The following is a 72,089-nucleotide window of genomic DNA, read 5'->3' on the forward strand; positions in this document are numbered from 1 at the left end:
GGTGTACCCTATTAGGTCTAGGTACTCATGCCCACCTTTGGGTGCATTTTCACATGTTGCCTTCTATTCAGGTTGAGACCCCTACTGTAGTCCAGTGAATATCCCTTAGTGTGGATATATATATGTATGGACTAGATAGATATTGTTGAGCTATCTAGGATGTATCTGCGTATCGGACTACTGCTTGGATCGTAGTAGAATAAGACTTGCATGTAGGCCTGACCCACTCTTTTATTTTTTAGGTGTTCGTCAGTTCCAGGGTTAGAGCTTGGATGTGCAGAGCAGAAACAGACACTCATTCCTCCGATTACGTAGGAATACTCTCTATGTTTAGCTTTAGATTTTACTTCAGTTGTTTTAGTTTCAGTTTGGGATTTTAATAAGGGGTCCACTGGATGGATTCCCGAGTTGTATGGATTGGAAGTTTTGGGAAGTTGGATTTTATTATTATGATTAAAGGATTTTATTATTTAGTATTCGTTCAGCGTTATTATTTATTTCTTTAATTCATTATTTTGTATTCCGTGTTCATTTTAACATATTAATTGTTTGGTATTCCCTCGGGTTCGGGCTTGGGCCTGATCAACCCATGTCTCAGATCCGAGGGTATCACAGTTGGTATCAGAGCACTCCAGGTTCAAGTGTCTCTAGGATGTTTGGTTTTAAGACTTCCGCGTAGCATTTTCTCTTAATTAGAGCTTATGTTTAGGATTCGTTGAATTCTTTTACGGTTCGTTTAAATTCGTACTGATGTCTGTCTTTCTATGTTAACAGCATGGTTAACACTGGAAAAAGGACAGAGCATGAACAGTCGACAGAGGAGAGCGGCACGTAGACAGCAGGAACGTCTACAACGTCGGCAAATGGAGGAAGGGCAGCAAATGTCAGGGTTTCAGGAGGAGCAGGAGAAAGTTCAACAGGCTTAGGGTCGGGTCAGAGATCCAGAGATTCCTCCACACCTCAATGACCTTGTTGCTCGGGCTATAGAGGCTGGGGTAACAACTGCACTTTGGAACCAACCACAGGTTCAGCAGGCACCTGTACCAGCATCAGTGGTTCAGACAGATTCTTGGGGAAAGGCTAGGAGCTCTTTCACAAAGGGGAGTCCACCTGTGTTCTCAAGCTCCACCGATGCGAAAGCAGCTCACTAGTGGAAACAGGACATTGAGCGTCTTCATCTGGTTCAGTGCACAGAGGTGCAGAAGCAGATGCTTGCTACCTTCAAGCTGGTTGGGGATGCACTACAGTGGTGGGAGTCAGTTACCACCCCCGAGGAGAGGATGACATTGTCTTATGATGAGTTCAGTGTTCGCTTTTGTAATACCCCTAATTTTCAAAAGGATAAAATGGAAATATTTTGGTTTGTTTTTCATTTTTATTTAAATTATTGGACTTATTTGTTATTTGGTTAAATTAGTTGATTTATTATTATTTGTGTGTATTTAATTTAATTGTTATATAGTGAATTGGTTTGTTTAATTGATTAAGTGTGAATTATTTGTTTTAGATTAATTTATTTATTTTAATTGTTTATTGGTTTTAAATTAATTGTTTAATTGAATTGGTGTTTTAAATTAATTATTTATTTATTTTAATTTAATTGGTTTTAACTAACGTGTCTTGTTTATGGCTTATATGGTTTATATTTTAGGGTTATTTTAATTTACGTTAGGGTTTCATTTATTCATGGTGTAGCCGACTTGTAAATTTAATTGAATTAAACATAGGTTAAATAATAGCCTATATATATAAAACTGTATGGTCTGCTAGGGTTAGAGAAACAAAAACAAAACCCTATTCACGGAATAGTATTTTGAGAGGAAAACAGAGAGGGTTCTTGAGAGAATCTGTGAGGCTAATGGAGGAAGGATAGAGGACAAGCAGAGGAGTTGCTCGTGGGTAAGTCAAGAAGCAACAGAGGAATAGAAGGTTTATCAAAGGAGGAAAACAATCTGGGGAATTCTGAAATGTAGAGACGGCGTAGAGGTTTTAATTCAAAATCTCATAAGCAAGTTCCAGACTATCTCTTTCCCCATAAACTTGTGTTCTGTGCATCTTATATAGACTCCAGGAACTTAATTAAACTATTAAAAACGGATTTTATGCATTGCTAGATGATTTCTGAAATCTGTTTTGTGTTTTTAAAGTTTAAACCCGTTGTTGCTTAAACTATTCTGTTGTGAGTTTAATTTCTGTCGTTTGATTTACACTGGAGTATGAGAGGTTCTAGGACTATAAAAACTTAAATAGAATCCAAAGAATGCTACAAAATTTGGGATATGACACTGGACTTCGCCGGAAACGAAGAAGAACTGAATTGGTTGTTTGCATAAACTGTTTTTGTCTTCAAATTAGATTTTTGCCAAACTATTCTTAGGGAAATCAAAGGAGTTTCTAGGAGTATTAGGGCTTAAATTGAACTCTTAAAATCCTTAAGAAACTTAGGACAGATAGTTGGAACTTCTGCCTGAAGCAAAGACGAAGCAGTGACGCAGAGAGGGGCTCTCAGGGGTGAGAGCCAGCTCCTAAATGGTGGGAGCCGGCTCCCATGAAGAGAGAGCCAGCTCTCCATGAGGGAGAACCGACTCTAGAAGCCTAGGAGCCGGCTCCAATAAAGGGGAGCCGGCTCCCATGGGAAAAAAACCCCTACGGGTGTTTTCTGTAATTTTTCTGAAGTTCAGGGGCTTAAAGGTAATTACTGGAAAGTGATGGGGGGTTTTAAATGATTAAAATTAACTTGTTAAAGCCTTCAAATAGTTGGTTTATGCTAAGGTGCTAAACCTAAATGCATGTCATAAAACATAAGCTTATAATAGGCCTACTGTCAAGGAAGGAGGAATGCTTGTTTTGCTAAGTTGTTTTGACAACTTAATTTGGACTGACATTGTAATTATTGTTAGAATTTATATCAATGATATATTTAGCATAGTTCAGTTCCAGGAATGTTGTTTATGACGTCATGTACTCGTATCTAATAAGTTGTATATTGTCGGGAGTAGTGGAAGGTTAGTTGCTAGTTTCGTGTTAGCAAATTAAATGAAACTGGTATAAAATACTTTTGAAATTTCATATGATGTACTTAAACTTTGGAGTGTCATTATATCCGACACAGAATTTATAATGGGGAATTACATAGATGCCATGAGATTTAATTATAAATTTGCATGCCGTAAAGGATATGGGAGGATGTAAATGCTAGTCATCTTTTTAATATTTAAAACGAACTAGTATGGATGTGTTGATTTGGAATTCTAGTATAATGTGCAGTTTAAAATTCTGATATTCATTATATTATGTTATGAAGGATAATTGTTGAACTGTCTTAATTTTGGTTCTGTTAATTACATGGAAATGGATGTTTTAAATTGTTTATTCTTATTTTAACAATTTAAAAGGAGGATCTATGATTATAAACATATATTGGATGCATGATAGGATCTTATCAATATCTGCTTTCTATTATGCTGATTTCTGGATATACTTGATGTTCTAATGGATGTGCATCATTTGTGAATCATTTGCATTATATGTACCGGTATGGGACGGTGACATATCAGGGATGGATTAGATCAAAAAGCTAAGTCCTACCCCTTTCATACATATGGAATGGATTAACTCAAACAGTTAACTCCTACATGGATGCATGTCCTATCAACTAAAATAGTTGAATGACATAATGGATGGTTGCTTTACTTTTCTGTATTAGGAAGAGATTTAAATATATGCTTAAGTGCCGTGATACGAGCTTGAGTCTCCTGATCATGGTTAGGGTGCGTATATCGCCTAGGATTGATAACCAGGCCTGATGATGTTTCATTGGTTGTTCTACTCAGGTTGAGACGGATTATGTGGGCTGGTGAACGTCCTATAGTGTGTACTTATATCTATATGGACTATCTTAGCTATTGCCGAGCTATCTAGGATGTATCTGCGTATCGGGTTTATATACGGATTGTAGTAGGATGGAACTTGCATGTGGGCCTGACCCACCTTTATTTTTCAGGTGTTCGTGAGTACCAGGCTTAGGGTTTGATCGTGGTGATGCAGATACAGTCACTCACTCTTCCGACTAAATATGATTTTTCTTTCTGGTTTTAGTCTTGGATTTTATTCTGTAAAGTTTTATCAGTTGGGATTATTAGGGGTCCACTAGTTGGATTCCCGAGGTGTACAGATTTGAAGGATTTAAATGTTATTAATTTATTATTTTAAGTTGGGGATTTTTATTTTAGAATTCTTTCAGCGTTTTGTTATTTTATTCTTAATTCAAATTTTATTCCTGCTTGTTTATATATTGATTGTCTGGTATCCTTCGGATCTGTGCCCGGACTTGATCACCCGTGGTTCTAGAATCGAGGGGTATCACAGCTTTGACGAGAAATATTTTCCCTATGCAGTCAGGGCAGCTATGAAGACCGAGTTTCTAAATCTGCAGGGAAACATGGCAGTGGCGGAGTATGAGCAGCAGTTCACACGCTTGTCTCTCTTTGCACCAGAGGAGGTGGATACAGAAGAGAAGAAGCACAACAGTTTCGTCAAGGGACTGATGTGGTCTATCAAAAGAGCTATTACAGGTAGTCCAGCCTATACTACCTATACTCAGGTGGTAGACGCCGCTCTACAGTAGTATCAGTTGACTGTGGACATCAGACAGACCAAGGGTGAAAAGCGGGGTAACAGAGACTCTGCTAACCAGTCAGCTGAGAAAGGAAATAGAAATGGACACCGACAGAATGACAAGGGCAAGTTCCTCGGATAACAGCCTTGGAAGAAGCACAAGGGTGGTTCAGATGCTCACAAGAATGGGGCACCTATTCAGGGGCAGCCAAATGGGGAACCACAGGCAAGACAGGGTCAGCCACCGGTTAATTGACGGAGGAGGCCATTTGGTACTTTCCAGGGTAATTGCTACACTTGTGGGGAGTATGGCCATCCCTCGAGGCAGTGCCCTAAAGCAGGACAAGGACAGGGACAGTATGTGCAGCAGGGACAGAGGGCGCCAGTACCTTTACCAGCTCCACAGGTTCCACGGATTCAGGGACAAACATATCTGGCTTTACCGGCACCGCCGCAGCCTTAAGGGCAGGCACTGCAACAATTGGATTATGGCAGGGTGTACAACCCCAAGCCACAGGATATGCAGGCACCTCAGGTTGTTGAGGGTAAGTTTCCTATTCATGATTTGCATGGACGTGTTTTGTTTGATACGGGTGCTACACACTCATTTGTAACTAAGACTTTTGTTATTTTATCTGGGATAAGGACGAGGGTATGCACTAAACCTAAGGGTATTTCTACACCATTGGGCAATACAGCTATTTTACATGAGAGTGATGGGCCTATGACACTAGATATTGGTAGACTCAGATTTCTAGCCAATCTACTAGTCCTGGACATGCACACTTATGATGTGATACTTGGGATGGATTGGTTGTCTCACTACCATGCCCAAGTTGATTGTTTTGATAGATCTATTATATTTACCATACCTGGTCAGGATATGTATGTAGTAGCTATGCCACGTTCTAAAGGGGGCGGTAGCACCTATTTGTTCCATGTGGAGGAGGAAAATGAGGAGGGGATTACTGTGTCATTGGATCGTATACCGATTGTACAGGACTTTTCGGATGTTTTTCAGGAGATTCCAGGGTTGCCACCTAGTCGCGAGATCGATTTTGTGATAGATTTAGCTCCAGGCACTGCGCCTATTGCTAGGGCACCCTATAGGATGGCACTGGTAGAGATGAGAGAGCTGAGGGATCAGATTCAGCAGTTACTCATCCAGTTTTATTCGTAGGAGTACATCACCTTGGGGAGTACCGGTTCTATTTGTGAAGAAAAAGGATGGTTCGCTTCGCATGTGTATAGATTACAGGGAGTTGAACAAGGTTACGATTCGTAACAAGTATCCTTTGCCCAGGATTGATGACTTGTTTGATCAGTTAAGGGGAGCCACATACTTCTCCAAGATTGATCTGCGTTCTAGATATCATCAGTTGAGGGTTAGGGAGCAGGATGTTCCTAAGACAGCGTTTCTCACGAGATATAGTTCTTATGAGTTTCGTGTCATGCCGTTTGTGATGACTAATGCACCAGCAATGTTCATGGACTTGATGAACAGGGTTTTCCGGGCTTATTTGGATCAGTTTGTCATTGTCTTTATTGATGATATCTTGATCTATTCTCGGTCGGAGGACGATCATGCTAGACATCTTCGGATAGTCTTGTAGACGCTTTGTGAGCACCAGTTGTATGCTAAATTCGAGAAGTGTGAATTTTGGCAGTGAGAAGTGAAGTTTCTGGGTCACGTGGTGTTAGAAAAGGGGATAGCTGTAGATCCAGCCAAGGTTTCAGCAGTGGTGGAGTGGGGACAGCCTACTTCACCTACCGAGATTTGAAGCTTTCTCGGATTGGCGGGATATTATCGGAGATTCATCCAGGGGTTCTCAAAGATAGTGGGACCACTCACACACCTAACTAAAAAGGGTGTACAGTTTGTGTGGGATGAACACTGTTAGCGAGCTTTTGATGAGCTCAAAAGGGAGTTGACTTCTGCACCGATTCTGGCTACTCCTCAGAGCAGGATCGAATATCTTGTTTACACGGATGCTTCGTTGCAGGGTCTTGGATGTGTGTTGATGCAGGAGAAGTGACCGATTTCTTATGGATCTCGGAAGCTTAAGCCTCACGAGCTTAATTATCCAACGCATGATTTGGAGTTGGCAGCTGTGGTCTTTGCCTTACGTATTTTGAGGCATTATCTGTTGGGTGAGTCCTTTAAATTGTTCATCGACCATAAGAGTCTGCAATATTTGTTCACTCAGCGGGAGCTGAATATACGACAGCGCAGAAGGTTAGAGTTTGTAAAGGACTATCACTTTTCTATACAGTATCATCCGAGGAAAGCGAATGTGGTGGTAGATGCACTCAGTCGCCGACCTATTGGTAGTCTTTCTGCTTTATTCACCACCGAGTGGAATTCTTTGAAGAGTGTGGATGAGTTGTCGAATGCTTTTATGGCTTGCATGGTGGTTACACCTTCCATCATTCGCAAGGTTCTGCAAGCACAACTCACGGATTAGCAGTGCATTGACAAGGTTACAGAGATAGCTTCCGGAGAGGTTCTATTCTACTATGTTGGGGCTGATGGAGGTTTGAGGTACAAGGGACGGTTAGTGGTACCTTCTGCGGATGATTTGAGGAAGGATGTGATGACTGAGACTCACCACTCTGAGTTTTCTGTTCATCCTAGAGGCGATAAGATGTATCAGGATATGAAGCGACAGTTTTGGTGGGCAGGTATGAAAAAGGACATTGCTCTTTTTGTCTCCCGATGTAGTACTTGTCAGATAGTCAAGATTGATCATCAAAGGCCGCCAGGAGCTCTACAGCCACTGCCGATACCGGAGTGGAAATGGGAAAACATTTCTGTGGACTTTGTGGAAGGGTTGCCAAATTCCTTTAAGGATCACAACTCCATTTGGGTTATTGTGGACAGACTGACGAAATCGGCTCATTTCTTGCCTATTCGCACTGACTTCACTACGAAGCAGTTGGCGAGGCTTTACATTTTGGAGATTGTGAAGCCGCATGGTATTCCATTATCTATTATATCGGACAGGGATTCGAGCTTTGTGTCAGGATTTTGGAAGAGTTTTCAGCAGGCTTTGGGTACAGAGTTGCATCTTAGCACTGCTTATCATCCTCAGACTGATGGACAGACTGAGAGAGTTAATCAGATCATAGAAGATATGCTTCGGTCGTGTGTTCTTGACTTCAAGGGCCACTGGGAGGATTATTTGCCACTTGTGGAGTTTGCTTATAACAATAGTTTCCAGTGGCACCATTTGAGGCGTTATACGGCCGACCGTGTCGATCGCCTGTTTGTTGGATGGAGGTTAGTGAGAGCAGATTCTTGGGTCCTAAGTTCATCAAGGATACTTCTGAAAAGATAACTCTTATTAGGGATCATATGCGTACTGCCCAAAGTAGGCAGAAGAGTTATGCGGATCGTCGCACACGTGCTTTGGAGTTTCAGGTTGGGGATTAGGTTTTACTTAAAGTGTCACCTATGAAAGGTGTCATGCACTTTGGGAAGAAAGGGAAGTTGTCACCACGGTTTGTCGGTCTATTTATGATTACGAATCGCGTTGAAGCTGTTGCCTATTGGTTGGCACTTCCGGATAATTTGGATCGAGTTCATAATATGTTCCATGTTTCCATGTTGCGAAAATTTCTGCTAGATGAGGATCGGTATCAGCATATCGATGTTGGGGAGATAGAGTTGCAGCCGGATGCAACGTATTTAGAACCACCGTGTCATATTGTCGACCGTAGGGATCAAATCATTCGTAATAAGGTTATCCCTTTAGTTCGTGTGCAGTGGAGTCATCACAATGAGGCTGAGTCCACTTGGGAACGAGAAGATGTCATTCGCTCGCAGTTTCCTGAATTATGGGAAGAAGGTAAGAGCGAATTCCGAGGACGGAATTCCTTCTGTTAGGGGGGAAGAATGTAATACCCCTAATTTCAAAAGGATAGTCCTGGTATTTTATAAATTGTTTAAATTGCATTTATATTTGTTTAATGGTTTATTTGTTAATTTAATGGAGTTTTGTGATTTATTGGTTTTTTTTTATTTGTTTTTTTTTTTTTTTATTTAAATGACATTTGTTTAGTTAGTACTAGTTTAATTATGTGCTTATGTGGTTATTTAAATATATAGTTTTTAATTTAACCGTGGTCCGTGTTTTGGTTTCCATGTATATTAGTATTAGGGTTTAGTCTTTTAGGTTTCACGTTGAGCCTACTTGTAGTTAGTTTAGGATTTAATTTAGGGTTTCAAATAAAACCTATAAATACATAAGTATATGTCTGCCAAGGGTTTTGTTAATCATTTTCACGTAACAAAGAGATACAAAGAGTTGTGAGATTTAGTGAAAACTTGAGAGCTTACAGAGACGTTCAAGGAGGAAGGAACGGGGTTGCTTCTTGTGATACCCCCGAATTTCCGAATGCGGGTTGGCCAGGCCCACACCCGAATACCCGAGGATATCAAAACAAATTGATAATAAACGAACACAGAGTACAAAAGAATAAAGAAGAATAAATAAAATGCTGACAAAAAAGAAAATGATAATCTAATAATAAACCTCATAATATATTTCCATTAATTAATAAACTCTTCTGATACAACTGATCCTCCAAAAAACAACTCGGGAATCCATACTGTGTGGACCCCTAGAAAATCCAAACTAAACAAATGACAGTAATCTAAAACAGGAAACTGAATCATAAAGGAACTCCTATGTAGCATCGGAAGAATGAAGTAGACTGATCCCCGCTCAGCACGAACAACCTCTACTCGTGACGAACACCTGAAAAATAATGGTGGGTCAGGCCCACAAACAAGTTCTACTCTACTACAGTCCAAGCAGAGATCCGATACACGTATACATCCTAGTCAATCCAACAGTAACTAATAGTCCGTATATATATATATACACACTAAAGGAACCTCACTAGACTATAGGGTTGTCTCAACCTGAATAGTAGGCAACATGCAAAACGCACATATAGTGGGCATGAGTACCTAGACCTACCAGGGTACACAACTACACTATATCTAGCTACACATCCCTGGCGATATACGCGCCCTAACCATTGATCCTGAGACTCAAGCTCATATCATGGCACCATATTTATATATATAAAATCTAGTAACCATCCTATCCAGTATAAATTAATCCTCCATAAGTCATTCAACTTGTTCAGCTGACCTGACTTGAATATAAGTAGGACTTAACATTTTAGTTAATCCATTCCCTTATATAATAAATTAATCCTCCATAAGTCATTCAACTTGTTCAGCTGACCTGACTTAAATATAAGTAGGACTTAACATTTTAGTTAATCCATTCCCTTATATAAAATAGGTAGGACTTAACTGATAAGTTAATCCATCCCTAGAATGCCACCGTCCCATACCGGTGCATTAAACCACACAATCCAACAATTGATGTAACAATTAAGGAAATACATCAAACATTCCATAAATAACTATGATAAATATGATATCAAGTTATCACATAATAGGAATGACTTATTATTTCTTTAAACTTCCTATATCATATGTCCTACACAAACTGAATCTTATACATAATGATATTTTATTATACCGTTAAATAATGATTCTCTATATCCAATTCATCCTACACATTTAATCTCAATTGCTAAAATATTTTAAAAGATTAAATCCATTCGTTTGTTTAAAACATTCAAATAGTAAGTATCATTATGATTGAGTCTATTTAAATTTACTAAAACCCAAACCTAGTCCCTATTTAATGTTCAGGAATCTTAGGCATGTTTCTACGTTCCATCATTCCACAGATATGAAAAATACATAATTTAAACATGTAAAAATTCATATAAGAAATCAAATCAAAATAATGCATTTTATCAATTCATAACACAAGAACAGATATGAACCAATTTCATAAAACCTATGTTCTAACCCAATTAAACATGCATAATTATTTAATTTTATGTGTTTAATAAATCCTGGAATTTCCTAGGCATGTACAGAAATACGAATCAAAGGGAAAGAGATAGAAGAAGAACTTGCCTTAAACTTTCGGATTGAAAGTTAAACTTCTTCTTCCTTGATCTTCCCTCTAAAGGGTTTTCTCCTCCTTCCTTCCTCTTTCTCCTTTTCTCTCTAACTCTCTCTCTCTAGAATATATTACGTGATATATTTTCACTCCTTTTTCAACCTATAGTTGTGTATTTATAGGCTAAATAATAACCCTATTCCTTTTCCCAATCCAAGTCAACTTAATAAAGAAAAATAAAAATGAAAATATTAAAAAGGTAACTTAAAATATGTTACGTATATAATCTATTTATATCCTTATTAATTAAATAAAATATATACATTAGATTATTTATTAATACTAAAGTTACCATAATATTAAAAGGTAACTTAAACATGTTACGTATATAATCTATCTATATCTTCATTAAATAAATAAAATATATACATCAGATTATTTATTTATACTAAAGTTACCATAATATTAAAAAGGTAACTTAAAACATGTTACGTATCCTTATTATATAAATATATAAAATATATACATCAGATTATTTATTAATACTAAAGTTACTATAATATTAATAAATTACTTTCCTTTTTATATATATGTATATACATATATATCTATATATATACATATGGAACTATCATTGGGTAATTATCCATACCCATCCAACCTCCTATCCAAGTAGTCCATGGGACCCAATTAGTTAGCCAATTACCACTAACCATAACCATAAAATAAAATAAAATAAAACATTTAATCATTTAATTTACAATTAATTACAATTAATCAAATACATCATTTAAGCACACAATTTAATTAAAATAATACAAATAACACCTAGACAAAATACAAATAATACATAAATAAGTAGCCAATTAATCAAGTAACACTTAATTCAATTAAACACATAAATAATTAGTCAAATAATCAATTAAACAATTAAAAAAAAATACAATAAAAATAAATAAATAAATACCGAGACTATCCTTTTAAAATTAGGGGTATTACATTCTTCCCCCCTAACAAAAGGAATTCTGTCCTCGGAATTCGCCCTTACTTCCTTCAATTATTCTTCCATTATGCTTGAAAAATGTGAGCGAAAAACATCTTCCTATTCCCAAGTAGACGCAACCTCACTATAAGGGCTCCACTTAACTCCAATATACCAAGTGGTAGACAGGGTTCCTATATTTTAAGAAACACAATAATCATACGATGCGTAGGTTGTATCATATAACAACGTAATCCTCCCATGTCGACAAGGGAATGATCTACATACCTCCAAGTGCCATAGAATATACGCACAAATTCCTATGCACCTAGCGCTAATAATTTGGTAACGCTAATTCAGAGGCGACTGCCTCAATTGTGAAACACAATCTTCTAAAAGTCAATGTAATAAGTAAAATTTACCTTTCTCCAAAAATCGCCGCCTTCCTATATAAAAAACAGAACGAGCAAACTACTCCCTGATAGAAAAACTCTAGTATACGAGTTCAACTATTTACAACATCCTACTGTTGCTTCCCAACCGCGCGCAGTTCAATATAAAGGGAAGTATCTATTTCCGACATATTTTTAAATGAAGTCAAGGTCTAATTGTACAATCCTTACTTCCATTTCCAACCAACAAATGAGAGGTATGAATTGTGAAAGATACAAAACCTCCAAAGTTGTCACACTAACCTCCTTGTGCCAACAATATCACAGACAAAATTCCGACAAGTGAAGTAAATTCTTCCAACAGTCCATGAAAATCTAGGATATACGCCTCAAACATATCCTTTATGGTCTAATTTAATCTCTCGATTAATTCCCCCGTCTATATTTATGAAGTAGAGCTGCTACTCTAAAATCTTCATAAAGCTCCTTCGAAATAGCACTTTGCATCCACTAATATGGACATCCACATGCTATAACACCACTATCACTGAACTATAAAACTACTATGAAGTTCTAAAATAAGCATCACTCAAATTTATGTCCTCAAGCGATCTTTCTCAATCCACCACTCGGATTCCATATGGAAAATTGAAATTCCAAATCAATGTCGATCCTTCCCACCAACTATCACTCCTGTTTAGTTCAACTTTCATATTTGTTATAGGAAGTGGCTAAAGATTCCTATGATATCTAATGATCAACTTTCCACCTTTTTAGCAGGTTTTACACTTGGGGCAATTATATACACGTCCCTATCCGTACCTGTACACCAAAACTGACATTTGATGTCGTGATGTACCTTCTAACCGTCTGGGTGTACCAAGAAAAATTATAAATTTCCATCTCAGTCGCCCGACAGTCATATCACTATTTATAGAAACTACTAACTCCTCCTCCAGTACCTTAAACTCCATCTGAGTAAGGTAACACCTTCTCTAGGGTCAGCTCCGATATTCAAAATTGACCTCCTGAACTACCTTGGTAATAACAAGTGTTATTATTCACACTTTGCATCCATCTAAGCCGTCTCGTGATCCGTTATATTCGTATGAACTGATATCTTACCAGCTCGATCAAAATAGACAAAATGAAACTGATTTAATTTTATCAGTCAACCAATATCACATCTAGAATCCTGACCCTTGCATTAATCAGCAATCCCTCAACTAAATCCGTGAAAATGCTCTGTCATTTCCACTTCAGTATAGAAAATAGCTGCAAGAATCCAGTGATCTCTGATGGTCCATCTCTACTATTTAATAAATATTAGACTTAGAGAAAAAACACTATATTCCTCTTCCTGCCTGTCCTCCAAACATCTGCTTCATACTGTGAAGCATCATGTTTCTACTAGGGTGAATAAAGTACTAAGAGTTGTGAAACTCAGTCTTTGCATCCTCCATCCAATTTGTCTGCAGAAAGTACTGTTAATCCAGTACCACCAGTTTTCGTCTGTACCCATTATTTAAATTGGAGCATCTTCAAAAGCGAATTCTGCAACTAAATCTATCCACTACTGATCTGTGATAAACTTACCGATATTGAAAGTCAATAGGTAATTCCATTTATCAATAGTCAACTATGACTTTAACTCAACAAAAGTCAACAAACTACGACCTTTCCATATATACCATGCACCTCATCTTTATATAGGTGTTTGGTCTTACCATCTTATCTTTGACACACCCTGCTTCTTTAAGACAAGTTAGTGTCAATCCAACTTCTTTGTCTAACTTCAAAAGAATATGAAATCTTTCCATCCTCCACATAAGTCATCAATTTCCTTGCAACAACTATTTGTTGCAAATTGTGACTAAAAAAATAATTCCATATTATTTATGGAAATAAAAAATACTTAGCTTCCTCTTCCATGTGCAACACCGGTAAATTCCTCCTAATGACACACCCTCTTAAATAAATTCTTGATTAAGAATTTAGTGCTGAATATTTATTCAGTCTCCTATCCTCACTCGGTGTCATTCCAATAAGTACTTAATCCAGTACTAAATCCTCCTTCCGACTTGGTAACAACTTCTAAAATTTTCAAGAAGATGTTCAGCAAATCCAGCACCTCTGATATATCATCATGGCGTTTTAGTGATCTTTATTTACCACTACCTCACGCATACCGAAACATTAACAATCACCAATATCATGGCGTTGTAATATGATACGAATCCACACCTAACGTAAAGTATATCAAATTAATCGTTTTAGATTGTTTGACTCGTAGTGATGGTTTAATTATCCCATCCCAAAACGCACCATAATGACACATGTCCAGGTCCAATAGATTGGTTAGATTTATGTGTATCTACCAAATCCTATGACCGTATGCTCACAAATTTAGCGTAAATAGCGCTATGACTCCATGTTATTAAAACAATAATTGATTGATCACACGCTTATGTCCCCAACTAAACCACATACCAAATCCCGAGTAATTAACAAAAAAAAAAAAATAATAATAATAACATAAAGCACGTATGATAAACACAACAGAACAAAATATACTCCTACTTAGGACATCGTTCTTTCTAGAAAAGAAAGTCTCCTTTGAAATCAACCTTACTAGATTGTTTCAAAATTTCCTTTTATAGTTTTGTAAATAATCATTCAACCTCGAAACATATCCTTTAAAACATAGCTTAAAAGCAACATTTGTTAGTCTAAGCAAATACTAAGGGCTTAACCCTCATCCTCCCTATACACGGAATGTAAACTATCTAACTTGGCTTTATAAAGTGAATTAGAACGTCACAACATAATCCATATGCCTTTTTGTATGTGATTTAAAAATTATGTATTTCGTTCTGATAAGAACACATCCGATCCCCAAACTCCTGAACAATACTTCTTATATACCTCTTTTAGAGATGATAAGAAAGCTTAATTATTTGTAGATTGATCAACCCTAATTCTACTAATAACATTCGCTATACTATTAGTAATTTAGATCACCTCGTGCGATCATCCATCTTCAAGATTTAGTACCCTCTCTACTGAATGCACATAAATCTCCTCCATTAGGATCCTCTTCGGCTCCTACTCTTCGCTTGTCTCCTTTTTGAGATCAACTGAAGTCGTGTTGGTTCCGATATGCGGTGACCTATCACGTACACCTAAATCATTCCTTGGCTTATACTTTTAAAGTAACGCCAAACGAACCTAAACCGTCAATCCTTAACTCTGCTTTCGGGCAATGAAATCGATAACTTACTCCTTTACTTCTTTGAGTTTTTATTGCTTTCGCCTTGAACCCAATCCTCCTCCTAATGCCAACCATTCTGTAACTACAGAATCTAATTGACATCAGCTCCTCCTAACGAACCGTAAATAGAGTACAACGAATCCTAATATGAGCTCTAAGTTTTAAGAGACGCAACGCGGAAGTCACATAACGAAAGACACTCCTAAGGACACTTGAACCTGGAGTGCTCTGATACCAACTGTGATACCCCCGAATTTCCGAATGCGGGTTGGCCAGGCCCACACCCGAATACCCGAGGATATCAAAACAAATTGATAATAAACGAACACAGAGTACAAAAGAATAAAGAAGAATAAATAAAATGCTGACAAAAAAGAAAATGATAATCTAATAATAAACCTCATAATATATTTCCATTAATTAATAAACTCTTCTGATACAACTGATCCTCCAAAAAACAACTCGGGAATCCATACTGTGTGGACCCCTAGAAAATCCAAACTAAACAAATGACAGTAATCTAAAACAGGAAACTGAATCATAAAGGAACTCCTATGTAGCATCGGAAGAATGAAGTAGACTGATCCCCGCTCAGCACGAACAACCTCTACTCGTGACGAACACCTGAAAAATAATGGTGGGTCAGGCCCACAAACAAGTTCTACTCTACTACAGTCCAAGCAGAGATCCGATACACGTATACATCCTAGTCAATCCAACAGTAACTAATAGTCCGTATATATATATATACACACTAAAGGAACCTCACTAGACTATAGGGTTGTCTCAACCTGAATAGTAGGCAACATGCAAAACGCACATATAGTGGGCATGAGTACCTAGACCTACCAGGGTACACAACTACACTATATCTAGCTACACATCCCTGGCGATATACGCGCCCTAACCATTGATCCTGAGACTCAAGCTCATATCATGGCACCATATTTATATATATAAAATCTAGTAACCATCCTATCCAGTATAAATTAATCCTCCATAAGTCATTCAACTTGTTCAGCTGACCTGACTTGAATATAAGTAGGACTTAACATTTTAGTTAATCCATTCCCTTATATAATAAATTAATCCTCCATAAGTCATTCAACTTGTTCAGCTGACCTGACTTAAATATAAGTAGGACTTAACATTTTAGTTAATCCATTCCCTTATATAAAATAGGTAGGACTTAACTGATAAGTTAATCCATCCCTAGAATGCCACCGTCCCATACCGGTGCATTAAACCACACAATCCAACAATTGATGTAACAATTAAGGAAATACATCAAACATTCCATAAATAACTATGATAAATATGATATCAAGTTATCACATAATAGGAATGACTTATTATTTCTTTAAACTTCCTATATCATATGTCCTACACAAACTGAATCTTATACATAATGATATTTTATTATACCGTTAAATAATGATTCTCTATATCCAATTCATCCTACACATTTAATCTCAATTGCTAAAATATTTTAAAAGATTAAATCCATTCGTTTGTTTAAAACATTCAAATAGTAAGTATCATTATGATTGAGTCTATTTAAATTTACTAAAACCCAAACCTAGTCCCTATTTAATGTTCAGGAATCTTAGGCATGTTTCTACGTTCCATCATTCCACAGATATGAAAAATACATAATTTAAACATGTAAAAATTCATATAAGAAATCAAATCAAAATAATGCATTTTATCAATTCATAACACAAGAACAGATATGAACCAATTTCATAAAACCTATGTTCTAACCCAATTAAACATGCATAATTATTTAATTTTATGTGTTTAATAAATCCTGGAATTTCCTAGGCATGTACAGAAATACGAATCAAAGGGAAAGAGATAGAAGAAGAACTTGCCTTAAACTTTCGGATTGAAAGTTAAACTTCTTCTTCCTTGATCTTCCCTCTAAAGGGTTTTCTCCTCCTTCCTTCCTCTTTCTCCTTTTCTCTCTAACTCTCTCTCTCTAGAATATATTACGTGATATATTTTCACTCCTTTTTCAACCTATAGTTGTGTATTTATAGGCTAAATAATAACCCTATTCCTTTTCCCAATCCAAGTCAACTTAATAAAGAAAAATAAAAATGAAAATATTAAAAAGGTAACTTAAAATATGTTACGTATATAATCTATTTATATCCTTATTAATTAAATAAAATATATACATTAGATTATTTATTAATACTAAAGTTACCATAATATTAAAAGGTAACTTAAACATGTTACGTATATAATCTATCTATATCTTCATTAAATAAATAAAATATATACATCAGATTATTTATTTATACTAAAGTTACCATAATATTAAAAAGGTAACTTAAAACATGTTACGTATCCTTATTATATAAATATATAAAATATATACATCAGATTATTTATTAATACTAAAGTTACTATAATATTAATAAATTACTTTCCTTTTTATATATATGTATATACATATATATCTATATATATACATATGGAACTATCATTGGGTAATTATCCATACCCATCCAACCTCCTATCCAAGTAGTCCATGGGACCCAATTAGTTAGCCAATTACCACTAACCATAACCATAAAATAAAATAAAATAAAACATTTAATCATTTAATTTACAATTAATTACAATTAATCAAATACATCATTTAAGCACACAATTTAATTAAAATAATACAAATAACACCTAGACAAAATACAAATAACACATAAATAAGTAGCCAATTAATCAAGTAACACTTAATTCAATTAAACACATAAATAATTAGTCAAATAATCAATTAAACAATTAAAAAAAAATACAATAAAAATAAATAAATAAATACCGAGACTATCCTTTTAAAATTAGGGGTATTACACTTCTGGGTTAGCCAAGAGTAACAGAGTCGTGGAACAAAGTTGGAAATTTAGAGACGACAGTTAGAGATTTAAAACCAAAGTCTCGAAGGCAAGTTTCTGTTCTTGTTCTTTCCCTTTAATTCGTGCTCTGTGCATGCCTAGCTAGACTCCAGGAGTTTAATTAATGCTAAAACAAATTAATTATGCATGCTTAATCAAAATAAAACAGAGGGTTGCAGAGTTATACATACCTGTTCGTGTTTTCTTTAGTTTTGTGATCTTTATGCATGAACTGTTTTTTTAAATTGAATCTTTGCATGTTAAAACACTTAAAATAATTTAGCATGGACGTATGGGACGTAGGTTGAAGCTTAGAGGACTTAGCAATGGAGTTTTAGGATTTACAGAGGCTGAATGGACGAAGAAGACGGCATCAGCACCAACTTAGCCGACTCAGTTGGAGACTGAGCCGGCTAAGTTGGCAACTTAACCGACTCAGTTGGAGACTGAGCTGACTAAGTTGGCAACTTAGCCGACTAAGTTAGCAACTTAGCCTGCTCAGTTGGCAATTGAGCCGACTAAGTTGGGTCGCGACCTGGAACTTAGTGTTAATTGCCCAGAATTATTTTAGAACCTATTTTAAGTAATCTAAATGTGTTAAATAGACTTTAGATGGTTCTAAAATGCATAATATACTTCTTATGCTTAGGAAATTTGACAATACGGTTATGTAAATAAATTTTTATAAATTATTTAAAGGATGAATCAGTATAAAAGCATACAACTTAGCATACTGATAATGGATGGAAAGAACCAAATTGTTTAGCTTAGTTTTGGGCAACATAATGGATTATAATAAGATTATAAATCTTATATTAGATGCATGATAGATCATTTTATGTTTAAGAATTGAACTATGCATGCTCTGGATGTTAATTGTTGGAATATCAAATTCTCTAGTGCAATTACATGAATTAATGCTGGGATTTATATTGCTAAAATTTTAAATACGTTTTTGCAGTGATATGGATAATGGTTTGGATTGTAAAATACTAGCTTATTATTATGTTTTGTAATTTACATGGATATGGAGGATTATATGCACCGGTATGGGACGGTAACATATTAGGGACGGTTTAGCTCAAAACGCTTAAACCTACCCTAATGGATTAAAGGATAGATTAAAAAATATTGAATCCAAATTGTGATTGAGTCAAATCAACTGCGACTAAGTTGAATGGATTCCTGGATTAATGGATGGTAGTTAAGTCATATCAACTGAATAAGTTGAGTGACTAATTAGTTGTATATTGTATGTCATCTCAATAAGTATTTGAATGACATACCCTGGTTTTGGACGGACTTTATATATATGTTTATGGTACCACGAGATGAGCTTGAGTCTCAGACTTGTTGGTTAGGGTGCGTATATGCAGTGGATGCGTAGCTGGTTAAAGTAGGTTGAGGTATACCCTGTTAGGTCTAGGTACTCATGCCCACCTGTGGGTGCGTTTTCGCATGTTGCCTTCTATTCAGGTTAAGACCCCTACTGTTGTCCAGTGAATGTCCCTTCGTGTGGATATATATATATGTATAGACTAGATAGATATTGTTGAGCTATCTAGGATGTATCTGCGTATTGGATTACTGCTTGGATCGTAGTAGAATAGGACTTGTATGTGGGCCTGACCCACTCTTTTATTTTTCAGGTGTTCGTCAGTTCCAGGGTTAGAGTTTGGACGTGCAGAGCAGATACTAACACTCATTCCTTCGACTACATAGGAATACTCTCTATGTTTAGTTTTAGATTTTACTTCAGTTGTTTTAGTTTCAGTTTGGGATTTTAATAAGGGGTCCACTGGATGGATTCCCGAGTTGTATGGATTGGAGGTTTTGGGAAGTTGGATTTTATTATTATGATTTAAGGATTTTATTATTTAGTATTCGTTTAGCATTATTATTTATTTCTTTAATTCATTATTTTGTATTCCATGTTCGTTTTAACATATTAATTGTTTGGTATTCTCTCGGGTTCGGGCTTGGGCCTGATCAACCCGTATCTCGGATCCGAGGGGTATCACAAATGGTGTGGTGGAGGAGGTGGCGAATCTGTTATGGTGGAACTATGGAGGTGGCAACACTAGGGAGCGGGCAGTTGCGGTGTAGGTGGCCTGAACTGTATAAATATGCTCACTTTTAATCATGACCTTAGAATCTAATCCTACGGTAATTAATTAATCAGTGTTTCCTTTTTATATTTAAGGCAATTGCTTCTTTTTTTATTACCATTATATATTATTAATAGTAAATGACAAAACTAGACATGTTTTTAATGGAAACAAATTAAAACCAAATTGGTTAGGATTTTTAGTGGCGGCAGCAGCGGAGGTGGCGGCGGTAGCAGCGGAGGTGGCGGCAGCGGCTAGGGTAGAGGTGGCAGCAGTGGCGAGGTAGGTGGTGGAGGCGGTCCATTCCCTTTCTCTTTCATATTTTATATATTGGGGTTACATGATTTGATGATTTTGATTGTCTTTGAATTCATTTTTATGCACACACATACAAATAAACATATTTTGATAGTACAACATTCCTTTATAATTGGATTATTCAGTAAGTAGTTATTTCAGAGACATAAATTAATTGCAAGATTGAGAAGGGGACGACTGTGCGTTAATTTTTCAACTGGTATGCTTTGAGAATTCCCTGGATAGGAGGAACAAAGGGAATTAGAAATAATTAATTTTTTTTATTTTTAATTGGTAAGCTTTGAGAATTCAGATGGGAAGGAATTGGTATAAAAGAAAATCCTAACCAATTTGGTTTTAATTTGTTTCCATTAAAAACATGTCTAGTTTTGTTATTTCTTATTAATAATATACAATGGTAATAAAAAACAAGAAGCAATTTCCTTAAATATAAAAAGGAAATACTGATTAATTAATTACATTAGATTATAAGGTTAGGATTAAAAGTGGGTATACTACTCTAAACTCACCAGGAGCAATTGAACGCCACTGGTATAGTCAATATATTTTATATATATATATATATATATATATATATATATAATAGGAGGCTATATTCGCCCTCCACTTTTCATTTGCACTACAATCTTAATTTGGACTACAATCTTAAATAAAATGGCAATTTTAACCCTAACTTTATAAATAAATAATTATTACTTTTTAAATGACAAAACTGTTCTTTTAGATTTCTTCTCTTTATCTCTAATCTTTATTATTTTAAGTCTCTTTTAACAAGACAAAAAATAAATTGAATAATTTTTTTTTTTTTTATAGAACCAAGAAATAAAATTTTATGTTGAATAAATTGACTCTTTTGACAGGACCAAAAAAATAAAAAAAAATAACAATTAAAAAAATTTTCTCTTTTGACATAAAATAAAAAAACACCGAAAAAAAATATTTATTGAAGAAATTATATTTTTTTGCATCATCCACAAAAGAAAAAGAAAAAGAAAAAAAAAATGTATGAAAAGAAGAGGATTATATATATTTTTTTATCTAAATTGAAAAAATTATCTCTTTTGATAAGACCCAAAAATAAAAAGGGTTATTTTTATCTAATAAATTGTTTCTTTTGACAGACCAATAAAAAATTATCAAAAAAAAAAAAAGTTACTTCTTTTGACTAAAAAAAAGTTAACTTTGTTGAATAATATTCCTTTCAATTTTACAAAAAAAAAAAAAATTGTCATTATAAATAAATTATTTCTTTTGATCGTCAAAAATTAAATTATTAGTATAGAATAAATTATTATTTTTTGAGAGAATCACTAGAAAAAACAAATAGAGAGGAAAAAAAAATAGTAAATAAAATAAAAAAGGTAAAAAAAATGATAAAGTTGTATAAAGGGTAGTTATGACATTATAAATTAAAGGATAGTACGTTAAGGAATTCAAGAACTTTCTTGTCATTTCCTTTAAAAGAAAAAGGTAAATGTAGTATAATTGGAGAAAAATGGAGTATATCATGTCCCTATATTTATATATATCTAGTTAATTTATGTCAGTATTTGTTTTCAAATAAAAGTAAATTACTATAAATGGTAGAAAGGGTAGTTTTGGTATTTTATTTTTTTAATTAGTTGACTTTTGACATTTTTAATAGTCAACTAATAGTACGAGGTGTCAGGACAAGGTTAACCAAACCTTAGGGGAGGTTTGAGCTCTCTTAATAGGACTTGGATTCTTTAAATTAAATCTTTTAAAAGTTATTCTAAGTTGAATTTATTACATATTAACATGTGACATATAAATTCTATCAACTGCTTGTTTTAAATTACGTCAATTAATTTAAACTTTAGTGTTAAACCACTTCAATTAATTTAAAGAAAGTTTGAAAATATACCGTTTTGAGATAAGAAAAATTTATCAAAATTTAAAAACCGTTTTCTTTTGAATTAAGAAAAATTCACTATACTCTAACGACGTTCAATGTCATTATCTCACCCTCATCTTTTCCAAAAAAAGATCTTCCCTCTCCCTCCTCTTGCTTATTCCCAATATTAGAGGAATATTTCGCGCCAAAAACATTAAGATTGACGAAAATGTGATGGGAAGACATGCAACTTTTACTGACAATAGTAATTGTTGGAAAAGAATATATATATATATATATATATATATATATGCATGGATATTAATAGAGTTAGGAAAATACAACAAAAAGTCTTATATATAGAAAAGATGGGAGAGAATGTTGATTAGAGATATAAGAAAGAGGAAGGGGGGGGGGGGGGGGATTTTTTTTTTTTTTTTTGGAAAAGATGAGAGATGTAATATGATGAATTTTTTTTAATTTAAAACAGTACAATTTTTAAACTTTGATAAATTTTTAAACGATATAATTTTTCAAATTTTATTTAAATTAATTAACGTTATTTAACATCAACAATAAATTAATTAATTTTTAATATCACGCGTCAATCTATAACGAATCCAATTTATGATAACAAAATATCTAAGTCAATATATAAGATAATATACCAATGACAGGTCACTCAATATATAATTATTCACCTTCAATTAGTCCCAAAATATAAGATAGTATACCAACGACAGCTCACCCAATATATTATTATTCTCCAATTAATAGACAGTTCACCCAATATATTATTATTCTCCTTCAATTAGTCCCAAATCATCCAATCCGCTAGAAAACTTTATCTGCGTCTCATGAATCAGTCATTTCTGGTGAGAATTCTTTATTTGACTAGAATTGTAGTTGAAGAGTTCAATTTGCTAACCTGAGGAGGCCCTGGATGACATGGGCCAGGTCCGACTCGCAAAACACAACCTTCAGTCCGAACAGCTGGGTCAGCCCATAAAAAGACACTGCCATATGGGCCGAGCGGGAGTAAGCCCATCAAGAGTGACCAGGGCTTACTGAGGAATAGGCCCAGGTCCAGCAATTAGTAAATATCTTGTAAATATCTTGTAAATATCTATAAATAGGAGTTGGAATGAAGAGGAGGGGGATCTTGATTCGGGTTGAGGTGTAAGAATTCTAGAGAGAGAAAGAATAGAAGGAGTTTCTTGCATCTTCAATTGGCGCCGTCTGTGGGAACAAACGCATAAAAGTTTGGTTGATCAATGAGGAGGATCGAATGGATTCAAACCAATTCGGTTGATCGAGACTCGATCTTGCGGATTTGAATCCAGATCTGAGCGATTGTGACCTACTCTGGAGGAATTACGATTCTTGAAGCTTTGGCAGGAGTGACTTCAGATCTACGCAACCGCGAGTTGCTCGATTGTGACAGGATCTGACGGATTTAGAGTCCAGGCAATTCAGATCTTGTAAACAGTGAGCATAATTCGGAGAATTAGAAGCCAGATCTAAAAATTCCTACTCACGAAGCTTAGATCTACTCGCGAGCTTGAGATTAATGCCTTTACTCCGTTCGGGAATAATGATAGGTGAAAGCTCCAATCCGATGGAGGCTGTCCAGCAAACAAAGCTTGAAGAGTTGATGAATTTGATTGAAGCTCTCAGAAAAGAAAATGCAGAATTGAAAGCTGGATTGCAGCATCGGCAAATACCCGCAGTCTCGCATCCGCTTCCGGTCGGAGAAGGAGGTGTTCCATCTAGTATCGCGCATCAAGGCGATCAGAACGAGAACAATCAGTCAGCTCACCACCGTGATGAAAGGATGATGGACAATTCGCCGCCAAATGTTCGTCGAGTTGAAGATCACGAAGGCTCGACTCACGTTGATCCGCAGCGGGAAAGGTTTGACCGAGAGGAAGTGATGGAGGTAGATCGCCGTCGAGTAGCGTCGCCTTGGCAGAGAGAGTTCATAGAGGAACGGTCGTTCGATCCGTCTTACCGGCCCTCCATGGTTACTGTCACTCATCACGGTTCGGAGGGCAGAACCGTAACTCACAGAGCTACCGCCGGACTCCAGAGAGAGAATGAAGCTCTCCGATCCGCAGCTCGGACGGTGGATTCACCATTCACCGACGAGATCTTGAATGCGCCGCATCCAAGGAAGTTTGCTATGCCAGTCTTTATTCTGTTTGACGGAACAACCGATCCGATCGATCATGTGTATCATATCCAGTTGAAAATGGCCCTGAACACGGAAAACGACTCTTTAATGTGCAAATGCTTCCCTACAAGTTTGGCCGGACCGGCGCTCAGCTGGTTCAAAAACTTGCCTAGGAGCTCCATTGGCAGTTTCAGGGACCTGTGCGATCGGTTCATAAGCCAGTACTATGGGAACAAACGCCCGCCGAAGGACATCTCGAGCCTGTTCACGATGCGGCAACACAAGGATGAACGGCTCCAGGCCTTTCTTACCAGGTTTAATCTCACTAAGAGTATGGTAATCGAATGCCATCCTACTACGGCAGTTCAAGCCTTCAAGTTAGCCATGACACGCGGAACTCCGTTTCACACCAGTCTGGTAGTGAATACGCCAGCTACCATGGACGAACTCAATGAGAGAGCCGATGGCTTTGTGCGCCTCGAAGAAGAGGAGGCAGCTAATGCTCGGACAACGTCGCTTGTGTCGACCGAGGAAAAGTCCAAGGCAAAGATCAGGCAGAAGCAGGCTCAGCCGCAACGTCAGACCACTTGGAAGGCCGAAAAAAGGTCCAGGGAGGAAGAGTTGATTACTCCGCTGAAGGTCACTCTGGCGAGGTTATATCAGGAGAACAAGGACAAGTTTCATCCACCACTGCCAATTAGACAACCCCTCGAACAGAGGGATCAAACTAAACATTGTGCTTTTCATTCTGATTTCGGACATCAGACTAACGAATGCAGGAACCTGAGGAGGCAAGTGGAGATGTTGATAGCTAGAGGGGAGTTTGCGAGTTATGTTCAAGGCTCGGCGATGGAGCAGAATCGACCAGTGGAACAAATAAAAAGGAGTCATAAACAAAGCTCCCACAATTCGCAACCAGTTCGTATAATCAATGCTATCCATGGTCGACCCGAGCCTAGTGAAGAGCCAGACGAGCTGCTACGGGTGCGCCTGCGGCAGGCACAGATGAAGAAAAGGGTCGGCAATGTGACCACTCTACACCAACAGAGCCCGTCAATGCAGATAAAGTTCGACTGGACAGACCTGCAGCGTGTCCAACTGCCTCATGACGACCCGTTGGTAGTCAGTTTGACAGTGGCAGAGTGCTTGGTGCGCAGAGTTCTGATCGATCCTGGGAGCAGTGCGAATGTTATGCCAAGGGACACATTTGACAGGCTCGACATTAAACCAGAGAGGCTCAAGCCCACCGGAAATCCCTTATTAGGGTTCGATGGGAAGAGGGTGGAACCCGTCGGGATGGTGGAAGTAGAAGTTCAAGCTGCAGAGCGAGCTCTTATGGAAACTTTTGTGGTTGTGGAAATTCAACCCTCGTATAATCTCCTGATGGGAAGAGGATGGATTCACAGAGTCCGAGGTGTACCCTCAACTCTGCATCAGGTCATGAGGTGCCTCGGGCCCGATGGAGATAAAGTGATAGACATTCGGGGGGATCAGGTCGCAGCCAAAGAGTGTTATTCCGTCACACTAAAGCATGCAGGGAAGGGAAAGGCGCCCGTCCGGTCGACAAGCCCCAGATAGCAATTACAGGAACCTCCACTCGAGCAGAATAGGGTGGAGGAGTCAGCCGACTTGACCGAGGAGCCCCTTCTGGATGTGCAGATCGATCAGTCCAGGCCAGAACGAACTACCAGAGTGGGTATAAGACTGACCAGAGAAGAGCAGCAAGAGCTAGTGGATTTCTTATCCCACAATGTCGACGTATTTGCATGGAGTCATCTCGACATGCCTGGAATTAGTCCTTCCGTCTCCTGTCATTCCCTGAATGTCAATCCTAATTTCAAACCAGTGAAACAGAAGCAGCGAAGATTTGCTCCAGAACGTAATCAGATCATAACGGAAGAAGTTGATAGGCTGCTTGATGCGGGATTTATCAGAGAGGTGCACTACCCTGAGTGGTTGTCCAACGTCGTTGTGGTGCAGAAGAAAAATGGGAAATGGCGCGTATGCATTGATTTCACCAATTTAAACAAAGCCTGCCCGAAGGACAGTTTCCCGTTGCCTAAGATTGATCAAATGGTGGATGCCACCACGGGGTATGAGCGTTTAACCTTTCTGGACGCATATTCAGGTTATAATCAGATTCCTATGGACCCCGCAGATGAAGAAAAAACTTCTTTTGTCACCGAGCGAGGAACGTACTGCTACAAGGTTATGCCTTTTGGATTAAAGAATGCGGGAGCAACTTATCAACGACTTGTCAGCAAAGTTTTTAAGAATCAAATGGGTAAGATTGTCGAAGCCTATATTGATGACATGGTGGTGAAAAGTAGGAAAAAGGATGATCATCTGAAGCATCTGCAAGATGTATTTGATGTACTAAAGCGATATGGGATGAGGCTCAATCCGACCAAGTGCTCGTTCGGTGTGAGTTCCGGGCAGTTTCTGGGACACGTGGTCAACCGCAGGGGCATCGAAGTTAGCCCCGCTCAAGCAGAGGCTTTGATTAAGAATGCCGAGCCAAAGACGATCAGAGAGGTGCAAGCCCTAACAGGACGAATAGCTGCATTAAGTCGATTTATTTCAAAGTTGTCAGACCACTGCAAACCATTCTTTGACACGATTCGGAGCCATGGAAGGCAGGTCTGGGGGGATGAGCAACGACAGGCATTGACTCATTTGAAGCAATATATGCAGAATCCGCCAGTCCTGTCAGCCCCAGAACCGGAAGAAAAGTTATTTCTATATCTTGGAGTATCTGGTGTCGCGACGAGTGCCGTTCTGATTCGTTGCAAGGAAGGGGTGCAATACCCAGTATTTTATGTAAGCAAGACACTGATGGAGGCAGAAAAAAGATACTCAAAGGCCGAACGGGTGGTACTTGCACTTGTAAATGCAAAAAGAAAGTTAAGGCATTATTTTGAATCCCACCCCATAGCTGTTCTAACAACTTTCCCAATCAGAACGCTCATGCACAAGCCAGAGCTCTCGGGCAGAATGACAAAGTGGGCCATAGAGTTGAGTTCATTTGACATAACGTACGAGCCGAGAACAGCTATTAAAGGGCAAGCGGTGGCCGATTTCCTACTAGAATGTGATGCCGAAGATACGGAAGAGGACCTTAGAAGCGGCTCTTGGAAACTTTTTGTGGATGGCTCCTCTAACCCGACGGGGGCTGGGATTGGGATCAAACTGCAAACCCCAGAAGGTACTTCCTTGAGCCAAGCACTCAGACTTGAGTTCCGAGCCACCAATAATGAAGCGGAATACGAGGCGTTGCTAAATGGATTAAAGTTGGCCAAAGAGCTACAGATCAAAAGTTTGACAGTGTATAGTGACTCGCAGCTGATTGTTCGGCAGGTAAATGGTGAGTACGCAACCAAGGATGACATGATGGGGGCATACCGTTCTGCCGTTCTGCGTAGAGCCAAGGACTTTGCAAAGATTGAATTCATACAGTTGCCGAGGGAACAGAATGCAGATGCAGACCGTTTAGCATGCAGTGCTTCAAGTTGTGGTGAAACATTGGCGAGGGTGATTCCAGTGGGAATAGTGACCCAGCCGTCCATTTTCGAAGAACCGATGGTCTCGGACCCTTGGCAAGTCAACGTCATACCGTATGAACCGAGTTGGATTGACCCAATCATTACCTATATTCGAGATGGCGTTTTGCCTATGCAAAGGGATGAAGCTAGGAAACTCAAAAAGAATGCTGCCAAGTACGCCATCGTGCGGAACCAGCTGTACAGAAGGTCCTATTCTGGCCCGTACTTGAAATGTGTCACCCCCGCGGAATCGCAGCAGGTATTGCGAGCTATTCATGAGGGTGTGTGTGGCAATCATTCTGGGGGAAGATCGTTAGCGCATAAAGCAATGACACAAGGGTATTTTTGGCCAAACATGTCAAGAGATGCGGAGGAGTTCTCTCGAAGGTGCGATAAGTGCCAACGATATGGACCAATGATCCACCAACCACCTGAAGAATTGCACGTAATGGCCTCGCCGTGGCCTTTCGCGCAATGGGGGATGGATGTGGTCGGTCCTCTGCCAACTGCAAGAGCTCAGAACAAGTATGTGTTACTGGCCACGGATTATTTCACTAAATGGGTGGAGGCAGAACCGTATCCTAGCGTGACTCAGACTCAGGTGAGACGATTTATCTGGAACAACATTATCTGCCGCTTCGGTGTTCCCAGAACAATAGTCATGGACAATGGCACAAACCTCGACAGCAGGCAAGTAAGAAAGCTGCTGGAGGAGTATGGAATCAACCAGAAGTTGGCTGCAGTAAGTCATCCTCAGGCTAACGGACAAGCAGAAATCACAAACAGAACCATTTTCGCCTGCATTAAGAAGAAGCTGGAAGATCATAAGGGGAAGTGGTTGGATGAACTCCCGAACGTTCTATGGGCTTACAGAACCACCCCAAGGCGGCCGACTGGGGAGAGCCCGTTCGCAATGGCGTATGGTACCGAAGCAGTTATACCGGTTGAGCATTTAGTCCCCACTATCAGAAGCTTAGCATGGAGTCGAGATCAGAACGACAAGATGTTAAGATTGAACCTCGACATGATAGACGAAAGGAGGGACGCAGCGGCTATAAGGCTAGCATCGTATCAGCAAGTGCTGGCGAATAGTCACAATAAGAGAGTAAAACACAGGGATTTTGCCCCGGGCGATCTGGTTCTGAAAAGAAAGGTGGGGATGGTCAAAAAAATGATGCCACCCTGGGAAGGCCCATACAGAATTGCAGAAGTCATTGGCAAAGGGGCATATACGTTGGAAACCATGGCGGGAAAGTTGGTCAACAAGCCCTGGAACGCCACGTCTCTGAAGAGGTACTATCAATAGAAGCTAAGTTCTGGTTTTAATTGGATGTTATTTGTTGTTAATCAAATACATATGAATGAGCAAGTTACCGGAATTTACAAAAAAAGAAGAGAAGAATTTTCTTTTCCAATGGTCTACTATAAAAATTGAAAGCCAAGTGGCAAGTGGCATTCTAGCCGAGCGCCAGGCACTTAAGCAAGATAAGTGGCAGCTGGCACTATAAGCCGAACGCCAGACACTTGCTAAAAATTGAAAGCCAAGTGGCAAGTGGCATTCTAGCCGAGCGCCAGGCACTTAAGCAAGATAAGTGGCAGCTGGCACTATAAGCCGAACGCCAGACACTTGCTAAAAATTGAAAGCCAAGTGGCAAGTGGCATTCTAGCCGAGCGCCAGGCACTTAAGCAAGATAAGTGGCAGCTGGCACTATAAGCCGAACGCCAGACACTTGCTAAAAATTGAAAGCCAAGTGGCAAGTGGCATTCTAGCCGAGCGCCAGGCACTTAAGCAAGATAAGTGGCAGCTGGCACTATAAGCCGAACGCCAGACACTTGCTAAAAATTGAAAGCCAAGTGGCAAGTGGCATTCTAGCCGAGCGCCAGGCACTTAAGCAAGATAAGTGGCACTATAAGCCGAACGCCAGACACTTGCTAAAAATTTAAAGCCAAGTGGCAAGTGGCATTCTAGCCGAGCGCCAGGCACTTGCCGTACAAACACACAGCAAAACTAATATAAAAAGAAAAAGAGAGAAAAGATATATATGTACTGAAGATAAGTTGAACAGAGCACAACACATAGAGAAAAAGAGTTCGGCCATTTCATTAATATTGAACATTTAGTTTACAAAAGAGAGGTGTCCATCATTACAAGAAGATATGAACTGGAAGAATTCGAAGGAGCCCTAGCTAGACGCCTCAGTACCAACAGCATCCTGGTCCTGCCGACTCGCCTCCTCGGCCCCATCAGCCGCCTCACCTTCATGAGGTGGGGAATCCAGGTGAATAACTGAGTCGTTCGGCTGGGGTTCAGCGTCAGCAGTGGCTACAGAGGGAGCCACGGTTGACGATTGGGGAGCGGTCAGTGGCAGAGCGGTAGGAGGAGCTGTGATGATCCTTGAGGATGCGATGTCCTGGCACTCATCAAATATACGCTCCGCTTCGGTGGGTTCTGGGTCGACATAGACCCCCAGAGGCTCGATCCCCAGATCCTTGTCTACCTCATCCGGAGTGGAGCTGGTCTGTCCCTCATCCGGAACCCGGTCGGCGAAGCCTTCCCGGAATCCTTGAGCATACCGAAGAGCACCGACCCTGGAGAACCGAGCATGAAGGGCCAGCATCCCACCACCCACTCTGCTGATAACGTCGATCAGAGCGGTACGCTCGTCCAGAGCTCTTTTTTCAAAAGCCATCCGAGCAGACTGTTCATCAGCTAGAAGACGTTGGAGTTCTGCCTTCTCTTCTCTGAGTGATTCCTGCTCAGTCTGCCAGACGCTCTTCTCGAGCTGGAGGGCGTCCTTCTCATCCTGAAGGGAATCATTCTCCTTTTTCAGGACATCTCTCTCTTGCTCGGCTTTGTCAAGCCGAACCAGCACCTCGGTATTCTTCATGGCAAGGAGGTCGTTCTCTTTATTAGCCACCTCCAGGCTGTCAGAATACTTTCGGGCCCTGGCGTTCCCCATTTCCACCTGCTTCTGCATGGCCATCATCCCAAACAATGTCTGCATAGGTGCACAATAAGAACGGTTAAACCAATAGTCAGAACGGGAGAAGGCAAGACCAAGTAATATAAGAGAATTCATGAGTTAGAAAATAAAAGTCACCTCCATAGCAGATTGGGGAAAGCGACTGAACACGTCCTTCTGGGAAAGGCCCTTTGCCGCCTCAATGTCCTTCGGAGTCCACATGCTCCTGTAGTAGGCCATAGCGGTCTGGCCATCCTTCAGCATGGTCTCGTTCGGTTTCACGAACGTCCCATCCGTTCGAGTGTACCGAGGGGCCCATGGCGGCAAGCTGGGGATAGAAAGGGGGCCTGAAGCAGAAGCAGAGCCACCAGCTGCAGGAGGCCCAGATTGAGAAGGAGCTCTGATCGCTCGGTGCAAGAGAGTACCCGGCCCAGAGACTCGGGTCCTTCTAATAAGAGGCTCCTCCTCAGGGTCGATTTCACTGTCAGGATGAGGCCTTTTGCCTCGCTCTTTGTCCCGACCGCCCCCCGCAGCAGCAGGAGCTATGGTAGCTGGGGAGGGTGCGTTCTGGTTGGCCGCAGGGGCGCTGGCAGCAGGGTTAGTAGCCACTGCGCTCGGGACAGTGTCAGATATGGTGGCTGAAGAAGAAGCCGACGCTGGAGAGGAGGTCGCCCCAGCAGCAGGAATGACTGGGGGAGTATTTTTCCTCCTGCCAAAAGAGGGAATCTGCAGTCTGCTCATATTGTAGCCGAGTGATGAGAGCGCAAAGAGGTTGTCTGAAGTGAGGAGATCTGAGCAGGAAGGAATATCGTTCAGAACGTATCTCTTCAAGTAGTTAATCCTATCCCTGCAAACACTGTAGCTCAAGTCATCACAAGGTATTCCCAAGGAGCGGCATAAGTAAGTGCAAAAACGAGGAACGCATGTTTCATAGGGGCAGTCGTGTTTATGGGATTTGAATTTTTTATAGGAGGAGACAGAGCAGACACCAAAGGCGCTCGGGATAGGGTAATCCTCTGCAGCCGGTGAAGACCAAGCCCCACTAATACCCACTATGCTATCCCTCCAACCCTTTTCAGATTTTATTGTGTCAGTGCATATGGACATCTTCTCGAACGGGTAGAGGTGGTAGAAGGGCTCGTTAGTACGGATCTTACTGACCTTATAGCACAGAAGGAGGTCTATGAGGTCAAGGTCCAGATTTCTGTCACGCATCAATAAGAGCATAACAGATATGATCCTAAAGAAGTTGGGGTTGACCTGCAGAGGGGATATCCCCAATCTGTTGAAGACGTAACTAAAGAAAGGGTGCAGAGGGAACCTAACAACATTCAGTTGAAGGTTTGTGAATAAGACTTCGCCGGGCAGGAGGCCGGCGCCGGTCGTAATATTAACGTCTTGGGGGCAAACCCTAACTACGATGTTGTCAGGAAGCCTAAGTCTCATACGAAGGACACCCAGATCTACAACCATGGTGGAAGTGCAAGAAGAATCTAAAAGAGGGAAAATGGAAGCCTGCCGAAAGTAAAAAGAACGAAACTAACCTCGGAGGACTGCAAGATCGCTGGGAGAATGACTCTCGAAGGATTTCACCGGAAAAGGCTTAGCACAGTTCTAGAAAGAGGGAGATTTGGCTGATGATGGAGACGGTAAAGGGAAGTGAAGTGGAATTCGAGAGCATTATATAGGCAAGGGGGCCCGAGGGCCGAAGCGTCGGGAAGGCAAGAAATCCCTCGAACCCCGGAACATTGATTCTGGATCTGACCGTTCGCTCCCCCACGTGGTTATCTCGAGCCGTCAGCGTCATGATGAGACGCCATCAATAATTACCCCTTATTAAATAAGGGGCAATTATGGGGGCAGTTGAGGAGGCCCTGGATGACATGGGCCAGGTCCGACTCGCAAAACACAACCTTCAGTCCGAACAGCTGGGTCAGCCCATAAAAAGACACTGCCATATGGGCCGAGCGGGAGTAAGCCCATCAAGAGTGACCAGGGCTTACTGAGGAATAGGCCCAGGTCCAGCAATTAGTAAATATCTTGTAAATATCTTGTAAATATCTATAAATAGGAGTTGGAATGAAGAGGAGGGGGATCTTGATTCGGGTTGAGGTGTAAGAATTCTAGAGAGAGAAAGAATAGAAGGAGTTTCTTGCATCTTCATAACCATGAGGCTTTTGACTATTATTATTGCAATAGGTTAATAAATAGAAAAAAAAATAAGAAAATAAATGGAAAATGAACTTAATTTGTCCTGTATAATGATGTTTGTGTGAAGCACCATAGAGATCCATATGGTCTTCTTATTCATACAGAAAATAACGGAAGCCATAGTCGTGAAAGATGCTATTATCCTGTTCTTTTTTATAAAAAAATAAAATTGTAGTTGAAGAGTTCAATTTGCTAACCATGAGGCTTTTGACTATTATTATTGCAATAGGTTAATAAATAGAAAAAAAAATAAGAAAATAAATGGAAAATGAACTTAATTTGTCCTGTATAATGATGTTTGTGTGAAGCACCATAGAGATCCATATGGTCTTCTTATTCATACAGAAAATAACGGAAGCCATAGTCGTGAAAGATGCTATTATCCTGTTCTTTTTTATAAAAAAATAAATCATCAATTTTCAATGTAAATTTTTATTTTATTTTATTTTATTTATTTATATATATCTATGTAGTCTGAAGATCTTGAATTTGGAAGTGGCAGTGAAAGAAAATAGAGAGAATCAAAGAATGTAATATTTATCTTGAATTTGGCAGTGGCAGTGAAAGAAAATAGAGAGAATCAAAGAATATAATATTTATTAGAGTCTGTTTAAATGGCAATTTTATTTGTTTAGTAAACTCATTCTAATAATTGTGCAACTTCATTATTTTAATAAAATAAAAAAAAATTGCATCATTTGTGTAAGCAAAAAGAACACAATTCGGTCGGCTGTTCGGGTGGTCTCCCCAAAAGCTATGTGGGTGATCTTTGGAAGAGAAAAAAAGTAAAGAAAAGAAAACTATCTGGAATAAATATTATTTCCAAAATGAGAAAAACACGGTTACATATTGAAAATTACTCTTTTATTTATTCAAATATTAAGTACAGAAAAATAAAATTTGGAACATAAGTAGTTTCAGCATATACTAAAAGCACAAAAAACACAAACAAACAAAGAAACAAGCCCTAAAATATCTCTTATTGGGCAACAACATCCAATTGAGAGAGACGCTAGCTCAAATGGGAATGGCCCTGGACACTTTTGGGTAAACAACGGTGGCCGGATGAGCCATGATGCGGCGGCCCTTCGAGTGGCGGAAGCAGTAGACGAGGGCGCCCACCGGCCATTCCACCACCGCCGTGGCCACAAACGCCAAGAACCCAAGTGTGGGCCCAAATATCTTGCACCGGCAAGGGTTACTTCTCGTGCCGCACTGGATGCATATCGGAAATCCAATACCGTGTGTCTTTTTGGTTTTTTTGACCCGAGTGTTTGTCATCTCGATATTCCTTCCAATAAATGCCCCTCTCCCTCTATATAGATGCGTGTGCGTGTGCGTGTGTGTGTGTGTGTGTGTGTGTGAGTGAGAGATATTTGTGTATGCAGTAGATATTTATGAAGGAGTTGGGAGTCAACAAAAGGACAGATGGCTTATTCCGGGGATAGCACTTCTTTACTTTTTATGGAGAGAGGTTTGTAAGATTTTAAAAAGGAACCGAGGTTGCTACGTGGCATTATATGAGTTGGACACGTGTTGACATAGTAGGAAGAGGATGGAACACTTGTACCAACCGATTGGATTCTCTAAATTAAATAATTTCTAATTTATCTTAAGTTGAATTCACTGTAGATTCACGCGTGACATTTTAAACCTATTTACTATTTTTGTTAAAAAATGAATGTTCTTTTTCACAATTTTAATCTTTTCGATTGTCAATTTATATACATTAAATATTAGGCAATATTTATAACATACTCACTGCTGGACTAATAATAAATGAACATGTGATCTTTAATTACTAAATCAAAAATAGTGTAGATATTCATTTAGCAAATCATAATTAAACAGGACCTATCCATTTATTATTAGTCCACATTAGCGGTGAATATGTTGTAAATTCTTATTAGTGAGGACCTAAGTATTGTTCAATAATATTTTAGGAATGATACGAAAATATGTACGATCATGTTTCTTTGTTTGGTTTGATTGAAATTTTGTAAACAGTTCAGGTTTTAGGTTTTAGGGTTGATATAAGAGCAATTGCTTGATTATTACCCTTTTTTTTTTTTGTGGAAGCCGGTAAAAAATGTGTGAATATAAATATTCATGTTTATTCTTTTCGATTGTGAATTTATATACATTAAACATTGTAGGGGTTGATATGAAAATATGTATGATCATGTTTCTTTGCTTGGTTTAATTGAAATTTTGTAACCACTTCAAGTTTTAGGGTTGATATAAGAGCAATTGCTTGATTATTGCCCTTATTTGTTTGGGTGGAAGCCAATAAAAAATGTGTGATATACACATATATAATAAATCATGGGAAAGAACATTCATTTTGGCACCAAATATTCTCCCAATAGTGTGAATTAGAAAGAGGAGAGAGATGAAGCAATTTTTTTCCGAAAAAGATGAGGGAGATAGAACAATGTTAATATCATTCAAGTATGGTGAATTTTCCTTATATCAAAACATTACACTTTTTAAACTTTGGTAAATTTTCGTACAATTTCTTCAATCTGCAGGACCTATCCAGGTATGGGATATTGAGTGTTTCTCAAGTTTCTTAATTAATTTATATTATTTTCTATGTTAACATGTGTTTCACTATCTTGATTTTTATTACTATTTGAAAATCTTGAGATTGAAAATCTTGAGATTCTCATTTTCAATAGAAATTAGTGCACAATTTATTACTTAATTCCTTATTTTAACATGTGTTCATTCTCTCTTACTTTACTGTAACTTATTAATTGAGATTCTAAATTAAATAGAAATTAGTGCACAACATGTTAATTCCTTATGAGTATTTCTATTGGAAAATGATACATGGGTCTACTTTTCTAGACAAATTGTTGGCCTAGATATTATTTGTCTTGCAAGGGATCCCGTTGATCCTCTCTATTGCATATATCCAAGTCAAAATTTATACTGTATCGTTTTTCTTCTTTTTACTTCATTCGACATAATATAACTATTATCTTTAATCATTTCGTATAATTTTATTTTATATTCCGTAATATTTTGAGTAATATTTTGAGTGTGATGTCGGTTGTCTAAAAAATTAAATAGTATATTTGTTTAAATATTTGTTCATTCGACAAAATGAAAGCAAATCACGTCCACAATAAGCATGCATGGAGATGCAATGAACACAATATTATTACATAGTTAATTTCCGAAAAAAAAAATATTATTACATAGTTCACTCAATCCTCTGAAGCTACGTCCAAACAGAAAAGAAATTCCAATGTGAATCAAGAAAAGAACGCATAATGATAGAGAATGCCTACCCCACTCAAACAATGATTCACTCTTACTTACACATCGATCCATTCACCCTAGTCACCCATTCATTAATTCATTCACTCATTTTAGCCATATCAACCAACTCACCGGCTCTTTTTGGGATCAGAGCAAACACACCCTTAACTTCGTCTCTTTACACTTGCCCCCACTTTTCTTCTTTCCTCACCCACTCAAACCCTTCTTTTTTTCTTCTCTATATTCTCCAAACAACTTATTCTCTATTTATGGTCTTAAACACAATTTTTTTTTAGAGACCAAGACTTAACTTGCAAGAAAATCTTTAAAGCTCAAGACAACTCCGCCAAAATTGCAAAACAAGAAAATATCATACAAAATACAACTCAAAAAAGGAAATATAATTATAGATACAATTTGAGACATGAATCCAAACAAGGACGGAAGTATCTAAATATATCATTACGGAGAGTTAGAAGTCCAACTACCAAGAGTAGTAAGACCCAACCGGCTAAACTTTTGGGAAATTAAATTAAAAAATCTCAACAAACTCTAGCAAACTAAACTTCACAACTTTTATGCTTATTTTCCCAACTTTTCTGAACCCAACTCAGTGTTAACTAGTGTTCTCACACATATACATGTCCTAAAAGATGTCCACATCTAATTGCATAGAGCACTTGTTATTCAGCTTCCACAATCGAGATTCAAATTAAAAATAAAATTACGCGTCGATCAACAAGTTTTAATTCTAAAATTTGCCAACTAAAATTATATTTCTCATGTATACGACACATGATTAATTGTAAATTCCAATTTCTATTGGTACAATCAATTGAGCCATTAAATATATATATAAAAAAAAAAAAAATGCTGAATATTTTGAAAGCCTAGTTCTAATAAGTTAATAGCTATTTTAAAATAATTTTTTTTATGTATTGTAAATAATAATTGTTAATGTCACTTAAATGGGTGGGCTAAATCCAAATGTTTCACATGATGTTTTCGTTTCGCTTTTCTTTATTGAACTTTTTAAAACACCATATGATAGAATTATTATCAAAAGTCTCAAGGGTGTATACTTTTTAAAAAAATTGTGGGATTGTATTTTAAAAGATAATTATGTTACATTTTTTTTCAAAATATCAAATGACATAGTGCAAGTGAATAACTGTGTGAACATCATTTTTCGTTTAAATTTGGATTTTTATGGCACAACTTAAAATAGAAAGAAATGTAAGGCTTGTTTAGTTTAGCTTTTTAGAAACTGAAAAATTCAAAAACAAAAAATTATTTTAAGAGAATTATAAAAAAGATATTTTTGAAAAGAATTTTTTTGTAATTGGGTTTTAGAAAATAGTTTTGAACATGTATCAACCAAATAAATTGTTTGTAGTTCTCAAAACACTGTGCCAATTTGTAAGACGACTTATCTTTCATTTTTGTTGCGGTTGCAGGATCCACACTTTGGAAATTGAAACAGATGAGTCTTCTAGAGCAACATGCTGCACCACTGGTCAAATCATCCTTTGTCAGCCCAATAACCTGCGACCGATCTCATCGTAACTATGATATCTGCTCCATTAACGGCACAAGTGTGTTGGACCCTAACAAGTCCACCTTTTACGTTGTGGGCCATGAAATCCCAAACACATTTTGTGGAAAAAGTTCGTCCTTACCCTCAAAAAATGGATAACTCCGCAATGGGCCACGTCAAAGAAATCACTCTTACATCAGGCCCACCAAGCTCGCCATGTAAGGTCCAACACAATGTGTCCACCCTAGTATTCAGTGCTGGAGGGTACACCGGAAACTTCTTCCACGAATTCAATGATGGGTTCATACCCCTCTTCATCACTATCAATTCGGTCTTCCCTAATAAGGAATTTGTCTTGGTGATCTCCAAATCAGGCGATTGGTGGGTCCACAAGTACGTAGGTTTGCTTCGGAGTTTCAGCAAGCACACAATCATAAACATTGACAATGATAATGTGACCCATTATTTTCCATCGGTCATATTGGGCCTTATGTCACATGGTTTCATGACCATGGACCCAAAATTAATACCCAACTCAAGAACCATGCTACATTTCCTTGCATTGTTGGAAAAAACCTATGGCCAAGGTCAACATCCTTCATTCTCCATTTCTCCAAAAGCAAGTCCACGGCTCGTATTAGTTAGCCACGGTGGTGGCGTTGGACGAGTGATCTTGAACCAGGCTGAGCCAGAAAAGGTGGCACACGAGGAGGGTTTCGATGTCATAGTTTTTAAGCCAAAACATGGGCCTCCTTTGCACGAAATGTATGTGTTAGTACATTCCAGACATGTAATGATAAGGGTGCAAGGTGCGGCACTCAACCACTCGTTGTTTCTCCGCCTGGGGTCGGTGTTTGTGCTGGTGGTTCCCATCAGGTTGGAATAGGCGGCCGAGGTGTATTTCGGGAAGCCAGCTAGGGACATGGGATTGGAGTACATAGAGTACAAGATTGGGGTGGAGGAGAGCAGCTTGGTAGAGAAATATGCGAAGAATGAGATGGTGCTAAAGGACCCAAAGAGACCCTTAAAAAAAAGGGTTGGTCCATACAAGAGATCTTGCACGTATATTTGAAGGAACAAAATGTAAAGCTTGATTTGGCTAAGTGTGATACCCCTCGGATCCGAGACGCGGGTTGATCAGGTTCGAGCCTAAACCCGAGGGATATCAAACAATTAAAGTATTTTAAATCCAACACGGAATACAAAGTGAAATAAGAAATAAAATTAAATAGCTTGAAGAAACTAAATTAATAAACCTTGAATTATAAATATTTTAAATCCGATAATCCAAACCACCAATCCATACAACTTGGGAATCCTTCTAGAGGACCCCTAATAAAAAGTCTCAAACTGGAAATAACATAAAGCTAAACATAGAGAGTGGTCCTACGTAGTCGGTAGAATAGAAGTCTGTATCTGCTCTGCACAATCAACCTCTAATTCTGGAACCGCCAAGCACCTGAAAAATAAAGGAGTGGGTCAGGCCCACATGCAAGTCCTGATCTATTACGATCCAAACAGTAATCTGATACGCAGATACATCCTAGAAAGACTCAACAATATCTAGAATAGTCCATATATGTATATGGTACACACTATAGGACGCTCGCTAGTCCAGTAGGTCTATCTCAGCCTGAATAGAAGGCAACATGCTAATACGCACCCTAAGGTGGGCATGAGTACCTAGACCTACCAGGGAACAACACCTATATCCAGTTATCCATCCTAAACGATATACGCGCCCTAACCATGGTCATGAGACTCAAACTCATACCATGGCACCATATAATATATATATATAAAGTCCGTACTCCTCCTAATACAAAATACCATCCATCTGTGTAGTGGTCTGATATATGTATAACAAATCCATCCTGAAACCATAGTAGGTCATTCAATTCTCAATTGAAATGACACAAGTAGGTGATGGACTTAACCTATATGATTAATCCATACCTTAATCCAAGTTAGGTAGAACTTAGTGTTTGAACTAGTCCATACCTAGTATGTCACCGTCTCATACCGGTACATACAATCCTCCAGTTAACACAGTTGATAATACAACAATTAAATAGTCATCAACTATACTCCAGAATATACACAAAATAAATTTAATGCATATATATATAACAGGCATTCAGTATAGAGCCCACAATCCTATTCCAGTAATGTAAACTGCTATATTAAATTCAAGCGTTTACATCCTCCAATAAAGTCCATGAATTGATACAGTTAACACAAATTTAAGTATCAATTATACCCAAGCTAAGCATAGGAACTTTTAGTTACCTCTCTATACTTATAATACTATGATATGATTATATATATAGTTAAATCATATATAACAGTCTTGCTAAGCTCCAGTAAATAAACCTAGTAAATCCTCCAATAAAATCCATGAATTGGTACAATTTAATAACAATTTAAGTACCAATTAAATCCGACCTAAGTATAGTTGAGTTTAATTAAGTCACCATACTTAAAACACTGTAAAACATGATTTATATATAATATTAAATCCTATAATAAAACCTTGCAAAGTTCTGAAACATAAACTAGCAAAACAGTGTGCAAATATACTAGTTTTTCCTTAACTGTATGTTACTCCATGATTTAATCAAATTTTATCTTAATGTTTTCTATAGTTTTATAAGTCTATTACAATCCAAAAGAACGTTTAGTACAGTTTAGAAGACATGCCAAAACACTGCACAGTCCAAACCACGCACCAAAACCTTACAATATACAAAAACTGGGCAAGAGCAGGCTCCAAAATTTGAGAGCCTGCTCTATTTAAAGGGAGAGCCGGCTCTAGGCTCTAAGAGCCGGCTCTAGAGCTGCAAGAGGCGGCTCCCCACCCTTTGGGAGCCAGCTCTAAGAGTAGGAAGAGACTACTCTTCCTCCCTTAGATGCCACCGTCCGTTTCTGCGTCTTCTTCTCCAACTCCGATGATTAACAGAGCCTCTGTGGTGTTTTTAAATCCTTGTTCTAGGTTCAAACTCAGTCCTAGGTTCATCTTAAACCTCTTAGATCAAATCCCAACATGTATAGGATCTAATTTTTAAAGCCACGGGTACCGAACCTCTGCTAGAAATTTTTAAGCAAGTTTTTACAGATTTAATTCCAATTAATTTTGTGCAATTAAATACTGTTCTATGGACTTGTTTTAGAGTTCAAACTCAGTCCCAGATTACCTACGAGGCATCCAATTATAATACTAAGCTCAATCAGAACAATGCTTAATTGTAAACACATAAAGAACAACTTACAGAATTTCAATGATTATGAAAAATAGTTAATACAATGAGATCAAATAAATTCTTATATGCATGGAAGACATGTAATTATGTTTGTTTCAATCCGTTTTAGCCTTTAATAAAACCCTGGAGTCTAACCCGGCATGCACAGAACACGAATTAAAGGGAAAGAGAAGAACATAGACTTGCCTCTAATTTCCGGTTAGAAAACTGAAACTGTCGTCTCCAAGTTTTCCGTCAACGTTGTCGACTATTGTTCTACACCTCCGGCATTCTTGGTTCAACCCAGAAGCACTCCGTTACAACCTCCTTGAACCTCTCTGCAAGCTCTCAAGTTTCCACTATCTGTTTCTCTGTGTCTTTCTATCTCACTGTATACGTGAATAGGGTTTTGTTTGTAACCCTAAACATACGTATAATGCAATATATATAGGGCGTCATTAAAACCCTAAGTCTAATTCTACACCAACCCTAAGTCGGCTACAACGTGAACATCAGGAAAAATACAAACCTAATTAAAACCAATTAACCTATTTAATTTTTTTTAAAACAATTACAATAATTTAAATAAAACAATTTAATCAATTAATCAAATAAAATACAATTTAACCAATTAACTATATAAAAATACAATTAACTAAATAAAAATGCACACAAATAATTAAATTAACAGCAATTAATCAATTAATCAAATAAAAACACAATTTAAACAATCTTTAAAAATTCCAGGACTGTCCTTTAAATATTAGGGGTATTACACTAAGTTTAGGGGATATTTGAAAAGAGCATATGAAAAGGCAACAGTATTCATGAAAAAGGAGGATTAGCATTCCCAGTGATATATATTGTCATGAAAGAAAAAAAGAAAAGAGAATAAAAGTATTTCCGAAACCACCTTTTTCTTCACACACACACACACACACACACACACACACACACACACACACACACATATATATATATTTTTTGCCCCTACGCACCATCCTTTTTGAAAGATAGAAGAGAGATACCACTATATATATATATATATGTATATATTATTGAAAACTTCTAATTTTGTTAGAATGAACCAAATGCCATTTAATTTCCTAAATACAATCTAACAATTTTACAAATTCTTGCCATTTGCTATTGGATTTCAAAATATATATTAAGAAAGAATAATAACCACACTTTAGTCCCATTTTTCATCCAAAAAAATTACTAGTAAAAAGAAGAGAAAAAAATTTGTACAACCATAGAAACATTTATAACTGAAAAGTAGGACTAATAGAACAGTACATAGTTGTAAAGTATATATATATAAATCAACATTTTTATTGAATGGCTTTTTGTTGGAAAATCAAACCAAATTCATGAACCAACTCAAGTGTGGAATACAAGAACCAACTTAAGCGTAGAATACATAAACTATCTTATTGGGAGTTGAAACACTTGTGTTAAAGTTAGTATCTTATTTATTGTCTTATATTTTGTGTCTTTCTAGAATCATGTATTGGTACCTATAAATACATGTTCTTGACTTCTTTTGTAAGTAAGAAGTTAGAAAGAAAATATATTAGAATTTGAGAGTTTCATATAAAAGTTGTGTGTGTTCTCTTTCTTCATATTGAGTGCCTCCTACAAATTGGTATCAGAGCTTAAATGATTCTATAAATCTAAAAGTAAGAAAGGTGGAGTAATTTTGAAACGTAAAGCAAAATATTATCTGACTCATGAAAAAACAATTCAAAGAAGATTCAAGGAGGATGTGATTTTGGCACCGAAAAATGAATGAAAAATTAGTTATCTCAAATTATGCATATTGGAGCAATATAATTAATTTTTGTTTATCTTAAAGCATTTGATTTATGGCACGGTGTCATAAAAAATTCAAAAGGTTGTTAGGAAAACAAAGTTCCGAAAAAGAAAGAAGAAGTGGTACTCAAGATATTGAAGAATGTAATTCATGAAGAAGTTTGGAAACATATTGAAAATTTGAATTCTCCAAGTCAAGTATGGCAAAAGCTTGAATTTATGTCTTCATCTAATTATAAATTTAAATTAGTATCCACTGAATATTGGTTCCCAAATTACGATGACGATGGATTTTTTGAAGAAATAAGTTGGGAAGATGAAAATGAAGAAAATTTTGACGAGATGGAAGAAAAATAAGATTTTGAAAAGGTGGAATGTACAAATATAGAATTTGATGAAAAAAGCAAAAAAGATGCAAAATGAGAAAATGGTGACAACGGAGTTTAAAAAATAAGGAAGAGAAAGAGTTGATATTGATGAAGAAAAAATATTCAAATATGAAAATCATAAAAAAGAAAAATTAGATATTGGAGACACTGAAGTTGTCACCAAAGAAGAAATCATAGGAGTTTAATTTTGTGAAGAAATTGGAATATCAAATCTTGGTGAAGAAAGCAAATTGTTTGTAATTCTGCATGAAGCAACATACTCAATTTTAGAAGAAACGGAATATGTTCAATTGGATGATGTTATAGTTGAAGAAAAATTGAAGAACGTTTGTATATAATATTTCTCAAGTGATATGACATGGGTGAACATTGAAGCGTTCTTTGATTTAAATGAGCATGTCAAAAGTAAATTCAAGAAGTGTGAAATTTTTCAAGTGAATCTCAAGAACAACATTGGAAACCAGTTTTAAGGTCCGGTGAAGAAAAGTACTAGAAGCATGAAGAAGACAAGATACAAAGCTTGCACATCAAGGAGATTGCAAAGAAGATTTTTGCATTTGAAAGCATTAGAAATTTGATGCATGTAACAGCTATGATGCTCAATATAATGTTTGTGGGGGAGATTAAATCCCTTATGAATTGCAAAAAAGAAAATTGGAAGAAAGTAATGAATGAAGAAATTAAAGCTATTGAAAAGAATGACACATGGGAGTTAGTAATCTGTCATCAAACAAAAAGACTCTTGGTGGAATTTTATTCAAGAAGAATCTTGCAAAGTTGGGAATGAAAAGCAAATTTGGTTTACGAAGGCATTGTTCGAAAATTAAACCAAATTCATGAACTAACTCAAATGTGGAATACATGAACTAACTCAAGTGTAGAATACATGAACCAACTCAAGTGTGGAATACATGAACTATTTTATTGAGAGATGAAATACTTGTGTTAAAGTTAGTATCTTTTTTTTGTTTTGTATTTTGTGTCTTTCTAGAATCATGTATTGGTGCCTATAAATATATGTTCTTGAATTGTTTTGTAAGCAAGAAGTGAATAATAAAATATATCAGAATTTGAGAATTACATATAAAAGTTGTGTGTATTCTCCTACAAATTGGTATCTAAGCCTCCTACAGTTTTTTTTATTGAATGAGTTTAGCTGGTTGTGAATTTCAACATGGACAAATGTTGCGGGAATAAAAAAATAAAACCCTTGATCACATGTTATATTATCACTCACTATATTTCTGTTATATATATCAAACCAACATTTAGTCATTCGTCTTTCTAAAAATTCCTCTCACCAGGTATAACTGTTCTCTTATTAATTTTTCTTTTTTCATTTTTTTTTTCATTTCCTGGTCTTAAAGATTATTGCATCACCATTAAACCATATATTAGTTCATGTACATGTAATTATGTAAACTTTTGTGTGTGTAGATTATGTAAGCATATTTGACTTTCATTGTATTTATGCTTCAAGTAATGTTATGCAATTTCCCTTTCAAATCAGAAAAGTTGCAAAACTTTTAAAGTTGAACATAATAATTGACACACACACACACACACATAAATACATGTGTATGTGTGTGTGTGTGTGTGTGTGTGTGTGTGTGTGTGTGTGTGTGTGTTAGGATTTAGGAAGAAGGATTTAAACTAGAGATTTAACATTTTGTTATTGCTTTTGAAGTTTGTATAGACATGAAGGTTGAAGGGCTGATGAAGAGGATGACGATCATAGGTATGGTGTTCTTCATACTATTCTTTTCTTTTCTTTTCTTTTTTGGTTAAAGGGATAAGCTTTATAAAAGGAAAAGAAATATGTACAAAGTGGTCCAAATATACACTAAGCCAAAAGGAACATAAACCCTGGCAGCAAATGGAATCACTTCAAAACAAATATAACAAACAAAGTATTGAGAGGGAAAATAACAAACACATGAGAACAAAATTGCCTTGCAAGAAGTAGCATGCAATTTTCCAGTAGCACTGAAAGGGTTACAGCAAGAACCATGATTGCCTACTAGCAAAAGAGCAGCCCTGTAAAAATAGTTGCTGTAATGTTTCAACTGATTGAATCTTTCTTATATTAGCACCTCTCTTTAATTTGATAGACGCAAATCTAGCTCTTACGCAGCCCTTGATGAGGTGGATAATTTGGTTAGTTGATGAAGACCTGTTTCTGAAAGCTTTTGCATTTCTCTTCTGCCAAATAAGGTAGATGGCACAAGATAAAGTTTGTGAGTGATGAAGTGTTCCTGAGTCTAAGTTGCTGAGCACCAAGCAATCAAATCCTTTAAACTGTTAGGTTTAATGTAGAAGCCTGTTGTATGTTGGATGAAATTCCAAATGGTTGAGCTATAATGGCGTTTGAAGAAGATATGATCCACTAATTCCTCATGTGCAAGGCATAGATAGCAGGCATTGGTGTAGTGCTTCTTCAACATTTGCTTTGAGTCCAGAGTTTGGAGTCTTTCCCTGAGAGCTAACCAAACAATGTTTCCATGTTTTGGGATATGGTGCTTAAACCAAATAAGGTGATCCCAAGCAAAGGCAATAGAAGGGGGAGTAAAATATTCCATTGTAAATCTGTGTGAGTAGTCATTAGGAGAGCTTGGAAGCCACTAAACTTTATCAACTTGTCCATTATCAATGGAAAGGGGAGAAGTATTTTGAAGCTATGATATGAAGTCTTGACTTTGGAAAAAGGGAATGTGATATAAGGAGCTTGGGATTACCCACTGATGATTGGAAATTAGGCTATCAACTATGACTTGAGGATCCAGTTAAAGAATTTCCACCTCAGAGAGTCCAAGCTGTTGTGAGATGGGACCATTTGGTAACCAATAATCAAGCCACATACTTGTGCAATCTCCCACTCCCAAACTGTGTTTAACTAGACCTCTAGCCATACTTCTTAACTTAAGTAGCATTCTCCAGAAACCTGAACTTAGAGATAAGGCTTTGACAGTCTAGATGTTTTTTGTTTTGATGAGGTATCTGTAGGTCCATGTCACCCATAGGTTGTCCTTTCAAGAGCATAACCTCCATAGGTGCTTAAGGCTTGAAACCCTATTAGTGAGCTCAAGACAAGGAAAACCAAGACCACTAAAATATTTTGGCCTACATAAAGCTGTCTAAGCTACATTTGCTCCAGAATTTTTACGATCAGTTCTAGACCAATAAAATCTTCTCAAGATTTGGTTAACTTGATCAATAACTTTCAAAGGAAGGACAAATGCTTGTGTCCAGAAAGCTTGAATTGAGAATAAAATTGATTTGATTAACACTACTTTGCCAGCATAGGAGATGATAGTGGAAGACCTAGGTACTTGATTGGTAGCACACCCACATCAAATTGCAATAGTGAAGCAATATTATTTCTTGTGTGAACATCCATACCTGCAAAGAAGACCTAGCTTTTTGCACAATTAATGGATAGACCTGAAGCTGAGAGGAAATTGTTTAGTGCTACATAGAGAGCCTCAACAGAAGCTAAATCTCCATGAGAAAACAACATAATATCATCTGCAAAAGCTAAATGTGAGATAGATAACTTACTGCATCTCCAGTGAAATTTGAAACTTAGACTCTGGGCAATAGCTTTGTTGAGGGAAAGGGTTAAGACCTCCATTGCAAGAACAAACAGTTGTGGAAAGATAAGGTCCCCCTACTTTACTCCCCTCTTGCCTTTGAAGAATCCACATAGTTGACCATTGAGAGAGATGGAGTAGGAGGGGGTGGTTATGCATTGAGATATCCAGTGGATGAATTAGTTTGGGAAACCAAACAAGAAAAACATGTCAAGGATAAATTGCCAATGAATGGTGTCAAAGGCCTTTCTGAGGTCAACTTTAAGGGCACAACAAGGTGAATGAGATGATTTATGGTAACCATTAAATAACTCATTGGCAAGTAGTATATTATCTGTGATTTGCCTATTTTTTACAAAAGTAGTTTGTGTTTTGCTACTAAGTGAGGGCAGGACTGTGCTTAACTTGGAAACAATAAGTTTTGATATACATTTGTATATCAAATTACAATAAGAAATTGACCTATAATCACTGACAGAGGTAAAGTTAGGTACCTTTGGGACAAGAGCTATGTATGAATAATTAATCTCAGAAAACATTCTCCTAGAGACAAAGAAATCCTTTATAGCTTCAATGATATCTTGGCCAATGATAGACCAAGCATCACTACAAGAAACTCGAGTTTTAGGGACAGTCCTTGAGGGACAGTCTTTAAAACTATCCCTAAAACCTTATTTTTTAGTCACAGTCTTGAAAGGCTGTCCCTAAAACCATATTTTTTTGGCACAGTCCTTCAGATTATCCCTAAAAACTTAAATAGCCCGTCCCCAATTCCACAAAAAATTGTGCGGCAAAACTTGGCGCTTAATTCCTTGTTTGGCACTTTTGTAAGAGAAAAATTATAATATATAAAATTATTTTATTTAATAAAATACTGAAAAACTACGTCGTTTAATATCATTACAACTGATCCATATACCTATCTTCAGTTCTAACCCGCATCAAGCCCTCACTCCCTCTTCCACCTTTTCCACCCTCGCAGAAGACTGAAGTTTTTCCACCCTCACAGAAGATTGAAGCTTTTCCACCCTCTTCCACCGTTGTAGAAGATTAAGGTTCTTCCACCCTCTTCCAGCAGCACAAGCCGAATGACCCAATCATTCCAACATCGACTCTTACTCTTCAGGTACAAAATTTTTATTTTTTCAAAATTTTAAGGATTATGCCTCTTTCTTCGATTTTTAGAGAACCCCCATCTTCGATTTGACATTCATATAACCCACTTCGGTTTAATGATCCTCACCTTAATTTTTTTTATGCAAATATATGTTGTAGGGTTTGGAAATTGCAAAAGGCCTAATAATCAAAGGGGCAAATTACAAATCTGGAGTTGGCTTGTGGTTTGATTCTGAATCGGTGTGGGAAATATAGGTTTGAGATATCATGACTTTGACTTGTTATGTGCTTGTTAAAAACTCGTTATGTGCTTGTTAAACTATGAAATCACTTTAACATAATTTGAATCATGAGTTTTATTTCTATTTTGTTTGTTGTATTGTGTTCAATTTAGGAAAAAAGTCACATTTGCAGAAGCGATTCTTAATTTGTTGCTTTGAAGAAAATCTCAGGCTTGGAGGAGGCTATCAGAATCAGAAGGTACACTATTGTGATGGAACTTTATAAACCCTTATATATATATATATATATATATATATATATATATATATATTTCATGGCTTTATATTCATTTATATTTATCAAGTTGTAATACTACTCTCTACTATCACATTTCTCAACTATTCTCTTGTATAGATATAATGATATATTTTTTATATAAAAGAAATGAAAACTGTTTCACATAATTTTATATGTTTCTTGGTACATCTATACAAATATACACACACACACACACACACACACACACATACACACACATGTGCAACACCTGGGAACCAATATAACAAACACTGTCAATCTATCACTGACTATTCAAAACTTATATTCTATTGGATTTTATGGAAACAAAATGTTTGCAATTTTTAGTCTAAAATTGGAGGGCTAACTTTGGTACCTGGAGTTTGAGTAATGGTTCAGAAAGTCCTACTTTTGTTTTATTCTGAGGATGAAAAAGATGTGGTTGCTAATGTTGTATCAATCATTTGCTAATTCTACTCATCATTGTAGCTTGTGTTCCCATCTTTGCTGCAGCAATTTCTTTAGCAAAGGACAATTAATTACACTTCTTAACATAAATCAGGTTCTTCAATCGAATTGTATTGATCACATTGTTCATCATCTGTAATGGAGGTAAGGATTTATTTTTGAAAATTCTGTTATCTTTTTCTTTCCACACATGATATACAAAAGTAGCCAAAGTAAGTTTCCAAATCATGACTCTGCTTCTTTTCAATTTCTATTTCCAATTGGATGACCCCCAAATTAAGAAATCTTTCCTAGAGTTATGGTTAGTGTAGAATCCACATTTATGTTATAAACCATACCACATGATTTTTGAGTATTCACATTGGTGGAACAAGTGTTCGTGACTTTCTACAACTTTGAGGCATAGAATACAGACTTTAGATTGCATAGTGAAATGGAGTGGTGGTTTGTCTTAAGTAAGTAGTTTCTCTTGGATAACTTACTATAGACAAAAATATATATATATATTTTGGGATAGTATGTTTGAACCATACAAGTATGTGCGTCATTGTATGATGTCATTCATGTTCAGATTAGGGAATGATATGTTGTCCAACAAGGAATCACAAAGTTGGATATATATCTAGGTCATGTGTAGTTTGCTGCAATGTAGAATTGAGGATGCCAGTACCTTAAGCTTTCAATTTTTCCCAATTAATATTAATCCAATTACAGAGTTCTACAATTTATGTTTACCACCAACTTTATCTAATATTAAAAAATGAGTGTATTTAGGGATGAATTCGACAATGAACTAATTTAATTTATATGAGAAGAGTGGTGAGTCCCATCAAATTTCGTCATAATATAGTGGAAACCACCGTCACACTAATATAAATTGAATTCGGTAACTACTAAATTCAATTCTTGAATCATTATTCTCAAAAAATTAAAATTCAAGTTTATATCAACCATCGATATTTGTAAAAAACAGATTGGGTGGATTGTTAAAGTGGAATAAAATGGTTTTTTGGATTAGGAAAGGAGAAAGATGGGTTTGCAATAGAACCGTTAGATCATATATTTGTGTATATAAATCTCTTGTTCACCGCTGAGCAAGAGATCAGGACTCATATATTACATACACTATTTCTATCAAGAGACGATATTCATAGTGCACTTACATTTTTCTTTTAAATGAAATGATAAAAAGGTCCCTACTACTTTTTTTTTATTTCTTTCCATGTGCTGCACTTTCTTTTTCTTTTTTCCCCAGGTTCTCACAAAGGAGATGCTTTATTCAATACTTATATTTTTTTGGTTGTCAAAAGAGATCATTTATTCAACAGTGATATATAACTTTTTAAAAAAAATTTCTAATAAAAAAGATAATTTATTCAACAAAGCTCATTTGATGTACCTGAAAAGAGGGTGAAATAGGAGTACATGATGAAATACTTAACACTGTAACATACCAAGAGAATGAACCAAGCATCGTGGATGGAGTTGTAGAAGCAGACTTGGACATGGATCCACTCCTTTTGAACAGGGACGATTTGGAGGGTGAAACTCTTGATGCTGAAATGATTCAAAAATGTAGGGGTGAAGCAGCCATTAATGACGACTTTTGAGATGTTAAGAATGACGATGGAAATGAAATTCAATATAGTTTAGATGAGGAACCAGAATTAATGTTTGAAGATGATACTGATTTGGATGACATGTGAAGCTTTGTATTCTTGAGCATGTACCTCATTTTATAGTTTTATGATTAATACATTATGTGACCAACTGAATTATATTACCGAGCTTTATCTTTTGAGTTACTTTTTGTTTAAATTTCTCTTTAAGTATTGGTTCTGTGCTTCATTAATTTGCATCTTTGGTTGACCAAATTAATTGTTATATTTGAGCATTTACATTTTTTTTGGTTTTATGATTAATATTTAATGTGAACTATTAAGTTATATTACTAGTCTTTATTTATTGACTTCCTTTAGGTTTATAGCTTCTAATTATTGAATTTTTTATTCAATGGAATTATGTAAATATGAAATGATGACTCATAATATATTTTGCATATGCTTGTTTGTTTTGATTTAATTTCACTTGATTCTTCATATCAGCTTGTAAACTCAATTATGGGCACCTCCGAGGAACTAATGCGTAGAGTTTTAAGGTCCCGCATGGTTGAAACTGAGCGACCATCTACAAGTTCACCTCCTACACAACCAAATGGATCAGGTGATGATAGGAATTCAACAAATGAAAGAATGGAAGGTGATGGTAGTAATGAGCAGATGGGGCCACAACCAAGAGGAGGTAATTATGTTTCATCATTGATTAACCATAAGCTCTTTTGTAAAATGCCAACGTTTTAATTAAGATGATAAATTTGTTTTTCAGGTCCGATACGAAAAGGGCGTGGAAGAGCAAAAAATGAAGCCTTGCACAAAATTAAGGAAAACAATTGTCCGGTTCCAGTAGAGTTTGGAGAGGGTTATATTAAATCTGTTGGTTTAAATAACAAATTATGGACAGCTGAGGTTGGCATTAATACATGAGATACCGAAGCCTTTCTAAAGTATAAAACGTGGAGGGGTGTTCCAGATTTTGAGAAAGAAGTCTGTTATGACCATTTGAAGGGAATGATAACCATCATTTAATATTTGTTTTGTTAAAAATAAATCAGAGGTTACTGGTCTAATTGGTTACAAATTGTAGCTTATATTAATTTTATATTATAAAGGAGGTCTTTGGAGTGGATGCATATGCGAATGACACTGATTTTAAGCGAGTAAATAAGGGAATTTCCAACGCATTGAGGAAATATAGATATAAGTTGAAGTGTCATTTTGAGGAGCATTTTCCGATTGAGAATGCACGCCGCCATCCTTACAATGGTATTGGTAATGCTGTTTGGCAAAAGTTGTGTGATACGTGAATGTCACAAAAATTTCAGGTTCAATTTTTTATTATTTAATATAATAACTTCATTTACTAGCTATTTGGGTTTCCTAACTTGTAATATTGTTTGAATTACTACCTAGGAAATAAGTGAAAAAAACAAAGAAAATCGTTCCAAGAATGAGGTTCCACATTATTCTGAAAAAAATGAAAAACAATAATAATAAATTAGTCAGTTAAGTTTTCCTTCTAGAGCAGTCTAGATAGAACTTAAGAAAATGATGACCAAATAATATGAAATTTGAAATATGAAATATAGTCTAGTAAGAAAGAAGATGTGTATGTTCATCGGCATTTGTAACATTATCAAGTCCTTGTGAATTTATATTTTTGACAACGGAAATGGGGACTTGATAAATGCATATGTTGTAACAGGGAGGTATTTTATGAAGTCATCTGTCTACACAATTAAATTAACGTAATGATCCTTTTTAGAGTTATAAATCAATCGTATTATAGCATTGAACATGCGAGCGAGCGTACACGACACACACACACACACACACACACATATATATGTTGTAAATAACTTTTATATACAATCTAAGTAGATTGATTAAAGCTAAGTATTCAAATTTAAACCAGCCGAGAATCCAAAGTAGATGCTAATCTGTGGTGCTTATGTGAGAGTCACAGTGATTGTACACTCTTGAAGTCATACAACTAATAGTGATAGGGTAAACATACTCTTAATCAAACAAGAAAATTCATGCTGCTCTTAAGATTATGCCATTAAGAATCTTGTTTCCACAAGAGTTGACTTTGACAAAACAAAAATCATAATTTGTTCTCTGAATTCATAATTGGGACTTTTAATTTCTTCACACCAAATTAGATAAAGAAAACAATGACATGGAAACTTCTTCCTTTCATTTGTAGTTGACAATACAGTTAGTTATTGTAGTGTACCCATCCTTCCATTTTGAAAATAAGCATTTTTTTTCTCTGTTGAGATTAATATTCTAGCTTGCACATGATTTATTCCTATGCCATATTCTTTCAATTTGATAGCAAACTTAAATATTTTGAAGGATGCAATGAAAAAAAAGGCTGCACAAATTTCTCAAAATTCTGATGGTACGAGTCCAACCATAAATGATGTTAAGATAGTGCAAAACCAACTAGGCATAAGGAAGGGATATTGCCATGGATTCGGACATGGTTTCGTGGCTTCAAAGCGTCAACGTGCCTCCTCATCATGTGAAAAGGCTTTTAGGAAAAAGGCCGAAATTGCTGAGGAAAGAAACGTACAAATGGCGGAAAAGATGGATAAACTTGAGAAGATGCTTGAGCAGTTACAGCAACAGCCGCCACCATGGTTCCTCCAATATCAGCAACAGCAGCAGCGGCCACCATGGTTCTACAAACAACAGTCTCCATCAGATTCCCAATAGCAGCAAACTGCACCAAACTGGTATCAATAGCCTTCGCCATCTCCAGCAAACTCTCATTTTCAGCAGCCGCCACCCACAATGTGGTAATATCAGCAGCCGCCACCACATAGTGGCACCAGCAAGCACCACCACAACCACCAACAAAATGAATAATGGATCTTGAAGAGGATAGACCAATTTTTTGTGCTACCAGATGGTTTTAGTTTTTGTTTAGAAAATTGGTTAGCAGTTTTAGTTTTTGTTTAGAAAACTGGAGATTTTATGCATCTTGAATATGTATTGTGGATATGTTTTGTTTTATGGCTAGTAATATCTTTTTGAATGTTATTGTGGATCTATTTTGTTTATATTTTGCATGTATTCAGAATGGTTAAATCTACAAATCAAGCATACAAAAAAAAAAATTTAAAATAAATAAAGTATTAGGGACAGTCTACCCGTCCCTAATACAATAATTATAATTAAAAAAATCATATATTAGGGACAATCTATCCATCCCTAATACAATAATTATAATTAAAAACAATGTATTAGGGACTGTCTGTCCGTCCCTAATATTATATGTATTGGGGACAGTCCCCGAAACTGTCCCTAATTCGTATCTTATTAGGGACATTCTATATCATCCCTAATACGTTTTAGTGACGGTGTTATTTGGGACAATAAGAACAATCCCTAAAGGTCAAAAGTATTTATCACGGACTGTCCCTAAAGGTCAAAATTATTTGTCATGGTCAAATTTGACCGTCCCTAAAGCTCTTTTGTCACGCTACTTTTAGTGACGGACCAATTTGACCTTTAGGGACAGATTTTGAGCTTTTAGGGACAGTTTTGACTATCCCTAAAACCCGAATTTCTTGTAGTGAATGCTTAAAAAATAGGAGTTAAAGCCATCAGATCCAGGGCTTTTGAAAGGATGGAAGGAGAGAATGCAATTCTGAATCTCCATGTTTATGGGGATGTCTGTGAGTGAGGGTAAAAGGTTGGTAGGAACAGACTTGGAGATTAAATTGGAGAAAGAAGCCATACCGGAGTAGTTATTGTAGTTTTGCCCAAGCAGGCCCTCGAAGTGTCTAAGGAATGCATTATGTAGTTCCATACCTTGCAAAACTTCACCATTTGAGTCTTCAATTGAAACAATCTTCCTTTTGTTGAACTTGGATGAACAACATTTCATGAAGTAGGCTGTGTTTTGATCTCCCACATTGAGCCAATGTATTTGAGCTTTTTGTTTGTAGAAAGTTTCTTCAGCAAAGTAAATATCAGTAAACTTTTTTGCAATGTCCCTTTCATTCATTCTGAGATTGTCATTAGCAGGGTTAAGGTCAAGGTATTTTTGGCACCGGGATAGCTCTTCGCTACAATCAGCCACTTTCAATGAGATGTCACTAAATTCATTCCTATTTAGCTGTTTCAGTTGGTGTTTGAGGGCCCTCAACCTCTGGACAACACAGAACATCTTTGTACCCTGCACTTGCTTTTGCCATCCTTGCTGAACTATATCGAGAAATTTATCACTTGCAGCCTAAAAAATGAAGAATCTGAATGGCAGATTTCTCTTAGTTACAGCTAAACCAAGCTTTACCACCATTGAAGAGTGATCATAAATACCATGGGGTAGGAATTCAGTTGCTGATTGTGGAAAAAGGTTCATCCATGTGTGATTAACCAGTACCCTATCTAATTTCTTAGAAATATTTACTGGTCCAAGGCTGTTGTTGGTCCAAGAAAAGAATATGCCTGTATACCTCAAGTCCTCCAACTCATTTCTGAATAGACAATTTTTGAAGTCCTTCATACCTTGAGTCCATCTAGGGGCACCACCAAAAGCTTCATTGGTATGAAGTATAACATTAAAGTCACCAAGAAGTATCCAAGGCACATTTGGTTCATTATGGTCTCTAAGGCTTCTCTACAATGGCAACCTTTCAGTGGAGGTATTTGCCGCATACACAACAGATATAAGACATCTTATTTTTAAATCATTGATCCACACAGCACAGTTCAAAACTTGGTTATTTTCAGACATCACTAACAGAGAAAGAACCAATGGATTCCATAACACCCAAACTCTTCCCATGACTGAGGATATTGTAATACCCCTAATTTAAAAAGGATAGTCTCGGTATTATTTTAATAGTTTTAATTGCATTTAATTATTTAGTTGTTTTCTTGGCTAATTGTTTACTTATTTAATTGATTTAATTATTTGTTTAAATTGAATTGTATGTAATGATGTGTATTTATTTAGGAATTTAATTGTTTTATTTTTATTTTTATTTTATTTTTATAATTTTATTTTATTTTATTTTTATTTTATTTTAGTTTGTCTTGGAATGGGAAAAGGATTAGGGTTATTTTAGTTGCCTATAAATATATAACTATAGAGTTGTGAAAGAGGTTAGAAAATATATCACGTACTATATTTTAGAGAGAGAAAGAAAGAAGAGGAAGGAAGAGAAAAAGGAAGAAGGAGGTTAGGGTTTTTATCAAATCCCTAAAGGCAAGTTTTAATTTTTCTCTTCTCCTTTGATTCATACTCTATGCATGCTAGATTATTTCTAGGTTCTTTAAATAAATTAATTGGATCTAATTACATAGATTTATTTTGAAATTTCAGTATATGGGTTTTAATAATGGGTTTTAATTTTTTTGTCTACACTATTGGTGGCCTTGGTTTTAATTTAATTTATTTTATTTTTTCATGACTTCTGTTAGCATGAATCAAGTGGTGTGTTTAAATATAGAATTAGAATTTGTTTCTACAGAAAGCATGTACGCGAAACAAGGAGGTCAATACAATGGTGGAAAAAAATAATAAAAACAATTAAATAAAGAATTCTTTTTCCATGCATCAGTTTGTATGCATGTGAGTAAAGTTAAATTAGTGATGCTTGTTCCATGCATTAGTTTGTATGCGTGAGTAAAGTTAAATTAGTAATTCTTTACAAGCTAGGCACGTCGAACGAGGCAACTTAATCAGATTGCAGTAAGGTGTAACACAAAAATTGAAATCAAAATTCTTGTTCCTTTATAAAGGCACGCCGAACGAGGAAAGAGGTAAAAAGTCAAAAGGCTTTACTAATGCATCAGTTGCTATTTGTAGTTTAAATTTACTTTTGCATACACAGTGGGTAGGAATGAATCTTGTGTACATGAAAATAATAATAATTTAGTTATACATTAAATATTTTTAAATTTTATTTTGATTAATGCTAAAATATTAAATTAATATTTGTGGTTTTTTTTTTAGTGATGGATCTGAATTAAATATTTATTTTATTTAATTAAACTCATTAAGAATTGGAATACATGATTTAAGTTTACTTGCTAAATATGGAATTTAATTAATTTAAAAGGATAAATTAATTAAATATTATTGGATTAAATTATTTTAATCAATTGCTAGATTTAAATTAATTTAATTAGAACATGGAGATGTACAACTTAGTTGATATGCATCTTAATTTCTTATGATGTAAATTAAATACATGCTACTTAAAGTTGATATTTTGCTCAAATAAATGCAAATGATGTGTTTATGATCTATATCATGTTTATTTGGATTATTATATATAAATATTATTTACATTATTTTTTGATTGAAAACTTTTATTGGATTATGATATGGATTAATGCACCATTATGGGATGGGGGCATATTAGGGACGGATTAACTTAAGAGTTAAGTCCTACCTATTTTTAATAAGGGAACGGATTAACCATAGTGTTAAGTCCTACTTATTTGTGTCAAGTCAACGGAATAGTTGGATGACATGTAATTAAAATAATAATTGGATAGTTTATTTTGATGATTGGATATGACGGATTTTACATATATAATTATACACTATGATATGAGCTTGAGTCTCAGGATTAGTGGTTAGGGTGCGTATATTGCCAGGGATGTGGAGCTAGATATAGCGTAGTTGTGTACCCTGGTAGGTCTAGATACTCATGCCCACTATATGTGCGTTTTGCATGTTGCCTACTATTCAGGTTGAGACAACTCTATAGTTTAGTGAGGTTCCTTTAGTGTGTATATATCTACATATGGACTATTTAGTTATTGTTGAATTAATTAGGATGTGTACGTGTATCGGGTCTCTGTTTTGGATGTAGTAGATTAGAACTTGTTTGTAAGCCGGACCCACCATTATTTTTCAGGTGTTCGTCAGTTCCAGTCTTAGAGATTGTTCGTGCCGAGCAGAGACAGTCATTCACTCTTCTGACTCTACGTAGGACTCGTCTTCATTAGTTACTTATTATTTTTATTTCGGTTCAGTTATTTCAGTTAGGATATTATTAGGGGTCCACAGGATGAATTCCCGAGTTGTAGTTTAATTAATTATTAGTATCCGAAGGTTGGAGGATTTTATTATTGGATTTTTAATTATTATTTATTTGAGGATTTTAAAATAGGGATTTATTATTTAGTTTCCTTCAGCTTATTATTTATTTATTCTTTATTATTCTTTTTGTATTCAAATGCTTGTTTAAATATTAATTGGTTGATATCCCTTGTATTCTGTGCTCGGACTTGATCACCCGTTTAGGGGTATCACAGGTATATAGTTGCATTTGAGATTCCATGGGGGAGCTATAAACTTGTGTATAGAATTCATATTCAATGGGCTAATTTTAGTTTCCAAAACAACAATCAAACTTAAATCAGAATCTCTGATTAAGTTTTTAACCTCTACTTGTTTGGGGTGAGAGTTCAACCCCCTAATACTCCAAGCTGCCCAGTTCACTGTGATGAACTGATAAGCTTACACAATCCCCTAAACCCTTTAAGGGTAGATACTTGGCTTAAATTAGGTTTAACAATCTTGGCCTTCTTGCCTGCCTTGGAGTGTTTTCCAAGGGATGGTTTTCTGGATTTCAGAGCCTTGTTGATTATCGGTGAATAGGTTGGATCATATGAGTCTTGGTTTGGGGATTCATCATCTTCAGTGTCAATCTCCCCACTACATCTGGTTTGTTCACCTTCTACTGGACAGTCCATACCTTTAAGAGAAGCAAATTTATTTGAAGTGGAAATTGGATTTGGGGGTATAGTGCTAACCTTTTCAATGGGAATATTGTGGCATGACAGGTCCACTACAAGATCAAGTGCCTTAAAATTCATTACTTGTGATAGTTCAACAGGAATAAGTTTGTTCATCATGACTTCTGATCTTTGGTTATTATCAGCAACTGGGGAAGAAATACACCTTGTGTTTTGGGTATCCTTTGGCTGAATGGATTGGGCAGGTAATTGATTGGTCCTCGTACCATTAGCAGAGGAGGCTGCATCAGCTAGGGGTTGATCATCATTCCATGTTAATTGGGGTACTACATTTGAGGTGGAGGCAAGATGATTTGGATTGCTAATTATTGCTTGACTAAAAGGGTTAGGGATTTTGGTACAGTTTGACTCTGATTTCTTTATAGTTTGACTGTGATTTCTTTTTCTTCTTTAAGACAGTCCTCCAATCATGCTCCTTTGGTTGGTTAACATTACAGCCTTTCTCAGGAAGTTCATAAGTAGTGGCTAAGTAACTGTTTTCAGCGTTTTCACAATTGGTGTGAGGGAGGTTGCCCTGGTCATTTGTGTAGCCAAAAGATTCACATTGAGAGCATAAATCAGGTAACCATTGATAAAGCACCCTAATTTCGTCCATTCTGTCACCTTTAGTTCTCACATAGAAAGATTTTGGGAGAGTGGAGTAAGGGTTAATTTCAATTCACATCATGGCAAAATCAATTAAATCAATGTTTTGGTATTAGCATCTGCAAAGAGGGGTTTTCCAATTGCACTTGCAATGTAACTAAGACCTTTGGGTGACCAAAAACCATATGGTAAATTGAAGAATTTAACCCAAATGGCTGCAACTTGAGATGATTCGATAGTGCTATGTAATGGTTCAGTATGCCAAAGCCTTGGATTAATAGGCGTACATGCGAAGTGCAATTGTCTGCCACCAAGAACTTTTCTGCAGCTATCCAAAGAGTCAAATTTAAAGAAGAAGGTACCTTCTTTGTTAACAATTACCTTCTGCAGTCCTTTAGCAGCCCAAATCTTATGAGCAATGGAAGAGATGAGCTTGAAAGGCATTCTCTTGCTGAAACTTCCCATGAGACATTCCATCCAGAATTTGTTATCCTCATCGCAGATATTCTCGGGAGGATCCACCACAAGTCCTTCATGAAGCTTAGGTCCAAAGTATTCAAATTTCTAATTGTCGTTTGTTGAATTAGCTACTAATGCCCAACTGTCAGCCTTCGAATTATCATGATGTTCAGTAGCTATGGTTAGGGGATGGTTGCAATGACTTTTTATGTTTTGGCTAGAATATTGTGTATCATGGTTAAGATGGAACGAGAAGGATGTTGAGGTAGTTAGGTTTGGACTGGGTAAGTTTTGGGAAATAAAGACCTTTGACTGAGAAGTGTTGTCATCAGAGGGTTGGTAAAAGATAGCGGGTAATGTCAGTTGTGCAAGCATGGAAAAAGGCTAAAAAACAGGGGCGGTTACAGCTTTATTCAAATTTGAAATTGCAGGTGCATTACCAAAAATACGCTCCAGCGTCTCAGGAGGAGGCGCGTGATGTGCACTTTGGTGATCATTTTGATAATGGGGTGGAGGATGGTTGGGATCATCAGCAGCTACCTTGGCTGATTGAATGTCCGAATGAAGCAAATACTCTGCCTCTTGCAGTTTTCCAGGTTGGGCAAGGATAGTTGTAGAATGAAGATGATCTTTGAGCAAGGAAACTTCATATGTAAGCTCCACCAGCTTCGTTTTTAACTCCTTGTAGTTCGTCGTCCTTTTGCTGCAGGATATCACCTAGTTTTGCCACTTCAAGAATGAGCTCAGCTTTAGTAGAATCTATAATGGTTGCATCGATTCCTTCTGGCAAGTAAACAATGTCATCAACTATTTTATTTGATGGATTGAGGATTACGATCTTGTTGCAGAGTTCTCTTAATTCTCTCCATGGTGGCTTCCGTGACAGTAGGTGGTTGAGGTCTGAAATAGGATGGATCAGTTGTACTAGTTTTTGACAGAGAGCCATGGCTAGAGCTGAGATGGGGTTTGGATTGAGGGGGTTTTCTAAAGACTGTGGGAGATGGGATTGGTTTAATTGACCGTGGAGAGGTAATGAGGGAGTGCGTGTAAGTTGATTTGAGTGGTGGGTGTGGAAGGAATGGCGGTTTCAGGTGATTCTGTGGTCGCGGGAGTGGTGGAAGGGGTGGCCGTCGTGAAGGTTTCATGTTCTCTTGAGATGAGATATTTTGGCTTCATACTGTTCTTCTTGTTCCTTAAAAATCAATTGATTATTTTTTTTATATTTCTTGTCAAATAATTATTATTGTTTAAATAGAAATAATTGAACCAATTGATTGGAATAGAAATGATTGAACCAATTGATACGTAGGAGAAAAATTAGATAATCAATGACTCAAATAAAAATTTCTAAAATATATTTACAAAATCTTTGTCAAATACTGAAAAATAAAAAATAAAATAAAATAAACATCATGTACATGAAAAAATGTTGCTAACTAAGAAAACATTTTTAAAATATAGGTAGTATATATTTTATGCTCCGTTTATTTGAGCGTAAACATTTTTTGAAAAATATTTTTTGTTTTTCCCGGTGTTTGGTAGTCCCAAATTCAAAAAAAATCTTTTACGAAGGAAAATAATTTCCTAAAACCTAAGAAAAACAACTTACCATATAATCATCCGAAAGTCATTTTTTGAGCCTATCAATTTCACTCTCAATTTTCTCAACAAAAGCATATATGACATCGAAAACATCAATCATGTACATGGATGAGTTATATAGTGGCCAAAAAGCAATCTAAAGAGAGAGTTTAGAGAGAGAGAGAAATAGTGACCGGAAACAAGATATCGTACTGTGAAGAAAAGAGCCAACAAGTCCAATACCGATTGTGGGGCGAGAGGCACAATTAAGCTTTAACTTATCACCATCCGAAGGTGACCATTTGGACTCAGGAAAGGAAGGATCTCTCATGTGGGACATCGGATGTTTTTCAATAATCAAAAATTTCCTTGAATTTATGAAAATTACAAAGAGCTCCATTCACAATGGCAGCTGAATCTGATTCATTTCACTTTATTGAAAAAAATCCAGTCACGAGGCCAATCTCTTCTTGAACAACAATTATACAATTTTTTATTTTTGGTTAATTTCTTCAATTTTCTTTTATTATTATATATTTTTTGTCATCATGATTAACTTAGTGATTAACCTGTAATATTAGTTTCTAAAACCTTAAAAAGTGATACAAAAAAGTGGAGAGGAAAAAAAAGAACAAAAAAGAACTCACTTATTGCATTCGATGATATACAAAGACTTGTTTCGATTTTCTTATCATTTTTTAAAAAATCATTTGATTAATTTTTTTATGTTTCTTGTCAAATAATTATTATTGTTGGTATAAAAATAATTGGACCAATTAATAATGAGAGAAAAATTGAATAATCAATGACTCAAATAAAATTTTTTATTTAAATTCAAAAATACTTTTAAAAGTCAAAAAGAAAAAAAGAAAATCTGAAAAATATTTTCAAAATCTTTACCAAACACCAAAAAATAAAAAATAAAGAAAACAGTTTACACAAAAAAGTGTCAGATAAAAAACATTTTAAGAGAAAAATATATTACTTTTTTTCCCCAGTAATATATAATAAAGTACAACAAAGAGAAACAAAGGTAGGGCTGTAAATGAACCGAGCTGAGCCGAGCTTGGGTCTGCTTGGGCTCGGCTCGTTTGTTTATGGGGTCTGCTCGGGCTCATCTTAATTTTAAAAGCTCGGGCTCGACTCGTGAAATTTTTTTTAAAAAAAATTTACTTCTCAAAATTAATTAATATTCCACAAAAAAAAAAAAATCAATGATTTCATGCTCCATCATTGTAATTATAATAAATCAATGCTAAAAACTTTCAGATACCATCATTGTAATCATAATAAATCAATGACTTCATGCTTCATAATAAATTAATGCTAAAAACTTTTAGATACCTAATTATAAAAAATCAATGATTTTATGCTCCATCATTGTAATTATAATAAATCAATGCTAAAAACTTTCAGATACCATCATTGCATTTATAAAAAAACCTAGCGAGGACAGCAGATAGAGAGGACGGGCGATGACAGAGAACGGTGATGACATCAAACGACGATGATAGAGAACGGCGAGGCCAGACGACGGTGAGGACAGCAGACGGAAAGGACGGACGATGACAAAGAACGAAGAGGACGGACAATGACAGAGAACGGCGAGGACAGTAGACGGCGATGACATAGAATGGCAAGCCCAAACAACTGCGAGGCCAGATGACAGCAAGGCCAGCAGACGGCGATGACATAGAATGGCAAGGACAGTAGAGGATTCAGTGTGTTTAGAAGAGAGAATAACGATTCACGGATTCAGTATGTTTGGAAATGAAAGACAGGAGGCACTTGGACCATATGATCATATTTATACTTAGGGTTTAGCCTAGGATGTGATGGTCATTTTCGCACTACCTTTTTTTATTTTTTTATTCCTTTTTTTATTTTAACCTTGTGGTTGATGTTGAAGGGGACATGCGGGACAGTATTAATGTGGTCAAGTGTTCTTCCAGTGAATTCTCTTTTTAATTAAGGTAAACTAGTTACGTAGTTCATAAATTACTGGCCACGTGAATTAGTAACTTTTAGAAAACTGTTAATTGTAATGACCAAAATAACCGTATCGAGAGGCTCACGTGTTATATTGCATCAAAATGATACACTTATAATATTTATTTAGATACATTATATAGTCTATACAACATCAGACGATATTATCTTGTACTTCATCTGTTTAGGTTTAACATTTAAACTAAATTATTTCTTAAATAAATTGTAATGACCCGGTCATTTTCCTTCTTTTTCAGTCTTTCAAAATTTACGGATAATTTTTTTCCGTTGATTTCCTTTTCCCGAGATTTATTTTTTCGTCATTTTTCACTGTCTTTTCATTTTGCGTAACCTATCGGGTCGTGTTCGGATTTGATTCCGACCTTGCATACATTCATTTTACTTGATTTCTATGTGATCCACATTTTTACTTCTGTAGAAAAGTATGTTAGATGTTTACTTTAGCCCATAGGGGTATAAATGCAAAGATTCTTGAAAATTATTTTCTTTACTTAAGGTGTTTTTCGTAATTATCTTTTGATGAAATTTTGTATTTAAACTTATTTTAAATGTATCTTTTGAATGGAACTTCATTTTGGGCTTTCTGAGAAATTCACTTTTTGAGTTATCTAGTGGAGGGGCATTTGTGTAATTATAGAAAGTTTTCATAAAAGTTTCTCTTTTTGGGTTCAAAATTTCATGAGAGGTTTATTTTCACTTTTTATGGACTCTGGAACTTCCGGAATATTTTTTGAATTTTTATTTCATTTATTTTGAATTTTCGAACCCCGTTAGTCATCAATCTTTTTCGAGGCATATCTCCTTGCTCGGGACTCAAGTTTTGACCCCGTTTCTTCCATTGACCTTACAATTCCATTCTAAAACTTTTTTATTCATGGACCATCGGCATTTGAGCTCGCCTTCATTGATTTCACTTTTTGGACTCAGACAAGGCCCGTTCGGATTGTTCGGGACACCTTTTAATCTATTTAGGGTTAGTGGATAAGAGAAAAAACATCTCTAACTTTTTATTTCCTAAAGTAGCAGCAGTAGCCACCATTTCTAGAGCTTGGAGGCTGCCCCTTCTCTCTCCTCTTTTCATCTATTTCCTCATTGAATTTCATCTTCGCGGTTTATACTTTTTTTATTTCCTCGACAACGCGGTCATTTCTATCCAATCGGTTTCTGATTTGCAGCACTTTGATTTTTGGGCTAAGAGTTCAAGCTTGGATTTGGGTCTTGTTCTTGAAGATTTCTTGCTCTCCTTGTTGTCCCCGCCAAAACCTTGAAGCTTCGTCGCATTTTATGGAGTTTGATTTTGGTGGGATTTGAGATTTTCATCTCAAGTAAGGTAGGGAGTGTTTTATGTTTATAATCTTAGTGTTTTATATGTTTTTGAGGTTTATATAACTTATATGCATGTTTAAAGTTTAGATCTAGAAATAATTTTTGTTTTAATTAAATAATGATTTAATTTCATAGTTGAAGCATGCTTAGATTTAATTACTAATATGATATTTGGAGAGCCCTTGACTTTTAGTTCATCATATATTATTTTTAAAATTTTTGGATGACTTTTGAAATCTAGAGATTTTTAATTAATTAAGTAAATTAAAATTTAATTAAGTGTTTTAGTGGCTTAATTAGACTTCTGAAATCTTCATGATATGTTGCTTATTATGTATTAATTTCATATCATTTGGTGATGTTTTGCAACCTAGAGGAATTAATTAATTTTTATTTTATTAGCTTCCATTTAATGAAAGTATGATTAATTTGTACATTTGATGTTTTCAATGCCTATTATGTTACATGCCATGGTAGTTGAAGACCTATGGCATGTCTTGTGTGTTTTCACAATTTGATTGTGTATGATATTTGATTAAGTGCATTTAATATATGTGTATATACTTGTTGTGCACTATTTGTTAATTTTGGAAACTTGGGGATGTAGTAAGTTTGAATATAGCTAGGGCTTGGCTATAATACGGGGGATTTGAGAGCCTTCTATTTTAGTGCGTATTTAGGGGCAAGCACCCACGGGCTAATAACCAAAATAATGCTTGGTGTTGGTTTTATTCTGGCGTGACATCCAAGATTCCACTTATTTGATTTCGTATTTTAAATTCCAAGTTGTTGACTTTCCGAATTTATATTTTGTTATTTGGCATTTGATGTTCAATGTTGTTTAGTTGCTTATATATTGTGGTTTATGATGTGGATGTTCTAATGCAACTTAGGATGATCCCTTGGTCTCACCTTGGATATAGACGTTAGGTGGCATGAACTACATGGATTGATTTATATCAACTTATAAGGACTTGTAAAACTTTAGGTTATACGCATGTTAATTTTCTATGAGTAAACTTGTTTACTCACCCTCATTGTTGGAATATTTTTTAGGTAAAGAACCTTATTTTAGGGATGTACAACATCCTTGAGCTTGCTTATGGCTTGATGAGATTGGAGTATTTCCATTCATACACTTACTCGCATGATTTTACTTTATTTTGGGTTAAATATGTCAAAACTTGTAACTTCTATTTGGGATATGTATAAGTACCTAAATGCATCCTTTGAGACTTATTTGACATGTATGTGATGAGGCCAAGGGCCAAAAACTTCATACTTTACTTTTATGCTATTTGATATTATACTTGAAAATGAGAAAAATTAGAAAATGCGAAGCTTTATCATGACAATTTCAGCTTGGATGGTGGGAATTGTGTTTTATCACTTTTCATAGTGTTCTTATATCATATATGACGTATGGCCATGGCCAAACAATTCTTTGAATGCATCAATGATGGTTGACTTTAAATTTTGCTTAAAAGGGCCATTTTTCATGATTCATCAGCCATTGGGATGCATTTTATTATGTATATTGCACTTGCTAGAATGTTCACATTGTATAAATTATCGTGGTTGCATATTATGCTTGATGGTGGGCTTCAAATTTCTCCTTTTAAGGCATTTTTTAGGTTTGATAGGTCGGATTTTGCATCGGGCATATTTGGGGGTCATGAACCATTCCCGCACACTTTAAAACACTTACTACATTTGCGTGCACAATGGTTTTAGCCCACAACTTCATATTTAGTTATTTGAACACTTGGTTGCTCTCATTTTTACATTTTTCGCAAAATCTGGTTTAAGGACATTTTGGGAATTTTTTCTTCAAAAATAAATTCCAGTCTTGACATGGTCACTTAGAAAATGTGATTTTAGGGAGGTTATCTTCACAAATTTTTTCCAACAAATGTCATCTTGGCCTCCAAAGCCCCGCGTCAAATATGATTTCCTGGTACGCACTTCTTCAAGAAAAAAAGTATGACCTCAATGGCATTTTGGGGATTTCACGTCAAAAATAAAATTTTCTTTTGACGTGGTCAGCTTGAAAAAATTATTTTAAGGGGGGTTTCTTCTTCATGTTTTTCCAAAAAACGTCGTTTAGTGCCTCAAAATGGCACAATATTTCAGCATTTTTTTGCCCAGCACTGTTCACTGTTATCGAAACACTGTTCACGGCTACGACGATGCTCGTATTGTTTTTGCTCTTTTTCCTTTGTCCGGTTCCAAATCAAGTTATTCTAGAGTCTAACTTTGTTAATTTTTCGCCGTCTATCCAATGGTGTGCTCAGTAGCATCCATAACTTTTTTTAAAATTATGATTTTGCCCCCAAGGCTAAAATTTTCGTTTTTAAAAATATCGCTTCCGCATTTTATTTCTTTTAAACTCTGTGACTTCATGGAAAGTCACTCTAGCGTTCTTGGGATGCCGTGCATCCCTATGAACCTTGTTTTCTTTGTTTTTGCTTCTATATTCTAGCTCCATTATCGGGTTAACTTTTGGGTCTCATTGACTAACCGGGTTTTGTGAAAATTTGGAACGTCACAAGAATTTAATAATTAATAGCTTATTTAATAATTAGTAGTTGTTCTTTGAATATAAATTTTTTAATTCACATTTGAATATTTTATAATATAATATAGATAAATATTTGAATTTAAAGATTACAAAATATCTATCTAAGTTGTGCTCAATTCTGATTTTCATTCATACTTAAATTGACAAGTCTTTGAAGATCACAGAGTCAATTATGATTTTCATTCATACTTAATTCACATTTGAATATTTTATAACATAATATCGATAAATATTTGAATTTAAAGATTACAAAATATCTATCTAAGTTGTGCTCAATTCTGATTTCCATTCATACTTAAATCGACGAATCTTTGAAGATCATAGAGTCAATTCTGATTTCCATTCATACTTAATTTACATTTGAATATTTTAGAACATAATATAGATAAATATTTGAATTTAAAGATTACAAATTATCTATCTAAGTTGTGCTCAATTCTGATTTCCATTCATACTTAAATCGACGAGTCTTTGAAGATCATAGAGTCAATTTTGATTTCCATTCATATTTAATTCACATTTGAATATTTTATAACATAATATAGATAAATATTTGAATTTAAAGATTACAAATCCATTCATACTTAAATCGACGAGTCTTTGAAGATCATAGAGTCAATTATGATTTCCATTCATACTTAATTCACATTTGAATATTTTATAACATAATATAGATAAATATTTGAATTTAAAGATTACAAAGTATCTATCTAAGCTGTGGTCAATTCTGATTTCCATTCATACTTAAACGACTAGTCTTTGAAAATCATAGATTCTCTTCCAGTGCATATGATTCTCTTCCACCCAGGGGCGAAGCTAGAAAAAAATATTTGGGGGGGCCAAATTAATTAATATAAAATCAAATTTAAAAAAACAAAATAAAATACTTAATTTTTTAGTTTTGAGCATGTATTTATAGATGATATGAAAAGAAAAATCGAACAAATTAAGAACAATTGAGATTTTCAAGTGTCAATAGTATTTTTTTTCTTCTCTCTATATATGTGTGTGACTGTATGTATACAAATAAAGTATGTTACAATAAGAATTATCATAATAATGGTTATTATTCAAATTTGAAGAGTTATAAGTAATTTCATTCATAAACCATATTTGGTGTTTTGGGGGGGGGGGGGGGGGGGGGGGTGGTAACTAGTACCAAAATTTTGAAAAATGACTATTAATATATATATATATATATATATATATATATATATATATATATATATATTTAGTAACTAGTACTAAAATTTTGTGGGGGCAATTTCATTTTTATATAGAAAAATGATTATTAATATATATATTTAGTAACTTGTACCAAAATTTTGAAAAATGACTATTAATATATATATTTAGTAACTAGTACTAAAATTTTGCCAAAATTTTTGACCTTGCCCCCTCTCCCTCCGCCCCTGCTTCCGCCGCTTCCTTTCCCATTGTTTTCATATTCTAACATTGGAATTTGGAAATCAATTTGTTGGACCCTGCATTTACTATTTAACCCAATTAAAGTTATAAAAAGAAAATGAGAAATATATTTTATAATAAAGACAAAATTGTGGTGTTTGGCTTTAGATCAACATGATGATGATTCTCCAATATTAGTTTATTTGATATTATTCTTGTGGTATTTAGCTTTTAATATGTAAATTATTAATTTAAAATAATTATCATTTCTACCGATAATGCTTAAAAATATTGTAGTATAGTTATTGATTCTGTTAAAATTGTCTTTGATAATTATTTAGTATATGTATATTAGTATATATTAATCAATGTTGTAGTTTGAAGACACAAAGTGGATTAGTGGTAGCCTGCTAGAAGTGTTAGGAGTTATATTCTTTCATACCCAAGTCTTGGGTTCTATAATACCCCTAATTTTAAAAGGATAGTTCTAGAATTTATTTAAATTGTTTAATTTATTTGATGTAATTGTTGGTTTATTTAATTGTTATTTAATTGAATTTTTGTTTTGCTTTAATTGTTTAATGGATTTTTTATTTTATTTTAAATTGGTTGCTTATTTTAGTTAATATTTATTTGAATTAAGTTAAATGTTTTATTTTATTAAATTAGGTTTTTATCAGTTTTGGAAGCCACGTATTTAGTCGACTTGTTTTTCTGTTTAGTATTAGGATTAAGGTTTAACTGCACCTAGGTTTAGTTGGCCTATATATATATATCTGTATAAGGTTGCCAAGGGTTTAGAACCCTAACCACACGTATTGGAGGCAGAAGAATCAGGGGAGTTAGGAGCAGAGGAGAATTACTGTAGTTCGCCGGAGAAAGTAGTTCATCGGAAAACTTAGAAGAAAGACGTTGAGATTTTTGAACCGAATCTCACAGGCAAGTTCTAATACTAACTCTATCTCTTTGGCTTGTGTTCTTTGCATCCCTAATTCAATTCCAGGATGAAATAAATTTAATTTAATTTGTTTTAACTTGGTTTGCACGGTTATTTGGTTTTAAAACAGTATGTGTTTTCTGTATCTGTAACTTGTTCGTTTTTAAACGGTTTTGCATAATTCTTGTTCCAATGGTAATTGATTAATGTTTAATGAGTTTAAATAGTTCTGGAGGACTTTTCTTTGCATCATTAACACAATCCCAGGAGGAAGTAAACAGTTAAACTAATTTTTGGTTGCATAGAAAATGTTCAAAATCGTGTGTGTTACCGATTGGGTTTTTGGCTTGTTTTTAATCTGTTTGGAAAAATTCTTGTTCCAATTAGTTTTGACTAACGATCAATGAATTTAATTAATTTTAGAACACCCTAGGACTTAGTTTATTTAGTAATAAACTTGGGTTGAAGGAATAAAGTTGCCGGACACCTCCGGAAGTGGAGAAGAAGACGCACAGGGGAAGAGCCTGCTCTAATTTGACTAAAGCAGGCTCAACAAAAGGGTAGAGCAGGCTCTACCTTAGGTAGAACCAGCTCTTTGGGCTCTAGAGGCGGCTCCACCATGTGTGGAGCTGGCTCTACTAAATGGTGGAGGCGGCTCCACCTTGTGTGGAGCCAGTTTCTTCAACGGTTTGCAGTTTTTTAACTTTTCTGCAAACCTAGGCTGCTGTGGTTGAATTTTTAAGGTCCCAGGCTGATTCAAGAGCTATTCTAGGGTTATTCAGTAAGGTAAGAACCCTTGTTAAATGGGCAGAAGGTATGGTAATTCATAAGATACCATAGGAAGTTGAAATAGGGTCACAGTCTAATCCTTAGGGAAGTTTTCAGTTTAAACTTTGTTGCGGACGATTCAAGTTGTTTAATTTTCTAAATTAGCAATTGAATTAGGAGTTTGATATGTAAATCATATAACAATGGTATGAGATTAAGCCTGTTAACTAATATAAATTCAGTTAGTGCTTAATAAGAACTAGTTGATGTTTACCAAGAATTCTTTATGTCAACTTGTGGGATGTTGTAGAGTCATTACAAGTAAGCATGTAATTATTGTTAATATTATTATTATGCTTATTGTGAGTTACAGGATGGTTATATTTATTCTCTGCATTTAAAATTTGTTAGAGAATCAGGTACTGGATGGATTGAACAAGCATTCTAGTTAAACATTCTTGTTCTGCTATGATTGGATATGTTAATATTGAAATGTTATGTTGTCATGTATATATTATCAATACTGGATGGATGGTTTGTATGCACTGGTATGGGACGGTGACATACTAGGGGGATTAGCTCAAAAAGAACGCTAAGTCCTACCTACTCTGGATTAAGGGATGGATTAACTACAAAAGTTAAGTCCTACCTGTATTTTGTGTCAGATCACTAAATAGTTGAGTGGCACTTTGGTTTGGAATGGAATTTAAATATATTTTTATGGTGCCACGATATGAGCCTGAGTCTCAGAGTCGTTGGCTAGGGAGTATATATGCATTGGGATGCATAGCTGGCTATGATGGTTAGATGTGTACCCTGCTAGGTCTAGGTAGTCATGCCCACCTCAGGTGCGTTTTGCATGGTGCCTACTAGTCAGGTTGAGACGGGCCTGTAGTCCAGTGAGAGTCCTGTAGTGTGAATATATATATATATATATATATATATATATATATACCTACGGACTATTTAGTTATTATTGGATTGGTTAAGATGTACATGCGTATCAGGTCTCTGCTTGGATTATAGTAGTATAGAACTTGCTAGTGGGCCTGGCCCACTTATCATTTTTCAGGTGACATTTCCAGTCTAGGGCTTGTTCGGGCTGAGCAGAGACGATCTTCCATTCTACCGACGATGTAGAACTTTATTCCTTATGTTAGATTTGGATTTTTTTATCTTCAGTTGTTAAATTACATTCAGTTGGGATAGTTATCAGGGGTCTACTAGAGATGGATTCTCGAGTTGTAAAATTATTGAAGGATTCTTTTTAAGAAGGTTTTGGATAATTGGATCTCAAGTATTTTAATTTCAATGATTATATTTAGTATTCTTTTCACCTTTTAAACTTTTATTTATTAAATTCATTTTGTATTCTGTGTTCAGTTAAATATTAATTGTTTTGTATCCCTCGGATCTGTGCTCGGACTTGATCACCCATAGCTCTAAAATCGAGGGATATCACAGGTTCGAGCTATGCTAAGTTACATTTTTTAATGTGTCACTTACTATATATTATATTATATTATATTATATATATATATATATATATATATAGCGAGCCCGAGCCTTTTTCACGAGCCTTGCCGAGCCCCTATTCACGAGCTTATACGAGCCGAGCCTAACATTGTTTGGGCTCGGGTCGTTTAGTAAACGGGCCTAAAAATTGGGCTCGGGCTCGGCTCATTTACTAGCGAGCCAAGCTCGAGCCCGAACTGTTCATGAAAAACTCTGTTCATTTGCAGAGGCAAACAATG

The 72,089-nt window shown here is 36.0% G+C and overlaps 2 protein-coding genes and 1 pseudogene across 2 annotated transcripts; 1 reads left to right on the forward strand and 2 right to left on the reverse strand.

The window, feature by feature from the left end:
* Positions 1 to 30,021: 30,021 nt before the first annotated feature.
* On the reverse strand, positions 30,022 to 31,456 carry LOC132294820 (uncharacterized). Its single transcript, XM_059792819.1, has 2 exons — positions 31,256 to 31,456; positions 30,022 to 31,153 (listed from the first exon to the last, which is right to left on the reverse strand). Exons 1-2 carry the CDS (start codon positions 31,379 to 31,381, stop codon positions 30,338 to 30,340), a joined length of 942 nt encoding a protein of 313 aa, XP_059648802.1. The 5' UTR covers positions 31,382 to 31,456; the 3' UTR covers positions 30,022 to 30,337.
* A 2,719-nt stretch (positions 31,457 to 34,175) lies between these two features.
* Positions 34,176 to 34,669, reverse strand: LOC132286844 (uncharacterized). Its single transcript, XM_059789249.1, has one exon. The coding sequence runs from the start codon at positions 34,607 to 34,609 to the stop codon at positions 34,346 to 34,348; it is 264 nt and encodes an 87-aa protein (XP_059645232.1). The 5' UTR covers positions 34,610 to 34,669; the 3' UTR covers positions 34,176 to 34,345.
* A 3,412-nt stretch (positions 34,670 to 38,081) lies between these two features.
* LOC132296144 (xylan glycosyltransferase MUCI21-like) lies at positions 38,082 to 42,219 on the forward strand (annotated as a pseudogene).
* The last annotated feature ends 29,870 nt before the right edge of the window (positions 42,220 to 72,089 follow it).

The sequence above is a fragment of the Cornus florida genome, unplaced genomic scaffold (assembly GCF_030987335.1).
Source record: "Cornus florida cultivar Cherokee Brave unplaced genomic scaffold, ASM3098733v1 CherokeeBrave_3.0.0_Hap2_Chr02, whole genome shotgun sequence".
Lineage (NCBI taxonomy): Eukaryota > Viridiplantae > Streptophyta > Magnoliopsida > Cornales > Cornaceae > Cornus > Cornus florida.

Excerpts from the sequence above, each read along its gene's own strand:
- LOC132294820 (XM_059792819.1), bottom strand. The coding sequence starts at position 31,381 with ATGCTGAAGGATGGCCAGACCGCTATGGCCTACTACAGGAGCATGTGG. Across the intron at positions 31,154-31,255 it reads TTCCCCAATCTGCTATGGAG|ACATTGTTTGGGATGATGGC; the intron begins GTGACTTTTATT and ends GCACCTATGCAG.
- LOC132286844 (XM_059789249.1), bottom strand. The coding sequence starts at position 34,609 with ATGACAAACACTCGGGTCAAAAAAACCAAAAAGACACACGGTATTGGA.